Below are 58,028 nucleotides of genomic sequence, written 5' to 3' on the forward strand. Positions count from 1 at the left end.
CTTTTCAGAGTTTCAAACAAAGAATTCAATAAGGTCACAAGGCGTAGACTTAATAAGCAAAACTCCAATCCAAAGTACTTAATATGAAAATTTTATATACCTGACGATTTGGGGTTGATAAGATAGAGTTGGGTGTGGCTTTGAATTACAAAAAGGACGGTTTCAATCACTCATTTCTTTCTTGTTGATTTTTTTGGTTAATTATTTGCATTAATGTTAAGAGGATCTGATACAAAATTATCATTTTACAAATTCATACAATTAATTTATTAAAGGGAAATATCAATTTAACCAACGAGTTTTGCTCCAACATGATTAGTTTTTGTGTTTTATCAACAAAAGTATTTTATGAAATAAATCAAAAGAGATTTGAACTTGGTTTTGCTTGAATAGTTTTGAGAAGAAAGATTCTATATATATTAAAGATTAAAAGCCAAAATGATTCAAAATATTTCATTAAGTATTAGGCCGAAGACAGTGTGGTAAACTTCCTTCAGTTAAGATAATAGCCGAACGAGCTACTAAATGAGTTCGAGAATTATTTAGGTGTCGTTTGGTAACACTTTTGTTTTTCAATTTTTTAATCACAAAATGAAAGTAAAATTTTGTTTTTAAAAAATTTATTTTTGAAAAACAAAAATGCGTTCTGTAACAACTTTTGTTTTTCAATTTTATAAACAGAAAACAAAAGTGTGTTCTGTGAAATTCATTTTTATTTTTATTTTTTTAATTTTATTTAAGTCGGGTCTAGGTCCGGGGTCGGATTCGGGTTCGCATCAGAAGCCGGGTTCAGCGCTAGGGCCGTGGGGAGGAGATTTGGTCCGGGTCTGGTCGTAATCCAAAAGATTGATTACGAAAAAAAACTATTTAAAAAAATATTGAAAGTGATTTTTTTGTTTTTAAAATTTTGATGTCTAATTATAAAATTGAAAAGTAAAAACAGTTTTATAGAACATGTTTTTGAAAATATTTTCACTTTTCCACTTTTAAAAACAGAAAACTGATTAAAAAAATGTTACCAAACGCCACATTAGTTTATTAGAGTAAAAAAATAGAAACATAAGAGAAATTTATTTCATAGTACAACAATGTCATTAAGAACTATGACAAATTCTATTCAAAAGGGAAAAAAAAAAGAACTATGCCAAATTCAATTTGAAACTTAGAACTATGTCATTTATTTATTTATTTTTATTTTTACTATAATCACTAGAGAATAAGGGTTCATTCGGTACGCGTATAAATGTTGTATTGTATTAAATAATAAATAATAGGGTAAATACCATTTTGGACCCTCTGTTTTACAAAAGTTACCAATTGGACCCTGTGTTTTGTTAAATGACAAAATTGACCCTGTATTTTCTAAAATAGTACAAATAGGACCCTGAATTGATTTTTTTTTGTCAAAATAAAGTTTAATTATAATCCGATCTAAAAGTGCTATGACAAAACTGTTTACATTTTTTGTATCTGTTCGTATTAAGCATTGTCTTCAAGTTGGTTGTATTAAAAAATAGTTGTCAAAAATTAAGCTCAGGGTCCTATTTTTACTATTTTAGAAAATACAGGGTCCATTTTGTCATTTAACAAAACACAGGGTCCAATCTGTAACTTTTGCAAAACACAGGGTCCAAAATGGTATTTACCCTAAATAATACTATGTTTGGATTAAGCAATGTATTGTATTAATTATTACGACTAATTTTTTTAATACAATGTATGTTGTATTATTTAATACATAATAATTGGTCCGTATTAGCTTGTATTATAATATTTACAAAGAATTTGGGATTAACACCAATCTCCGACCCAGACCCGGACCCCGGACCCCGACCTGAACCCCGACCCCGGACCCGGACATAGACCCATACCCTGACCCGGATCCGGACCCAGATCCCGAACCTCGGAAACAAACTCCGACCCAGATCCAAACTCGTAGTTGGTGTTGGGATCGAGTGTATTAAAAATATATTATAACTTTACACAATTAATTAATACAAGTCAATACCAAACATTGTATTGTATTAAATAATACTAATACAATACAATACAATCTAACACAATACAATACAATACAATACGGCGTACCAAATGAGTCCTGAGAGTATTACTTTATCATGATGCAATATTTGACAAAATGTAACATAATATTTGTCATAAAGCAATACTTCTTATCTTGTGTATGGCTTGTTCAATTTTTTAATACGAATAAAATGCCTTAAGTTTTTTAATTAATAAATTAAATTATACAAAATACAAGGATTACTACTAAACATCAATTTCACAATTTTTACATCATCAATATATATTATATGGGGGTAAGTTGAAAAATACTACTTTTATTAATCAATTAATCAAATTTACCTCTAATTTTATATTTAATTAAAACATACCTCTTTTTATATGTATTGTATCCAAAATACCCTGACATAAGAGAGTCACATAGAGAGTATCTTGAAGTGACAGGGACAAAATTGGTACAATATTTAAAAAAAGAGGTAAAAATAATAGACTTTAAAAAAGATGGTAAAAATAAATAAAAAAGACAATATAAAAAGGGTATAGAGTGTAATTTCCTCTATTTTATTTGGACCTTATAAAAGAATTGAGCTTTTTACATCACATACTGAAATTTTTAATTTTTTTATTTTTTTGTGGGGTGGAATTTTTTTTCAAAAATAACGTATAAGTTTTCATTGAAATGATTACTTGAGTTAGAATCATTTAAATAAAAGGACTAAACTATTTGTAAATTAAGCCTATATTCTATAGGACATTTCTTCAATCTCTCCCAAAATTTTTACTTTTAGTCACAACAAAATTTGTGACTAAAAATAAAAAGTTGTGACTAATTATAAATTGTTATTTTTTTATTGTGATTAAAAGGTCTGTAGCTAAAAGTATTAGTCACAATTATTACAATTTGTTGTGATTAAATATACTATTAGTCACAATACTTGTTGTGATTAAATGTACTATTAGTCACAATACTTGTTGTGACTAAAATTAAATTAGTGACAACTTGTATCCATATTTTTAGTCACAAAATTTTTGTTGTGACTAAAAGTTACATTTAGCCACAAAATATATATATCTTGGGACTAAAGTTATTTTTAAAAATAGCTTTTTTTTTGTTATGTATGCCTATTAAGAGAATCATATTAAGAAAAGATACAAACATTGAATTATCTTTTTCTTACAAAAAAAAAAAAAAATAATATTAATGTATTGAGTTTTCTCTACATAGTTATTTCACGTTCAATTTGATGGCGATATTTATTTATTTGAAAAATTAAAAGGTCTTATTATTATTATTATTAGTACAAATTAAATTTAGATAATAAATTAGTAGAAAAAATAAACATTTCAAGATTTTTTTTTTTTGCTAAATTACCATTTCAATATTTGATTATAGTATATAACATTGGTTTTTTCTTTTCTTATATCTTCATCTAGTCGGATCGGATGAAAATTCTTATCCCCGTCTGTACATAATAAATATTTTATTTACTTATTTATTTATTTTTTTCTTTTCCAGTCTTGCTTTGGGTGCAATCAATATTTCGTTATATATATTTTCTTTTCTTTTTTTCAAATTTATATAAATGATTAAACGACAACGATTATTATTATTATTATTATTATTATTATTATTATTATTATTTTGTCATGGTGAGGAGATAGATATATCTTAGGAGGATCAATATGCATGTGGGTCTTTCAATTAAAAGGTGTCACTCTAGAGTCTAATACTACCCTTAAATTAAACATGAGATTTGGTTTTCAACAATAATATCTTTTTTTTTTATTCAGAAAAGATTTTCAACAATATAATATCACATTCACATCAAATAAAACGTGTTCTTTTATAACATGATATATACAATAATTGCTAAACTAGCTAACTCAGCTAATCATGCATAATATTAACCATATGTGTTGTTGGAGCAAGTAATTATTTTATTTGTGTGATACATAAAATAATAAAAAGATACTAGCTTGTGCTAAAATAATTTTCTAATCATTTTATATTGTTACAACTTATACTTATGACATTAATAAAAAAAATGACTTATTTCACAAGTCTTTTTTACTGATAAATGCCAGTTAGGTTCGTTAAGAAAATGGTTAATTAAAAAATAAAATAAATATAAAAAACAATAATAAAAAAAATTAAATAAAATCTAAAACGTAATTGAAAACTTGACTGGAAAATCAAATCATACTACCAAATCAAATGCTTTTTAAGTTCATCAATCTTCAACCTGATTCAAACCAATTAATCCACAATTAAATTAATTTAGTAGAATCAACATTACTAATAAAAAAAGAAAAAAAACAATCAACGTTAAAGCTTATCGTGTTCTCAACATGATAGATCTCAATACACACTCTCGTCCTTAATAGAAAATATAAGTGATCGCATTATAATATATAATAAAGGAACTTTAAATAATATTTAGAATTGAAATAATATACATACAAAGTTATAAAATTTTCTATCAGTACTTTTAGTTTAATTTTTGTTAATTTTTTCTTTAGTATATCAGATATGAAGTCAGTTTTTAGTACAAACATATGCAAAGAAAAAAAAAATAATCAACATGTATTAACACTTCTAAATTAAGTTATTATTATATTATATTTTTTAATGAAAATTGAGCTCCAAATATTATTTTGTACAATTTTAAAAATATAAAATTTAAATTAATTGTAAATTACTAAAACAGTTAATAAATTTTGTAAAACACCAACTTCAAAATATAATACATATTTATCGTTATATATTAGGCAATTATGTTGTGAAAATGAAATAAACGTTAGTAAAACAAATAATATAAAATACTTTCAATGTTATAAAGAATATAATGTATAAACATTTATAACATTCAGAGACTAAAATTAATGAACATCATTAATTAGTATTATATTCTTCATATGCTAAATTGCTAATGAGGTAGTTGATGGGGTTTTAATTAAATAATTGTAATTTGATATTATTAATGTGGTAGTTGATCAATTTTTTAATTTTATTTCTAAGTAGTGTGGTTGATATTTTTTTCATCCACACATAATATATATGTCTATGCTAATAAACACATATAATTATTTTTTTTTTAATGAATCAAGTATGTTTCATAATAAACATAACTTGCAGTTCATTCTAATTGCTTAATTAAATATATTTATATATAAAGTGTAAACATTTGCATAATTGTATTAATTACCATTTTTTAACATAATATTAATTAATCTTTTAAGGTTATAAAATGTGGAGATGCATGTTTAAGATTAGGGTTGGGTATCCGATCCAATTCAATATTTTTCTACTCATTCGATTCAAACCAATTAGTAATTAGATTTGGAAAATCATCATTCTCAAAATCTAATATAATCCAATCTAATTATTAATTGTATCTAATTTTTTAGAGTGATCTGGATCACACTATGAGAACTTTCAGCTAAAAAGCTAATTGTATAGCCAAGGATATACAAAGTCAAAATACGAGTCACTATACAAATAAAGTGACTTTTATAAGACCGTCTTCCAAGGTAGAAATATGCAAATATTAACTTAAAAATATGTAATTGCACACTTAATTTTTAATATTAACCTAAAAATATGAAGAAAAATACGTAAAAATTAAATATTACTCTTTATTTATATTTAATACTCCATAAAATATTATTGTTACAAGTATAATTCAATTAAAATTTTGAGATTAGTAAAACAACAACATTACCAAATAATAAAATAAAACAAAATATTATGATAATAAATATAAAACAACCAAATGTTACAAATTCAACAATAATAATAGAAAAAATACTAAAAATATAATTTAAATATATAATTTTTTTATTATACATAGATAAATGTAAATAATTATTTTTAATATATAAATGTAATTAGGTTGGATTAGTCTTTAATTAGATTTTGAGAATGATATCTAATAACCGATTCAATCCAATCCAATCTAATTAAAATTAAATATTTAATTTTTTATAATTAGATTAGATAAATTGCTTTGATTGAATTGAATTATCCACCCCTATTTAAGATTATATAATTAGGTAATATATATTATGATTATAGTGACTAACGCTTTTAATTTTAATATATTAATATACGTAAGCTCATTTTACTTCTGTTAAAAAAATCATTTTATTAATAATAAAATTATAAAAGTGCATAATTATTATGAATTATAAATAATATATAGTCTATATTTATATGTATATATGCAGAAACTTGTTTAATTCAAGTTTGACTTTTCAACAAGCTGAGAATGGTAAACGTGTTTTATAAGTTATTATATGATACGGATGAAAAATGTGACTTTAATTAATTGTGTTGCAAAATATATTTTAAAATTTGCCGCATAATAAACTTTGTCTTTCTTTTTCTGTCAATAATTAATAATTTGTATTAATATAATTTTATAATATTTTGTTAAATGAATAATTTATAACATAAATATTTAAATTTAACTCTGAATTGTAAATAAATATTTAAGTTTAATTTTTAGTAGTAATAATATTTAAGTTATAATTTTAGAACTTCTGTAAATAATAGCTATTAAGAAGTGTTAAGTAAATTTTCACGTGATAATTTCTGATTGGTATAAGTCATTAATTTTTTTTTTTTTTTAAAATAAATTAGTTTAATTATACCAATATAAGAAAATGATATGTGGATAATGACTTAACACTTAACGTTCAGGTACGTACAGAGTTTTAGAAATATAACTAAGTATTATTACCGCTAAAAATTAAACTTAATTATTTATTTACAACTAAAAATTAAACTTAAGTATTTATGCCGTAAATTTCTCTTTAAAATATTGATTTATTTTTTGTGTTAAATTTAAACAGAATTTTGAGTACCTTTTATTAGTAATTTATTTATAATTATTATATATATTGAGATATGATTTTGTCCCGTTATTGTACTTTCACGGATTGTAATCTGTGATGTACGTCAGCCGTCAGATGAGGGTGTTATTTGATCTGACGACTGAGATTGATCTAGGGATAATTAGGGTTAAAAAATAGAAACGTACCCTGACACTCATTTAATGTACCCTGAGACCCATCTAATGTACCGCGGAATACATTCCGTAAAAGTACATCACGGAAAAAAATGGTATCCCTACATATATTATGTAATCATTAGTGCACATTTTTAATATATATGGGAAATTAGTTATCTCCTAAACGCTAGGTTGATTTATTATAATATATATATTTTTGATAGAGCAGGTTTTATAATACTTGATTTGTTTTTTAATTTTTTTTTTACATGTATATATAAAAGAGATGGAGTACTATATATATAATAATATTATCCTCTTGAGCATCGATCTTTGATCGAGTCCCACCAATGGACAAATCATTTAATGTTACACCAATAAGAAAAATTAAACATGCACTTATTAATCTCCATCAATATTCCAGTTGTCTTTATTTAATTATTAAACACAATGTACTATTTTAATTAATTATAAATATTATTTTATAAAACTTTTCCATGTGCTTAGACCATCTCGAATGAAAATTTTAAAATTTGTGCTAAATTTGACACAAAAAATAAGTTTGCGCTATATATAATCTACTAACAATTGTGCTAGCTCCAATGCACAAAATGTAAAATAAAGAATAAATAATTAATTATATTTATAGTCATTTCATATTTTATTGAGAATATATATATAAAATTTATTATTTTTATTCTTTTATTATTAAATAATGATAATATGGTAAATAAAGTATAGTAAAAGTCATGAATCACAATAATTAGTGACATTACAGTAAATAAAAAAATTATATTTATTGTGGACTAATTTTGGCACAATACTATATCTTGTGCCAAATTTAGTACAATATTTAGCATGTATCAAATTTAATACACTTTTTAAAACATTATTGAAGTATAATTTTTTTTAAGTGTACTAAAATATAGCAATACACCACCTTTTTGATACTCCATATTGGAGATGCTCTTAGAGAGTAATTAACATGAGTTCTCTTATCATACTTTATTTTTTAAAAATTTTATTTACATTTAATTTTTTTTTTGAAAATGCATTTTAAATTTTTTTCTTCCAATTTATATTTATAAAAAAATATACCTATTAAATAAAAATAAATTATATTTTACATATTATGATAAAAAAATTATATAAAATTTTCTTTAAAAAAAATATACACGATTCAAAAAAAAAAAAAAAAAAAAATCAAATAAGTATTGAAATTAACACAAAATAATGTGAGAAATTTTTTTTAAAAAAATATTAAAAGTAATTTTTAAAAATTATTTACTTTTTTTTAACAATAGAATGTATATTTACCATTTGATAGGGTACAAATAAAATTCTTTTTTTTATTCGTTAACTATATGCTAATACTCAATATTACCTATAATGCACGATAGGATAATTATTCACAAATCACAATATATATGTATACAGGTTCTGTCCAAGCAGTTTGTATGGGGACCTTGGCTGAAATTTAAAATTTGACTTTTTATTGAAAGAAAATTATTAATCACTACTTTGTAAATTCAGTTTTTATTTTATTTATTTATTTATTTTTTTTAAAAAAAACTTCATAAACAAAATTCTGTATTGAAACTATAAGTTTTTATCAATTTTTTAAGTACATGTTTACTGTTACTATTAATTTTTTAATACTTTACAAAAATTTTACATCTATATATATTTTTCTATTTTAAATAAATATTATGTTTTTAATTAAATTTTGATAGAGCACATGCACTTAGAATTAGATATATGTTTGAAATTATTTATTTATTCATTAAAAATAAAAAATATATATTTATAGTGTATTGATGAAGAAGTTATTATATATAGTCAATAAGAGACTATACAAAACCCTACCAAACTCAACTCAACCCAACCTACCACTATCCTAAAACTTTACAATATATATAAAAAGAGATCCTATATAAACATACACACATATATATATATATATATATGCTTTTTCTACAAACCTACACGTGAAATATTGATCACTTACACTTCTCTTTTAAAAATATATCATTTACGTATATATTATATTACTTTTACATGTACTTTTTTTTTTTTGCTTGAAATTAAAAAAATTATACATACGTACAAGTTTACATAAAAGAAAATTATACAAATATAGGATATATATATTTAGGTTTTTTATTTTTTTTTTTATTTTTACATAATTCTAAATAGAAATTACTATTGTAACTAACAGAACAATTTAAATCGCAACTAAAAATTATATTTCAACTCACATAGAAACTATCGATGAAACCACTTTAGAAACTCAAATTGTAAAATTTAAAAAATATTAAAATAGTAGTATAAATAATATTTCCCATATATATTTATAGGAAGGAGATAGGAGATGGGCATGTTCAAATAATGTTCATTAAAAAGCCAATAAAAATTAAATGGTTTTTATTTTTAATACATTGATATAATATAGATAGAGCACGTGTTTAATGATTATCATCCTAAATTGACTCATTTTTTTAGGTTGGTGGCCCGGCCTCTCACTTTCTCTTTAATTCTTTTAAAATAATAACAGTATTAATTATTATTATTATTATTATTAATAATATTAAATGGCCTTCGTCGTGTCTTCCTAGTTGTATCCAAGTTATAAGAAATAACTAAACAGAACAGATAAATATAATTATTACTCCTTCTTTATTTTCTAACTTAATTAAGTGTCAATTAAATAATTATTTGGTCAAGAATATCGACTAACATAGCTAAATTTTATAAATAATTATATTTATCCTTTTCCACTGAGTTATAAGAGTTTTGTTTGAGTTTGGCCAGTCTTATTAGCTCACTACTACTAATTAATTAATTAATTAAATTAATCAAGTTATATTCTTATCAATCATTATTATGTTTTATAATTGCTACCAAATGTCAGCATAAGACGTAACAAAGCAAGACTTATTCTATACTTGTAATTTTTTAATTTTAAAAAATAATTATTTTATAATTAATTAAATAATAAAAGCTACCAAATTTCATCAAAATATATATGATTTTTTTCCCTTTTAAATTAAGTATAGTTGATGCCTTTGTTAATATATATGTGATATAGTATAGCCTATAAATTAGATGGGTTAGGTTATAGTAGAATTTTAATATATGGATAATATATTCAAATTCAAAATTTAGCTCTATGGGATTTATTTGGAGGAATAAAAATTATACCGTAGACTAACTAAAAAAATAATAATGCTTGACAAAAAATAAAAAATCTATACAAATTATTATAGCTTACGTACCTTCAAACAAAAATTTTAATAACATTTAATAAATTTATTTAATTTTGTTGGACTTAATTATTGTTATTTAAATATATTTGTAAGGAACTTTTCTATGATTTTCTTGTACAATGAATTTATCATATATTTTGAGTGAAGAAAAGGTCCCTCTTAGTCTTTTACTGAAAATATAATTTTTAAACTCATACTTGTGTACGTGTGATATTATTAGCCTTTTATTTTAGAAAAATAATTATTTAAACCTCATATATTTTGCATATAGTTAAAAATTTCAGTTTTGCCCCCAAATAATTAAAATGATTTCAAATAATATATGTATATATAAAAGCTGGCAATTTTATATTTGGACGCCATTAAATTTGGCTAAAAGAGAATATATATTTGTATATATATTTTATGAACTAAAAAAACGAAAAAACTTAATTATATAGTAACTAAAGTTGTTAACTACTCTTTAATCAGAAAAAAAAAAGTTGTTAACTACTCATAATTTTGGTGATATTTTTTCTTTGCAAAAAAAATATAATTTTTGTGATTGAACTTATATATATGATTATGATAGCTAAATTATTTTGCTACTACAATTTTATAAAAAATATATAATTAATTACTATAAATTATATTTATTAGCTAAAAATTATTCTTAACATTAATTCCAACAAAGATTAAAGTAATTTCTTTCTTTTAAGTAGAAAAGTAATAAAAACATAGAAATATTTACAGTTTTTTTTTCTCCCATTTCCTAAGAACTTATGTATATATAAATTAATTAACTTGTGTTTAATTATGCAATGCGTGCAAGGTAAATTAATATTTTTAGTCGTAAGTAGTGATTAATGTAGAAATTTTTGTGAAAGAGGTTATTAATTAGTTCAGTTGACCTTCTTTAACTTATGATTAATATAATTATAATTGGTCTTAGGTTCTACTTTTCTTTTGTAGTCCTCATTTTTATTTGCACGTAAAGTAATTTATAATTAATTGAATACTTCTTTCCAAATTGATGATAATATATTCATAATCAACTGGCAAGCTTGCTTTGTCCATTTTAGCATACTTATATATATAGATTTCAGAATATATCTGATATTTTAATAAAAAAAAAGAAAATAATAATAATACAGTAGTAATAATTAGAATAATAATAAAAGAGCACGCATTTCAAAAAAATAAAATAATAAAAGAGGTTATCTTGTATTTTTTTTTATCTCGGTATCATTATTAATTATAAATAGTGAAACATAAAACAAAACAAATTACATAACATGCTGTAGCAAAAAAAACATTACGAGAACAATTAAATGTTGTACAAAAACAAATTGATCAGTACGAATTATTGCGTATTAATTAACTCAGCTACCAAGAATCAAGAAAGAAAATTACAATTTTTCTAAAAATAAATAAATAAGTAAATATTACTATTACACTGTCGAAGACCAATTATACCAATTTATTTTAATAAATAATTTTAACTTCTCAGAAAATCGAAAACAAACTACTCCATTATCATGGAAAGCATATCTAAGCTAGAAATTATAAGGTCAAATGGTATAAATGAATATCGTTGCTTGCTACTTTTTTTTTTTTGTCAAATGGTATAAATTATATACTACCATAAATATGGTAACATCTGTAAATCTTAATTTTCAGTATGAATGAACCTAATTATTTTTTGTAGTTCGTAAAAAGTCTACAACTACAACAGTTTGACTTCTGTTTGTACTTGTTTTAATTTCAAAGAACAAACTTTACACCTACCACGCACCATAGTCTTATTAGTCAATAAGATTAACCCTTTTGAGACTTATGAGGGTTTAGTAATTAGTATAATTGAAGTATTATCACTATAATTAAATATGAAAAATTACTAATTATCAAAGAAAATTATCAATGTCAAATACAAATGCCTATCATAGCTAAATAGTATTGAGTTATACATATTGAAATTTAATATAATCGTTTTTTTTAAATGGAACTTTAATATAATTGTTTTAGATGTAATTATTTTTTTTAATTTTTTTTTTGTATTGTTATAAAATTTTACACAAAAATTCTTATAGTAATTAACGGAGCAACCTAAATCGCAATTAAAATATGTATAGCAACCCACGTAGAAACCATTAGAGAAATTAATACTGGAGCAACTCAAACCGTAAATTAAAAAGTAAAATATGGGTTAATTTTTTAGGAAATTTACATGGTATACTAATTTTTGCTCTTTCTTTACAAAAATACTGTCAAGCGGAATTTTTTACTTTCTTACTGTATTTTTTTATAAGTTTCATACTGTAGTATACTGTTTAAAGTTTCACTAGTATTCTACTGGTGTTTTTTAGTTATTTTACTGTTGTTTTGAGTTGTTCTGCTTTGTGTTTTACTGGTGTTTTATAAAAACACAGTATTTTTGAAAAAAAATCCGTGTGACAGTATTTTTATAAAAATTCACTTAAATTACAGTATTTTTGTAAATTTCTCTAATTTTTTTTAGAAAGAAAGTAATTAAGCTTAATTAAGCCCAAACACAAAATTGTTGAAAAATGAAACACTTTTAGCACGTACGTGGAAACTACGTGACACGTGTAGCCCCACTACGCAGCCATATAGTATAGAGAATTGGTGAGCCGTCACATCTTTTTTTGTTTAATTTTATTAATAAAACATCAACTCACTCTTTTCATCTTTCCCTCCTATATAAATACACCTCTCTCATTCTCCATTTTCCGAATCACCTCAATCTAAAATCTCTCTCTTCTCTCTTTTCTCTAACTATAATAATATCAACAACAAATCTATACATTTCAAAACGACAAACAAATCCTAAAAACGACAATGATTTCCTTAAGCTCAACCGCCATCCAAACCAAGTCTCCTCTTACAAATCTCCACTCTTTTTCCAAAACGACACCGTTTCTTCCTCCTCTGATCAAAACCCACAAACCCAAGACCCCTAACTCCACCACCACCACCACCACCACCACTCTCCGAGCTCAGGCCATGGAGTCTTCTCAGCCATACGAGCCATCCACCCAAACCAACCAACCCTTTTTCAATCACAACCCAACTTCCCTCAAAATCGCCGTAATTGGGTTCGGAAACTTCGGTCAGTTTCTAGCTAAAGCTTTCGTCAGACAAGGCCACACCGTCTTAGCTCATTCTCGCTCCGATTACTCAGCCACCGCTCAAAAGCTCGGAGTCTCCTTCTTCAGTGACCCAGATGATCTCTGCGAACAACACCCTGAAGTAGTCGTACTCTGTACTTCGATTTTATCAACTGAAAAAGTAATCAAAACGATACCGTTTCAGAGGCTCCGCCGCAACACACTCGTCGTCGATGTTCTCTCCGTTAAGGAATTCCCAAGAGATCTTCTCCTCAGTTACTTACCACCCGAATTCGATATCCTCTGTACTCACCCAATGTTCGGACCCCAAAGCGGTAAATTCTCCTGGGTCGGGTTACCCTTTGTCTTCGATCGGGTTCGAATCGGGTCGGGTGACTACCGTACCGATCGGTGCGATGAATTTTTGGGGATTTTCGCCAGAGAAGGGTGTCGTATGGTGGAGATGTCTTGCGCCGAACACGATAAATTCGCTGCCGGATCTCAATTCGTAACCCACACCATGGGTCGGGTTCTGGAACGGTTCAGATTGGAATCTTCGCCGATTAACACCAAGGGTTACGAGACTCTGTTGAATCTTGTTCATAACACGGCTGGTGATAGCTTTGATTTGTACTATGGTTTGTTTATGTATAACAAGAACGCTATGGAGCAATTAGAGAGGTTGGATATGGCGTTCGAGGGTTTGAAGAAGGAGCTATTTGGGAATCTTCATGAAGTTTGTAGAAAACAATTGTTTGGTCATACAGAGGGTATAACTGAAAGTATCACCCAATCAGAGAATAAGATTCCCAAGTTTCTTCCTCCGAGTCCTAGTAAGAGCAATAACAGCATTGATCAATTGAGTCAAGTGAGTAAGGTGAGTAAAGTCCATAGCAATGGAGTTTCAAATAGCTCTGCTAAAAATGGGTCTCTGAAACTTTCTACTGAGACTATCAGATGAAGAAGACGAAGAAGAAAATATTATTTTTTTATTTTTTTTATTTCTCTTTTTTGTCCCTTGCTTTAATTTAGAGGGTCTTTATTATAAAAATAATAAAATAGAGGGACTCTTCTGAAAATAGTATAAATATGGTTTTGGACAGGTAGTGGGACACAATTAGGGAAAGAGATATTTGGGATTTACATGTTAATGTGTTATGGAATGTAAAGAAAATATTATTAATAAAAGACCACATAATATAATGTGGAGTTGTGGACATTTCTAATTAATAATATTTTACTAATGATGATTTTTTTTTTACTAATTAATTTCATAGTGATACTTATTCAGTATTAGTTGGAATTTTGTACAAACTTGACCAAATTCAAAAAGCTTAAATACATGAATTTGTTGAATTTGAAAGAAGGACCACCTTTCACCTAACCATTAGTTTTGGAAAATTTCAAACATCTCAAAAGTCTTCCAAAGTCTTTGTTATTTGAACAAATAAAGCCTTCCTTTTCTTCTAACTCTTTCTTCTTTTTTATTTTATTTTCATAAATGTAAAAGTTTCAAGCATATTTTTATAGTGTCCACTCTCCCAAATTGTGCTTAAAATATTTGGCATTAGAATATAATGAAGCTTTTTTTTAATAAATGTATCATGTGCTTTGTCCTATTATTTTTGTTGTGGGGATTCTATTGGGATTTCATAGAGCATATAAGGGGCACCCAATGGTATATTCTACATCTCTGTTGTAAAATATAATAATATGTAATTTGGCTAATAATTGAAAGAAAATAATTAGATTTTTTTTTTAATGAATATAAAAGGTAGTCATTTTTGTTTTGGGTCATATTTGACTGATGGGTTAATTGACAAAAATGGTTCTTGGAGTATCCAAGTTTGTTATGATTTGGTTCCTAAAGGCAGTAAAGGAACTTATTATATACAAGCATTGTGATTTTGGTATAGAAGAAGAAATTTGGTCTAAGAATTATGCTGGCCTGAATTGATGAAAATATATGCATAAATGTGAGATTTTACATAGGCATATTTTTACAACACGTGCACATCACAGTAAATAAAATAATGGGAAGAAGTATCAACCAAGAACCAAATTCCTTAAGTGTTAAAAAATCCATATATTTGTGAAAAAGTAAAATTTATAATATATGTGGGAAAAAAAAAGTTCATTTTAAAAGTAAACTAAATATCCAATTTAACAATGTAACGCTTCAAGAATAAAAAATTAAGAATAATTAACATTTTTGTGCATGAATTTTTTACACTAGTAAATTATATACGTATATGATTTGTTAATAATATTTCTCGAAATGTAAATTTTACTATAATGTAATCTTTCCATTATATTCTATTTAGTTTTATTGTAAAATAAATAACGCGGTGGATAATAGTTGATAAATAGATGTAAATTGAATATTTTTTTTTTACTTTAAACATTAAAAAATTAAAAATAAAAATAAAATTTATTATAAAAATAGTCGTTTATTCTATTATTTATTAATGTAAATAGGGTGAAGAATATTTAAATTTGTATTCATTTATCAAATATTATCTACCACTTTATTAAGTTAAATTAAATGTGATAGAGGGACTATGTTACTGTAAAAATTATATTTTGAGAGATATTATTAACAAGTCATATACTATGTAAGTACAGCTTGATAGTATATACTATAGTATACTCCATCTAAAAGGTAGTTTTGATTGTTCCAAAAAAAAAAAAAAAAGTTTCGGTACACCCCTATCTATTTTGACATTCGGAATATTTAATCTTTTTTTTTTTTTTATGATCGTATATGTTGTTGTTTTTTAAGATCACCTATAAACTTTTAAAAAATTTCGAATAATTTACTGATCGAGAATTTCAGCAACTACTTATGAACTATAGAATAATGTTTAAACTTTAAAGAGATATTTTAACGTAGTTGGGGTACTAACGAATTTTAATCTACGAGTCACTTGTATTGATAATTGTAATCAAGTTCTTACAAAGAGTTTCTTAAAGCTTCATTTTTCTCTTTTCTGTTTTTTTTTTCATTCCCTTTTTAAGTGGTTTTACCTTTTATTTATATTCCGATGGGAAAATACAATGGCGTCCCAATACATTTTCCCCTCTAATTGTAGCCTATAAAGATATTCTTCTAAACTAAAAAAAACGGTTTAAAAAAATATTGAAAGTGATTTTATTTTTGTTTTTAAAAGTTTGATTCTTAATTAAAAGATTAAAAAGTGAAAATAATTTTATAGAACATGATTTTGAAAAATATTTTTACTTTTTTAATTTTAAAAATAAAAAACTGATTAAAAAAATGTTACTAAATGCCAACTTAGAGTATTAAAAATTAAAATTCAAATAGTTGTTTATCAAATGGAAAAAAAAAATAATTATGCACATAAAATATTTAAACTTTATTTTAAATGATTAAATTATTTAAAATTTTTAGAAAATTTGGAGGTAGTGCTTTTATTTTATTTTATTTTTGAGGTAGTTCTAATTTACATTGTATCCAATAATAAACAAATTTAGATAAAAAAAATTCTAAATGCGGAAATAAGTAAGAATATATACCGAAATGGCTATACATTTTTCCAATAATAAACTTTTAGGCAATACTTTTTTAATTTTCAAGAGCTTATGTAGTTGTAATTAAAAAAATAAAATTAAAATAAATTAAAGGGAAAACGACACCGTATTGTTGATTGGAATTGAACAAAACCCCAGTAAACCCCAAAGAGAAGTTGAAGAAGATGGCGATGGCGATGGCGATGGCGATGGCGTGGAGGCAAATACTGTTCATCAACAAAAATACAATCTCTACACCTTACTCCACCCCTCCTTTCGCTAGATTTTTCTCCAAGTCGATTCCTTATGAGGGTAACTCTCACATTTTTGATATATTTATTGTAACGAGAAATTTACCAAGCTTAGGTTATGGATTTTTTATTTTATTTTTTTTAATTGAAAGGCAATGCTATATAATTGGGTTTGTCCATTTCATGAGAAAATTGGTTATAATGAAGAAGAAAATATTGATGTAGTAGTAGTTGTTTGATTGCAGTGAAAGTTGGAATACCAGAATTTTTGAATGGAATAGGCAAAGGAGTTGAAACCCATGTGGCCAAGCTTGAATCTGAGATTGGTGACTTCCATAAACTCCTTGTTACTCGCACTCTTAAGCTCAAGAAGCTTGGAGTCCCTTGCAAACACGTAATGTTACCTCCATTGCTCTCTTCACTTAATTAACATGCATTATTCTTAAGTAAAGTGTTATTCAAACAAGGTTTACTATGAATCTAGAAATGTATACTACGAACTAGAAACCAGTTATGTGTGGGTGTTGTAATGTAAAGAACTTGTCAAACAACTAAATTTTGTTTCATTCATGCAGAGCTATAATATTCTTATCTAGAGGCCTGTTCTTAGTGACTTAATTTTCCTTAATCAAAGTGCTTTTTTGTCGGATCGTATTAATAAATTCAGTCAAAAAGCCTTATACTGTATGGATTAGGGGTTTTCCTCAGTCAAAAAGCCTTAACTTGTTAACCCTTTTTCTATTATGAAGTTGTGTAGGCTAGTCTTACATTTGCTGACCCTTTAAGCTTGCCAATAGACTCTGCTAGTTGTTGTATGTTTCTGGTTGTAGGGTTATGCTTAATTACATGATTGATTGTGTTTGCATTGTTTGTTTCTAATTTAGAAACATGTCTGAATTATTGTGTTCCAGAGGAAGCTGATACTGAAATATACTCACAAGTATCAACTGGGACTATGGAGGCCTCGAGCACAGCCTGTGAAGCCATAAATTGGTTTGTATTAACTTGTCCATACTCTTAATGATGTAGAAACTGTAGATGATGAATCCCAGTTTAGCAATTTCATGTGGAAGTATTTTAGTCCAGAGTCTTAGCTGTTGAACATTCTTAAATTTTTCCCATTATTATACTTTAGTCTTTAGATTTTACGAGGTTTTGTAGTTAATCTATACTTAAAACCTTGCCTTAAAGGCGATGAAGATAATTTGCATGTGAAATCTGAAAATTGCTTCAGGCATTTAAGTGAAAGGAGTATAGAACAGTAACTCGTGATTTAGGTCCAACTTGATTACTCTCCAAAACCAAATTCGACCCTTTTATATAACTTTTTTTATTATTATTATTTATAGTAGCAGAGGCATCTCTTTCTAGACTTGAATCCAAAGAATAACAACACTACCATCCATGATAAGTATATTTTATTCTTAATAATTCATATGTGCTTTGTTTTCAACTAAGATGATACCCTTTATTTTTAAATGAAAAAATATATAGTTTGTTTTCAAAGAAATTCTTCAGTGCTTATATAGCTTTTATCTAAGCCAACAGTTGTTGTTACTGTACTTTATTAGAATTGTTGTTTGTGTGTTGTTGGGGTAATTTCTATGAAAATGTAATATTTTAGGAGTTGATTTATACAAGTGAATGCCTTTTTATTTGTATACTAAGCTTATTTTGTATTTCTAAGAGATTCTAAGAATAACTATCTATTTTACAACCATTAACACTCTTCTAATATAACTATTTATATCATCACAGGAATGAAATTAATCTGAAGTCTCGATGTAAAACAGTAATGGAGTCTGAGTTTTGGCCTGAAACAGCCTTTATTTTTGTTACATGTACAGATGTGGAGGGTTCTTTCACCATTGACGACCATTTCTTGGACAGCCATACCTGGCCGGGGGATAGGGAAACATTAGACATTTATATCCAAGTTCAAGTTATTAACTTTTGGTTGAAAATTCTTTATGGAGTTTGACTTTATTAATGCAAATCTTCTCTATTGAAAGTATCTCTTGTTTTAGAAAGATATTTTGCTGCAGTAAAGTACACATTGATTTGAAATTTGACAAAATACAGAAATTATACACCAACACCATTATTTTCTTTCAAAGGGAGAAAAAGACAATTTTTCTTGATTACTTAACTTAAAGTAAACTAGTTTATATATTTATATATTTTGTGAGTTTAAAGTAATTCTAAATCTTAATCCTTGGACACATCATTTTGCTTTAGGATATATCATAAGCTTTACATATTTCTTTTGGCTGATAGTCATTCTTATTGTGCAAATTTAACTTTTCTAATCAATTTAATGGATTAATAGCGTGATGAAAGAGAACAATACTCATTGACAAGAATCCCTTAAACTTATATACAAAGCTGTATGCTTGCATCTTGATTTACTATTAATATTCTAAATGATGAAACCAACTGATCAGTTTTCACTACAGATTTCCAGCTTGAATTGTTGTGAATTACCTCAACTTGAACTTAATCAATGGGCACTTCAACCTCCATTTTTAGGCCAGTACTGCCAAGAACCTGCATCAGGAATTAGAGTGAGATAATTTTGAGACTTGAAAATAGTAAAAAGAACAAGCTGCTTCCAAGAGCTATAATAGTCGATTGAAAACTATGTCATCTTTTGCTTGATGTTAGAATAAGATTATACAAAAGTACCTTAATAAAATCATCCAACATCAGATAAGATTCCCTGGTGTAACCACACTCTTGCAAAACTTGGGTCAACACTCTCTGCAAGTTTGAACAAACATAATTTAATAAGTGAACCAAACATTGTCCTCATATGTTTCCTAGCATTATATATATCTATATATACCTCTCTTTGCTCATCTGACATGAAAGAACCAGACAGATCTTTTAATACTTCTAAGATGTCATTGAAAGAGACTTTTCCATTTCCATCAGAATCATATACCTTGAAAATAACTAACAGAGAAATTGTGTAGGAAAATTAGTACACCACTAAATATCAGAAGAAGAGGAAAGACATCATTATATTATGTTAAGTTAAGCTACACTTACTTTCAGCTTTCTGATGAAAACTAGCTTTAGTACTGAATGCAGATAAGAAAGCCACAAAATCTTTGAAGTTTAATCCATCCACCATTTTTAGAAGTCTCTGAACAAACCCAAAAGGTCATATGAAATTCATGAAATTTTATGTTTGGAAATTTCAACCAAAAGTATGATTTCATACCTGAGAAAGTGGATTCATTGCAAACTCAGGAACTGATAAAAACTCATCAGCAGAAATGAAACCTTTGGAATTTCGATCGAGTTGACAAAATCTTTGGTATAAGGACACTATTTCTTGCTGAGAAACTAAAGGGAGAAGAAAAATCAGTATAATTATAATTAAACAAACTCAAAGAGAAAATCATCAAAGAGAGAAAATATCAAAACCCCACATAGATAATCGCAGTGTTCTTGAACTTCTTCAATGTCATATTGAGTTAGCATAGATGATGAATTCCCCATTGATTTTCACTGTGAAACTACAAAAAAAAAAAAGAAAACCCCAAATCCCAAATAATCATTTACCGAAGCAATTAAAAAAAAAAAAACCCATAACTGAAAAATCCAAAAAAAGGAAAAGAAAAATAGAAACTTTACTGCAAATATCCACACCTTGCAAGTTTGAATTCTCTGGTTTGCTACTTTCTGCTTTTTCTCGGATACCAAACAAGAAAGTGGAACAAAGAAAAAAGGGAAAGTCTTGAAGCGCAGATACGATGTGTATGGTCAGTTGGAGGGAACATAAAGATATGGTTTTGGCTTAGTCATAATCGAACCAGTAGAAGATTTGGACTTATTCTTATTATAGAAGACAAAATATAGCAAAAAGAAAAAGTACTGTGATTCTCGTTCGAGACAACGTTTTTCATCGTATGCCTCGTCAGCAGGACCTTGAACTATTCAGTGCAATTATTGTTATTTATTATTATTATTATATCGAAGGTTGTGTGGTTGGTTACGACATTTGTGCCAACTCAACTCAACAGAATGCAAACACTGTTCATCTTGTTTATGAATGTAATGAAATTTGCTTTCTTTTATTGATTTTTTGCTATATTAAAATTTCAATCATGAATCTGGAAAAGGAAATCGTTCTCAGCAATGGGAAATAGTTTATAAAGACTTTATGTAGCGATCTTACAAGATGACCATGAAAACATTCTTTATGTGGAGGTCTCACCAATATGGTATCAATATAAAGTTCATAGCTTGATTCAAAAATGGAATTGTGTGGCATATCCGACCACCAGAAACCATACAGGGGTTATCGAAATACAAAACAATTGCTGATCAGCAGAGAAAATTTAACAATACTGACGGACAACAGAAAGAAAGCCTGAAAATGTCCCAAGCTTTATGTTTATTGATGACACCATGTGCTATAAATTTAACAGGCATCGAGGTCTCGGCATGGAGGAGGTTTGGGCTCACTTAACAAAGTTGTGTTTCCTCCTTCTGGTCCACATTTAGTTCGTCCTGGATTTTGAGTGCCATGCTGAAAGATCGAGTATTTCGATTTGGAAAAAGAACAAAAAGGTTAAGTCTTTGGCATTGAGAAGTCCCAGCTAAATGGCGTAAAGGAAAATGAAATAAAAGACTACACCCTGAGCCAATTTTCTTACCGGTGGCTTCTCGCCCTTTCTCAACTTTTCAACTATCTCTACAACTTTCTTTGGAGTAACATCTTCCTGAAATTGCGAAAAAAGACTAACATAAGTTCCGAAAGCTTCTAGTATGAACAAAACACAAAGATCATGCTGGTTTAGTAAATATCAAGGACCCACAAAATAGTTATAAGTATATCCTTCAGATCCATTGGAGTAGTCTGCCACAGTGATCATGGGAGCATTTACACAGCAACCCTGCATAAAGACAAGAGGTAACTTGAATTAAGCACCTATCATTAAAAATCACTGCAAATATACTTTAAAAGTGGGAATTGTTTTCTCAGAAAGGACCCCAGTTCTTCAATCAACACCACAGGTAGCAACAGGTAATGCAAAAATCGATAAAAATGTGATGTGTGAAAAAATATGGAAATCTACAATTGAACTGGCATTTTTTGCTATGAACTTAGAAACAGGACCGAAGGTTTAAATGATCATAGTTAATCTAGAATATCCTCTAATGACTTTAGTGTCATGATGGAGTGGAACTCCTTTTCAGGTCATATTCCTCAATTTTTTTATTCCAACATAAATCATAATATAGACTTAAGTGAGAAAGGTAGAGCATGAAGATATTCACCATGCATTCCATTTCTCCAACAGAAAATAATCCATCCTTAGTTACTTCTGCAGATGAAAAGCCAGGATCATTGTTAGCATGCTAACTTGATTTTTTATTTTTGTAAATTTCAAAGAAAAAAACTCCTAACAACTGGCTAGCAATACACACACCATTCCGCTTCACTCCTAAATGCTTCAGTAAGGCATCTTCAATATCTCGTGAACCACGGATCATGCATGGTGTTGTGCCACAGACCAAAAGATGGTACTTACCCACCTGAAAAACATAGAAATTGTGTTCATGTAATTAACTCTAGTAGAATAGCATCTTCCTGAAAGTGTAATGCACAAATATGAAAATACAAAAAATACATTCCCACCTTTGCACGATTAAACATAGAATAAAATGTAGCAACTTCATATACACGGATAGGAGCAACTTCTATAACCTTAGCTACCTAAATTATCCACAAAATAAATTGTCAATAAAGTTCTTTTCGTACCACATTTCTTAAGGAAAAGAACATACTCAATAGTAGACAATAAAACACATCAGAGGAAAAGTTCTTTAAACTTTAAAGAGTCAATATAAACATACTGCATCCATTGCTGAAACGGGTAACCATCCTCCATGCTGTTGCTGTGCAAGATCTAGCAAGGGAATAACAGCGGATTGCTTGTAGTTGGACGGATAGTGTGAGATTATCTCCTTAGCCTAAGCATAGATAGGATAACATTGTGAAAACCAAATTTTTCCAAATCATAAACCCACAAGTATGCATATACACTCGTTACAGCAACATATGGGTATGCACATAAAATATGTTTGTGGACAAATATAGATACAAACACCTACCTAAAAACTGTATTTCTCAGGAAAACAGACCAAAAGTTAAATTCCCAGCATTGAAATCGTCAACTTAAGATGGTGGTGATAAAGATTTCCCACATTTCCCTTTTCCCATCAAATGTATTGATTCTAACAATTGTATTAATTCTTAAAAATTGTTACAATCGAGTTTTTGATAACAGATTACAGAGACAGACAGCCTTAAACACGAACAGTAAATGTACCCCAAAATAAAAGGTTCTAGTGTTGAACAATTCGAATATTATGCAACAATGAAATGGAAATTTTCAATCTTTGGGCATTTAACTGAGCCCGCACACTCACATATTACAACTTCAATAAGAAAATGAAAGAAATTAGCTTTAAACATTTTCACTCACCTTCTCTTTGTTTGCAGCACTGAACTCCCATGGTAGGTCAGGTTTGTTGTCTGGGGAGTCAATATGCTGTTCAATTCCCAAAAATCATGAATTAGTCATCAATACAAACATATATAAATATACAAATATGAACATGTACAAAAAAGATCAGGAATTGACCGGGAATGAAAAATGGTACTCACATAATTTAGGGCAGTAGAGAAGGATCGCGATGGCTGCCCAAACAAACAAACAAACAAAAGATTAGAAAGTGATTGGGAAATGGAAAAGTGGAAGAAAGCGAGGAGAATAAACAAAAACCTGACGGAAAATCTGACGGATCTCATGGAGGCGATTGGCAGCGAGCCGAGCCAGCATTTTGACGGAGCAAACCAGACAAGACCCGACCCAGTTGAGAAGAAGATGAAAAGAGAAAGAGAGAGAGGACTCAAGAGAGGGGGTGGGGGATTCGGGGCTTATTGTGTTGAGACTAGGCTATGGCGGAGATCTAGAACACGTGGATGATTTAAGACCGTTGGATCTACCCTGTTCTGATCGACTGATCTTCTGCTTCGCATTTATATTGGGGTTTATGGTCCTGCATTGATTAACATTCCAAATTCACATTCTCATCCTTATTTATTTATTACATTTATATATTTTTTTAAAAAATTTACAGTTTGTCTTGCTTTAATGATTGTATGTGAATTATTATGTGAATTTTGATTACCATTTAAATTATTTACTTGTAAATTTTTCGTAAAATGTAAAAAAAGAAAAAAATTAATGCCTGAAACGCACGCCTAACTCGTCTACCTTCAAGGCCGACCCTGATGGGTATAGTATGGCTTCAAGCTTAGGGGATACACAATACATGGTACAAAGTACATACCACTTAACCACAAACTTTTTCTTTCTTGGTATATATGTTTTGACATACCAAATGTACATTTTTGTTGGAGAAAGAGGAGGGAGAAGAATGGAGATTATTGGTCATAACTCATAAGATGATCCAACATGTACCTAGGAACTAGTATGAATTAATCCTCAAAACCTATGCAACCATTGCTTTCCCTCTTCTAAAAACCTTATAAGGGTTTCTATTGTATATCAAAATCTTCAATTTCATAAAAACCTTTTGATCACCACAAAAACATCTTAGTAACCACACAATTAAGGTTATGTTTGGTAGAGAAGAAGTTCCAATATTAAAATTTATTTTCTCTCAAATAGAATCAACTTGGTGCTTTTGTCTTTTTCCTTATACCAAATATAGCCTAAAAGAGAACACACAACCGCCTTGAGTAACTAATGGAGCCAAAAATTGCCTACCAATGAGCCAAGTTTCAAGCTGACAGAATAGATTTAGCTAAATTGTTCTATCAAAACAAACATTTGTAAGTTAATTTTTTAGTAAAAAGACAATTATTAGAGCAAATACTCCGTAGTTTCCTCTTATGTCTCTTTGTCTCTGCCTTGTGAGTAAAGGTAACTCACTACTAATCTCTACTCTTTAATATAGCTCACAACACATTCCTCACTACTTTCTTTTTCTCTTGCAAAAAAAGCAAACTTGGATAATATGATCTCTGAAAAGAAAAACGCTTTTACTTTCATTATTTTGAACTCTGCAAAAGGTAAGAAGCAACCAACCAAAACCATCATTTCATTGCCTTACCTTCCTATCTTTATCTTTGTTTTTACACATATTAAAGCCATTAATACAAACATGTCATAAGTAAAAATATAATCTTTAGGGAAGTTTCCCATCTAATCTTTCTTTTTACACATATAAGTAAAAATATAATCTTTAGGAAAGTTTCCCATCCCATGAACTTCCCCATTTTTATGTTTTCACTCTCTTATTGATTTTTTTTTTCTTTCACTATATTGAAAGTTGTGAAGTGATTGAAGGAAAAGAATGGAGTTTAGGATAGAACTTTCTTCAACAAAAGACTGTTTTTTTTCTAGACTCAAGGGATTTTACAATGAGTACCATCAATACAAGAATGAGAAAGGTAAAAAACCATCACCAAATTCAGATTCCGAAAACTCGAAAAAAGGCGATAGCAAGGCTTGTGGAGAATCATCATCATCATCATCATCCAAAGGGAACAAGGCTGTTTTGTGGGGAAGTGAAGTTGATGAGCTTAAGGAGAGACTTAAAATTCTTGAAGAGGAAACTGAGATAATTAAAGGTGCTTTCTTTTGGAGTTTGAAAGAAAGAAAACATATGATGAAAGAGATATATCAGCAGTTTCAGCTATTACATCATCTCCTTCAAACTCAAAATTTAGTGCTGGAAGAAAATTCTGGTGTCAACCCTTTTGAGGTAATGATGTTTTTCTTTTTATGCAAACTTGAAAATTTCAATTCCATTTTGAGTACTAATAACTATTTGATGATGGCTTAAACAGAATGTGGAATTCAGAAAGAGTTTGCTAGAAATTTTAAGCCCACATCCAAATCCATCTCTTCTTACCAGAGAGCTTAAAGCTGAAGTTTTGGCACTTCAAGAACCTGCTGTTAAAGTAAAGTAATATTCTTTTGAGTCTGATATATATATCTACATATACATTGATTATTGTGGTTTGTATATATTTTCTTCTACCAGAACAGAGGCCACACCAAGTTTCACCATGACTGATTCAATTCTCAATATGTGTAAGGAGTGAAGTTCACCATTGAAAGAGAGCTTCTTGGAAGAATGAAGTTGAATGATGTTTTAATTACCTTTTATGTCAAAAACTGTGTTTTCTACTACTTTTTTACTATGCAGGAAAAGAAAAAAAAAACAGCTTTGTTATAAGAATATATACAGAGAGACAATACAATAGAACAGATACAATTTTAGTCATCTTTTAATTTTTTCTTTTCCTTATTTTAACCAGCCTACTTAATAATTTATCATAATAGATAATAAGAAAATGTATTTTGCAAATCAATGGTTTCCAATCTTTGTTGAAGATAAATGTAGCATAATAGTTTTTTTACTGTCAAAAAAAGTTTCAGTTTGGCTATTTTTTCTATTACAGCACACTAAAACACACACAACTCACTAGCTTAAGCAACAACAAAGGAAAAATCATACAAAGAGACATGTTCAATGTTACTTAAAGGATAACTATAAATTTTGAATTTTGAGAATCTGGGCAGTTTAATAATTTCCATTCTATTCGACCTCAGAAGTTGGTTCTGGTGTTTTGAATTAAATTTCATTGCGGGATGCCTCACATGTGGACTTTTGTTTACGTACTATAAACTTTGTTTGTTTGATATACTTAAATTCTATGAATCCAGACAAATCATACACAAACAAACAGAACAAAATCTACTGAGATAATAATTATTTTATGTATAAAAGAGTTTGAGAGAAATGGAAGGGAACCCCAAAAACAAAATGAGGAAAAGAAAGAAAGGCCAATGAATTACTCTGTAATAATTGGTCCAAAAAGGTTTTACAATTGGGAAGGGATTCAATACAAAATTTTGAATCAATACCTAACTGTGATAATAATTATTTATGTAATGTAATCACTCTGAATCAAATGTTGTATTGTAATTTATATAAAATGAAAATGAAATTTTGTTTAAGTAGTAGGAGGATTTTGGCTCAAATTTCTTCTTCTAATGACTTGTGGTTGATTTGAATCGTCTTCTTCTTCATCACTACTCTCATCATCACTGCTTTCATCGTTACTGTCATCATCATCATCATCATCACTGCTTCCATCTTCATCATCATTATCATCATCTTCACTTTCATCTTCTTCATCACTATCATCAGAATCATCTGAGTTAGGTTCTTCATCAGAATCAACCTCATTGTCTTCATCTTCTTCACTATCATCATCATCCTCATCGCTAGAGTAATAATCATTTTCAATAGCATCCTTGTTTTCAGGAACAATAACTTGTTTCTCCTTACTAACTTCAGCCATTGGAGACCTGCAAACTTACTCAATTAGTTCATATACATTAATTTCTTAATCATCAATAAAGAAAAATTATTTCTTTTCTTTATTATATGATCACTTGGAAGTGACCCACTATACCCAAAAACAATTAGTCAAAACAAATTAAGAGAAAATTAAATCATGAAACCATAAAAGCCATGGTTAAATAAGAAGGAAAAACCCTAAACCAGATAAAAATCTAGGGCATTTTCAAAAATTTAAAACAAATACAAAACACTACTTGTATAATTCCAAATGCCATAATTACGAAATCCCAGATGGATGATCCCTCAACTGGGAAGAACAAGTATAATTTTAAAAAATAAATTGAAAGCAGTAATAGAAACCCAAATACATCAATCAATTTAAACCTAAAACAAAAGGATAGAAGAGATTTCTGATGAAATGTACCTTCAAAGATTTGATTTTTTTTTTCTTTCTTTTTGCTGTGAATTGAATTGAGAAAGAAAGTGAATGATGGAGTAGGGTTGAGGAGTTAGGCTCAGAGAATGTTTGACTTTTTCTATGGTTTTGATTCTGTATAGGTATCTCTCGGTGGGTGGGTCAGTATGTGGGCCGGGCGCCCGATGACGTTTCTGAAAGTTCGTGGCCCATCCAAAATAAAGATGGGCTGAGACGAATTGGGCCGCGACCCATCTTAATTTTTTTTTAAAAAAATGTTACCACATTCATAAATGTGTAATTACTAATTATTAGGGTAATAATTATATAGTCTAGTAATTACATTATAGTGTGTTTTGATATTAGATGGTAATTATACATGAATTTCTAATATTTTATTTGGCAAAAAAATTAGTAATTTTATAAGAAAATAATATATTTTTTTTAGTTAATATTTAAAACGGAAAGTTCATAGTAATTACACTTAATTCTCACGGGATCATGAGAATTAGAGAGTGTAATTAGAACTCCTTAATTATCTCTAATATATCAAATCGTGTAATTACTTCTAAACACACACAAATTACAGAGTGACTTTTCAAATGCTCTTTAAATAAAACAAAAAGTTGAAAACCCTAAACAAGTGTAATAAAATAAAATTTGCCTGTATGACTTCCTATATTGAAGTCTATACATGATCATACTATTTTTTTTTAAATAAGTGTATTCCATAATCAACTTTTGTACATCAATTATTATGTCAAATAGCTCTTGTTTGCCAATCTTACAACAATTTCAAAATGATTGGTAAAGCCAGTGTCTATCTTTCTCTCCTATTTTCTTTATCTTTAAAGAGTAAATTTGAGTACTTACAACTTGTTTAACAAAACTATCAAAACTATTTATAGTTAGAACCTCATGATCCCATAAAGCCTTTTTTCGAGCTCTCTAAGCTCTCCAAATCATATACACACAAGCAAGAATAAGAATGTAAATGTTTTTCCTCAGTTTACTTTGTTTGCATTTTCTAATCCACTTTACAAATCTTTCAAAACGATGTTGATTAGAATCGATTCCTACCCAATTCAGCAGCTGATTAAAACATTGTTAGCTAAATGTACATTAAAAAAATAAATACTCATGTGTTTCTTGTTCACATCCGCAGAAGAAGCATAAGATTGGCTCTTGGACCTATTGTTTACAACCAACCAACCAAGCCCGCAATTCAATGTTTAAGGATACTCCCCAAAACATAGTTTGCGAACCATACTTGTCCATTTACCTTTATGTTAAAATATAGGGTAAATAGCGGCATAAGTACCCAAAGTTTTAAGTTTGTAAGCGGCATAAACCCAATGTTTATTTTTAGCGGCATAAGTACCCAATGTTTGTAAAACTGTAATTTTTCTTCAATTTTCTCAATACAGACTCCGTTTTAAATTTATTAAAGGAACATTTGGAAGTAACGGATACTACACGTTTCTGTCTAGACCCAATGATCAAGAATCTAGACCTTATATGTGGCCTGTTTAAGAAAATAACAGGGTTTGTACGGACAAAATTAGAGAAAATTTACAGTTTTACAAACATTGGGTACTTATGCCACTAAAAATAAACATTGGGATTATGCCACTGACAAACTTAAAACTTTGGGTACTTATGCCGCTATTTACCCTAAAATATACTATAATTCTATCAAATTATTAAATTATATATTCACATTTTTATAATTCATTTTATATTGAAATAAGTTTTTTTTTTGAAGGTGAATAAAATTTTTATTCATAGGTAAATCGAATATAGTCTATTACATGCAGACATCGCTAATATGCTAACCAAAGCGTTTACAATAATTAGGAAAATAACCCTAATTTCGTCTTGAAATAAACCACCATGACTCATAAATTACTAGTTGTAAAGCATAAAGAAGATGAAGAATACTGAATTTTCACAAGTGAACATATGTGACAAATCACACTTATTAGGTGTGTTTGAAAATAATTGTGTAATTATTAGATAGGGTAATTATTAAGTTGGTAATTACACAGTTTAGTAATTATATTATATTTTAAAATACAAGGTGTGTTTGGATATGAGGTGGTAATTATATATGAATTCTTAATATATTGTTTGACAAAATAGTTAATAATTAGTAATTATATGGGAAAATAATATTTTTTAGTAGCTAATGTTTAATATGGAAAGTTTTTAGTAATTACACAGTATAATTACATTCAATTCTCATGAGAGGCATGAGAATTGGAGAGTGTAATTGGAACCCTCAATTACTTCTAATTACATAGTCAAACAAATATGCTAAATTGTGTAATTACTTACAATTACACACAAATCCAATTATATTGTTTTATTCCAAACACACCCTTAATGTTAATAAACCTAAAGTTAGATTGAATTGTTTTAAAATTTTTAATCTAACTTTTTCAATATTTTAATTGTAGTTAATATTCTTTACCAAACAAAATAATTTATTTTATTATGTATTCTTGCCATATTTAATTATACTTATTTTTTTGGTTGGTTAATGCATGAATATATTAATTAAAGAAGGTAAAATTATCATCCATCCTTAAGAATATTAATTTTTTAAAAAAATAGAGAAAAGATTTTGGTTTGCGTGTGCACTGAGAGTAATAAACAATAAAGAAGTCATAAAAAATCCAAAGAGTGAGTGGGACCCACTTTGGCAATGGATAAAGCTTCAACTGATGGGACCCACCCTCCTCTACTCCTAAAGTCTTATCTCCTCCGCTCCGACCCACCAAACTCCGAACCTAACTCATACGTGTCCATCATCGATTGGCTTGGACTCTGGCTCGGTCATTACAAACACACACACTAATAATACTAATAAGACTATCTTCCTTCTTCATCAAAATTCATAGCTTTTTTCTCTGTACAATTCAATTCATCATTACCATGTTTGGTAGCCAAAGGCAAAGGTAGAACTCCATCCAAAGATTCTCTCATTTCTTTTATTGTTATTTTCTTCTAGATAGTAATAGAAATTTTCTCAATGATTTTTTTAATTTTTTCATATATTTCTTGTTAAATTTTAATGCATAGTTTGACTGAGCTTCTAATTCCAATTCCCAGATGAGAACAGTACATATAGTTTCCATTGTAATTGATAAAGTTTGTTTTTTTATTAGTGGGGTTGGAAATTTTCTTAGTTTAATTAGCTTTATCGGTGTAAAAGACTGAAACTACTGTTTTAGTGGTGATCGGATCAATGGGGTTTCCTAAAAAAGTAATCTTGTTTGCTTCTTGAACTCCCCCAATAGTAAGATTGATGATGATATGATTCCTTGTGTTTTTTTTTTCTTACTTTCCCTTTTCTGGGTGGTGATTAATTGGTTGCAGCACTCTTCTGGTGCAGTTTTTCTGACAAATATTGATTGCAAGAATTTCATCAATGGGGGGAGCTTGTTCTAGGAAGAGAGACCAAAGAGAAGAAGAAGATAACATAGGTGGTGGGATTTACAGAAGATATGGGAAAAGTGGGAGTTCAAAGTGGTTGGCAACTTCATTCAGTAGACAGTCTAGTGACATTCAAATGGGAAATGGAAAGTGCTTATCCCTTATGGACTTATGCATAAAGAAAATACGTGAGGTACTAAGTTTTTAGAAAGATTTTGATTGTTTCAGGCTCTTTTTTATATCTGGGATTTGGCCAATTGGTCCTTATGTTTCTTCTTCTGTTGCAGGACATTGATAAATATACTACTTTCTCAATGCTCCCAAGGGACATAAGTCAGCAGATTTTCAATGATTTGGTGTTTTCAAGATTGCTAACTGAGGCTTCTCTTAATGCTTTTCGGGATTGTGCACTGCAGGTAGCTTTAATATAATTCATCAAACTGAAAATTGTGTGTGTTTGTTGATCATTGTTTGTGTCTAACCAAAAAGCTTTGTGTAATGTGTTTGGTAGGATCTTTACTTGGGAGAATATCCTGGGGTAAATAACAGTTGGATGGATATGGTGGCATCACAGGGTTCTTCTTTGCTTTCTGTGGATCTTTCTGCATCTGATGTTTCTGATGATGGGTTAATTCACCTTAAAGATTGCATAAATCTCCAAACAATAAACTTTAATTATTGTGACCAAATTTCAGATCGTGGGCTGGAATGCATCAGTGGTAGGCTTGCTTATCAACAATAATTTTCTTACCATTTATATGTCAATGCCATGCCCTTTTTCTCTGTCCCATGTCCCAACCCTTTTAAATTCCTTAATTTGAGAAAATAGTGGTGTGACATAATGGGAATTTACTTTCTGGAGCAAATATTTTTGTAGGAAACTTATATGACCGTAAATGAACCTTTCAGGTCTCTCAAACTTGACAAGTTTAAGCTTTAGAAGAAACAATGCAATCACTGCTAAAGGAATGAGTGCCTTTGCTGGATTAGTGAACATGGTTCAGTTGGATTTGGAAAGATGTCCTGAGATTCATGGTGGACTTGTTCATCTTAAAGGTGGCTTCATGTCTAATTTAGTAATGTTTTATGCTATACATTTTTTTATTCTTCTACTCGTTTTTCCTTAAAAAGAATAGAAAATGGAAGGCACTCAGCTAATCCATGTTTATAATGTGCAGACTTTGCATGAAGCTAATCCAGCTTACTGTCAATAGCTGAATGTGTCATCATAATGATCAAACTTATAGATATTGTTCTTTTCATTATACAGGTTTAACAAAGTTGGAATCTTTGAATTTGAATTGGTGTAACTGCATAACAGATGCTGATATGAAGTCTATATCAGGTTAGTACAGTGTCTAATGTCTTTCTTTCTCTTTTGAAGCAACTTAATTCACATGTGCATTTACATGTTGAATCTGCTGGAATTAAAATATAGTGTAGTTTAACTATCCATTTGCATATGATGTTTCAGAAACTCCTTCTATCTCCATCTCAACTCTCTCTCCCTCCCTAAATAACAATCACGCACATTCATAAATCGTTTGGAAATTCAGTCTGTTTTCTATTATATTTGCTAATAGACTTTATTCAATTATATTTTCAGGGCTTACAAACTTAAAAGGATTACAACTTTCCAGCAGTAAAGTTACAGATGCTGGAATTTCTCACTTGAAAGGTATCTGGTGAAATTTCCTATCAAGTATATCAGTATAAGAAAACCTTATAGTTTTCTAAGAAGAGGACAAGTGTTAAAACATGATAAAATAAATAAATATTCTACATCAGTTCCTCTGATCTATCTTATATTTATTTATTCATTTAATGCTTCACAGGTCTTCACAATCTCTCTTTGTTGAACTTGGAGGGATGCCTAGTTACTGCTTCATGCTTGGATTCTCTTTCAGGTTGAAATTTCTTCATATGTTTGGCCATTTGTGAAACCTTGAAATGTTTAGATTTTGTTATAGTTTATCATGTTTGTTCCGCTATCTGTTTCTTAGCATAATCTTGTAAACACATCTGTTTGTTCCGCTATCTAATTTTTGTTTCTTTTTGTGTTGGTTATTAGCTCTTGCTGCTCTTCTCTATCTGAATCTTAGCAGATGTCGTCTTACTGACGATGGATGTGAATTTTTTTCCGGTAAGTAACTTTATGATTTGTTTTATTTTTCTCGATATGTAATCATAAGAGTTAAAAATGATTTCACCCCTTGATGCTATTTGGTTTATAATATTTCCTGGGAAACTTGGCAATAACTAGCTGTGTAATTTCTTCTGCAGGACTTGGAAAGAAACTAAAAGTGTTGAATTTGGCTTTCAATGAAATTTCTGATACTTGTTTGGCACACTTAAAAGGTAGTTAAACTTCAACCCTTTATTTATATTGGTTTGGCACACTTGAAAGCTAGTCCACACACGCACAAGGTTGGTTTTCGGTCCATATGAGTCGTGTATCTGATATTGCTGTAAGCAGGTTTTACAAATTTGGAGAGCTTGAACTTGGATTCTTGTAGGATCACTGGTGACGGACTGGCAAATTTGACAGGTCAGTGGCTGGAAAATGCACAAGAATTTATGTTTCTAATGTTTTCGTAGCTGATGAGAGTCCGTTACATGTTCAAAATAATTATGTATTCCTTTAATCCTGCATGATTACCTACCTAACTGCCATGGAAACATACAAATTTGTCTTTTGGATTACTTTGATGGAGTAATTGTACTGATCGTTTGACAAAACCCCCCGCGACTCTAATATCTTTTTTGTTTGTGAATGATTTACTCGTAGATCTTCGTCGTCTGAAATGTTTGGAGTTGTCTGATACTGAAGTCGCAAGCAATGGGCTACGCCATTTATCTGGTAAAACATTTTGTTTTATCTTTCTCTTGTATAAGAATTTGCATGCCATTCCATTTTGTTCTTACCAAGTTACTCTGGACAGGTTTGGTTAATCTGGAGAGTATAAATTTATCATTCACTGCAATTACCGACACTAGTTTAAGAAAATTGTCGGGACTCACATCTCTAAAATCTCTAAATTTGGATGTTCGCCAAATTTCAGATACCGGACTAGCAGCTCTAACAAGTAAGGATGCTTCTACTTCACCAGCTCTAAACTCCTATGCATAATACTTGTGTGCTTATCTCCTGATTAATTTTCTTTTCTTTAACCTGTAAATTAAGACTTGAAATTAAACATCATTAGTCAATCTATCTCGTGCATGATTGCATGCTTTCATTTGGAAGTCATTAAGTATCTCGATCGAAAGGCAAATCAATACTTTTTCTTATATATGTTTCAGGTTTGACTGGATTAACGCATCTGGATCTTTTCGGAGCTCGCATCACAGACTCTGGAACAAGCTACTTGCGATGTAAATTACATAATAATACAAGTTTATTAGCTATATGCATGTTGAATAATATATCAGTACAATCAATCAAAAACATTCTGAAACTCAAATGATAGTCTTAAAAATACACTGTCAATCTTGGTAGTGGCAAAGCCATTGGGATTAGTGAGCATTACACCAAATGTCCAGGTAAAATTATGAATAATTTTCAAGCTGTAAGGTCTGCCCTGTCGAAAATTTGAAATTCTTTGTGGACTAATATAAATATAGGTAGCACACAGTGTGTTATGCAAAATTTAGTTGAGGAATAAAGGAGTGTTCATGTTGAACTTTTCAGCATATATGATATGTTTGATCTTGATTTATTTCAGACTTCAAAAATCTGAGGTCCCTTGAAATTTGCGGAGGAGGATTGACCGACTCCGGTGTAAAGAACATAAAAGACCTGTCATCATTGACACTATTGAATCTATCACAAAACTGCAACTTGACAGACAGAACCTTGGAGATGATTTCAGGTAATCCACTCGATTCAACCTATAACAAAATATTCGGAAGAAGAAACAAATAATTCACTTTTGATCCTTCCATGACAATGCAGGTTTGACAGGATTGGTATCTTTAAATGTGTCGAATTCTCGTATCACCAGCTCGGGACTTAGACATTTGAGAACACTCAAGAATTTGAAGTCATTGACATTGGAATCGTGCAAGGTGTCAGCAAACGATATCAAGAGTCTTCAGGAGAATCACCTCCCTAATCTGGTGAGCTTCCGACCCGAGTAGTGGTTGTGTTGATGGTACTTTCAGCATGAAGAGACACCATAATCACTTGTATTATTTGTATATATAAGAAAAAGAGGGAAGCAAATAAGACTTTCAAAGTGGTAATTGTAGTTGTCTAATGTCTATGCCTTATGTGAAGGTTTCTTCTAAATCATTTCTTGGTTTGAGAAGAAAATGTGTATATAAAGCTTCCTAAGCATGGTTTCTTTTGTCAAGCAAAACTTTGGTGATATTGGTGTGTCAAAACATTGGTTCAAAATGATTACATGCAAAATGCAATTATGATTTATGAATGAACATATATGTATATATGAATATTGATGTATCTATTCCTTGAAAAGTTAAAATTCATTGCTTTTGTTTTTTTTATTTATAAAGGGTGTTTTTTTTTTTCTTTTTATTATTATTAATAATTTCATTCTCAACAGATTCATTGAACACATGATTTACAGTAGAAAATTCAACACATTTATTACTATTTATTTCGGTGGAAAGTTTGCGTGTCAAATGAAAAAGGTTTGGTGAATAATAATAGTTATATATAAAGTAATCCATACGTGTTTGTTTGTATTTGTGTATGTAATAAAGCCAAAGAAAGACCATTTACACTTTCTATGTGTGTGGGAAGACCAACTCTACAATATCAACAATAATTGAAGACTTGCCTTTATTATTCTCTCAGAACACTGTTTCATGTTGTGCCTCTTCTTCAATAATTTATTATTTAGGTTCAAAATGGAGACCCCACGTGCAAAATCTTTTATTTATTACATACTGCACTCAATTTACTTTTGGCACAACAATTTAGGTCTTAACCTAAGAGCACTCAGAGTCAGTGACTTGAAATAGTTTAAAGAGTGATCTTAGACCATCTCTAGTATAATACTAAAATGGTGATTATATTTTAGTACATTTGGAAAATTAGTTATTTAATGGTATAATGTGCTACGTAGTACAACAACAATTCTAATCTTTTTATTTATATCAATTTATTTGGTTGTCTCTCTTAACTTAAATCAATCAAGCATATGGTATTTCATAAAGTGGCTCTTGTCTTATTACTCCCAATTTCATCAAGGCAGAGCAGAATGGGTGGTCAAAACAATGAATAAAAAGCTTTGTATGTATGAAATGAAAGAATTGCAGAACATAAGATGATTAAAAATCAATGAAACATAACAAACAACTTTTGAGACCACAAGTCAGTAGTAGTATATTTACAAGGGAGACTGTATCAGAGTATTTTTTGAACTATAGCCCCCAGTGAAGAAGAAGAAGAAGAAGAAAGAAGAGAAATCCCAGCTACCAAGAGAAATTTCAACATCTTTATCTTCCCTCCACAATATGACTCAAAAGTCAAAGATGAGAAATTTCTAACAAAGTAATCTGAAATATAAAAACAACATTGATATTCAACAGAGTTACAAGGAAAGAAAAAAGCATTAAAGAAAATCGTTAAAACTCCCTACTAATGTTGTTTTTTTTCTTCTTTCTTTTACCTTACAAGAATTTCTACCCAAAACGTTTAATCTAAGATCTTTGCACATTGTTCCTTGAGTAAATTACATATCATCATTTTTCAGCAAAAAAATTACATATCATCAGCCACCAACTGCAACAAACATTTACAAGAATAGACAAAGTTAAGAGCAAAAAAAACAGAAGGGCAGCAAAATATATAAACAAAGAGTTGAAGGAAATGCATACCTAAATTATAAGAGAATGGGCCAGCAAGTCAAGCATGTAAAAGAGCTTGTATTAGTCTGGCAGCCGTTTGATCATCTTTGAGCTTGATCTGAAGCTGCACCTCCAACTGGAGTTGCCGAAGCATTGCTCGCTGACCCATTCTCAACGGGCGGAGGCACACCCCATTTACCTTCAGATTCAAGAGGTTCAAAGACATGAACCCCACCATCTGATAGTCCTAAAGCAAACTGGTTTGCTTCTTGAGGGTGGGCCGCAATCACTAGTGGCTGTACATTAGAGCTACAACAGTGCAGAGGAAACAAGGGAAAGTCAAAACAGTTGAACTTGCAAAAATCTCAAATAAACAGTTGGAATGATTCTTTTTTTTCCTTTTTTGTCCTTTAACCACTGAGCAAGGAAATACCTGATATTGGCAGGAAGATATGCAGAAGGGTTGATACGACATCGTAGTCTGAGATTGGCAGCACTGAACACACAGACTGTAGCATCTAAAAAGCTGGCGTATACTAGCTGGCTGTCGCAGGAGAATGTTGCATGAGAAATTGATGCAGAAGATTCACGTGGGATCCACTGGGAAAAAAGGGAAAAAATATAGTGATTTATAGCAAAAATAGATAAATGTTCTATACGGACATAAATGGACTGCAGCTCCAGTGGAGTAACAATATTGTTAGGGAAGAGGTTTGACAAGATTCAAACATAATGCCCTTTTCTAGAAGCGAAAAAAGAGATCAGTTCCGTGGAAAAAGATACCTGTTTTACACATTCTAACTTTGTTGTTTCGAATATGGCAAGTTGAGTCTCATGCACAACTAGGAAATGCATCTGGTCTTGATGAAACTGTACGCGGGTATCTGATTGAGATGATGGAGTCCTCCCAGACGGAATCTGCAAAAATCTGTTTCTTTGTTTTTCCCATCCATCTGAGTTCCACACACAAATCTGGTAAAGATGGAAGAATTGCTTCAGAGTTGGAACTTTGTTTAGATTTACAAAAACAATTTTACTAGTAAGGAATTATAACCTGAGCATCTGCTCCAGATGAAACTAGCACATTCAGAACGTGAGAAAAGGCTAAGCCAGTAATCCTTTTAGAATGGCCTTTCAGCTTGCTCTTTACCTGTGTCATGAGATGATTAAGTAACAAGCTCGAAAATGAGCAGTGCAGATAATCACAAACATACTGATGCTGTTATATGACATACCTCATCCACTCGCACATTGTAGATCTGAATTGTGGAATCATCCATTCCAATAGCAATAATATTGTTGTCTTGAGGATGGAAAGCAAGAAATGTTGCAGCAGGGGGTGGAGGCATGAAAGTTGTCATTGTCTGTACTTACCAACAAGAAGTTAATATTCGTCGGAGCGAATCAAGATAAACACTGAGCAATATTGGGGTCAAACTTTACCTTAAACGTCATCATATTGAAAAGGGATATCTTCCCACCAGATGCTGACATTACATAAGAATCATTCTTGGACAAAGCAAAGCAAGGAACAGCCTCTTCAGGATTAGTGTCAGCGACATCATTGGTCATTAAAATACCACTTGTTGGTTGCCACAGTTGAGGTGATACATTGGCTGTCGCCTGAAATAATAAAAGAAAATAAAAACAAAAACAGTAAGGTAACTATGGAATTCTTCAAAATGCCAAATCTATGTTTAAATCTAAGGAGCCCTGCATCTACTTACTCTGCCACTAGTATTACGGTCACTTCGCTGCCATTTCCATAGTAAATGAATAGCATTTGATCCCAACGCTAAAACAGCATTACCAGAATTTGTATAAATCAACCTTGATATCTGTGACAACAAGGAACATAATCAGAAACAGATGGCAGGACAAAGGTGAAAGTGGATGTCAAGATTCGCGAGTGTATTTGACAGTATCATATCAGCACAGATTTTAAATACTAAAATATACCTTGGTTACCCTCATGTTTTCTTGGAGCCTTAAAGACCGACACTGAGATGGTTCAGTGATTTCAGTGAGCTTCCAAATCTTTGATTTGTCATTTTCTTCAGTTATTCTAGGTTTCACATCTCCCATGCTCCGGGAATCCCCATTCTGGCATATATATAATACTTAACGATTAAATATGTAACTAGAAAAATTCTACTTTTTCATGAGAAACAAAATGCAAAACAGGTTTATACATAGATTAGAAGTGAAAATTTGATATCTAAAGACACACCATTCCTGCAATGTTAACTACAGAGGTTGTTCTTTCTGAAAGTCCAGCACTAGTAGCAGCAGCGGCGGCGGCGGCAGCTGAAATTGGGCTAACTGTAGGCTGGAGAAGATTTATAGCATGCATGTAACATGTTAGGCAATTTACTAACAATACATAAGATATCAGTATCATAAAATAATTAAAATCTGACAAAGCTACCTTTGCCACAGCCTCAGATGCCCTAGATGCATCATAAGAAAGATTTTCAAAAGTGCGCAGCAACCTTATTCCGTCTGTATTTGCCAAAATTTTAATGCCATTCTCATTGGCAGAAACAGCCAACAGACTTCCATCCTTGTTAAAGCGGAGACGGGGGCTTGCCTAGGAGTCAAGAAAGAAGGAATTAGCATTCATTATTTTAAATGGCAATGTACTAGTTTAATCTAAAGATAAATTAACTTACTGGCAGTCCTCCATCAGCCTCAACAGTAGTCAAAAGTTGAATATTGTCCATATCCCAGAATTTAATAGAGAAATCATCTCCAGCTGCTAAAAACCGATTTTTAGTGGTATCAAATTGCACAACACCCAGAGAACGCTTGCGGAATCCTTGATAGGTCCTCTTTACAGCCCCTTCACTTTCATTCCATTCAACAATAAATGACTCCCCATCTTTACTTGTCCCACATGAAAAGAGCCTACATGACACAAGGAAATGAGATGGAGAATGAATCATATTGGTCAAACCAACGGTCAACCAAGGTGCAAAGTCAAAGACAGCAAGACATTTCATGAGACTACTAACCTTGTACCATCCGCACTATATGCCATGGTCGTGCACCAACGGCCAGGAGCGTCATAGTCAACTCGAGATCCAAGATTGTCATACAACCATGCTTTTATCTTTCCGTCCAGGGCTGTTGAAAAGATAAACTGCAGTATACAGCACAAAAAGAGCATAAGATCGAGGAAAAACTAGGATATGATCATAACTAACAAAAAAAGTAAATGAAATAATAAGCAAACGAAACAAATAGCATGCAAATAACACCTGAATATTTTCCTTATAATGGGGGCACACAGAATAAACAGGTGCCTCGTGACCTTCAAAAGTGTATTGTTTTGCACCAGTAGCAGCATCCCACACCTGAAATTCAAAAAGACAATCAGGAGAGAAGAAAATGCATTCCACATAGATGATTAACACAATTAATATGAGTAGCAAACCTTGATCGTCTTGTCGTCACCACAGGTGATAACACAGAGTTGCTTATTGGGGTGCGAGAAAGCAAGATCATTTACTCCTCCAACATGAGCATCAATCTAAATTTTAGGCATTCAATCATGTCAATATGGATACTCACCAATAATATAACAGCAATATTTGAAAACTTAAAGCTAGTAGGTACTAAGTAATGTTTACCTCCAGGTGTTGACGAACATCATCACCTCCTTGATAAGAATATAATTGAATAATGTGCCTTGAATATGCAACCCCTGAAATTGAAAGATCAGGAACAGCGTTTAGAATAAAGATTCATTTCACCACTAGAAATAATTAACTACATTACATTGACAATTACAGTAAGCTTACCAAATAAAGCACCATCAGGGCTCCATATAACCCGATTCACTGAAACACCAGGATCCTTCACTAAGGCAGCCTGAATTTCCAAATGGACAGAGTTATGCACCAAGAGGAATATGATAAAGAAAAAAGAGAAAACATGAAAATAAAACGGCACACACCTGCAGAGGCACTGAACATGCACCGAGATCCCAAACTTTGAAGTTTCTCAAAACCAATCGTTCCCTTGAACCAACTTCCCACAACCCTATGTCACCCACATTGGTGCCAACTGAAGCATGAAAGTGAAAGTAGAATATGAAGAATCAATCAAATGGTGCAGACTGAAAAAGACCAACGATCATGTAAAAATTATTAAGTAATATGAAATGGAGGGTTAAGTGCTAAATTGAAAGACCAACCAAGAAGTAGAGTCTGCTGAACAGGGTGAAAGTCCATGCTCATAGGAGATGAACCCTGATTTAAAGTCCTTGTAACAGTTTTGGGCAAGTCATCAGGAGCATTAAAAGCCTGACTATGACCATGTCCCGGAAATGTTGTCAGCACATTAACAGGTAGATTCACCTGCATAAATTATACAAGAGTTAGGAAAAGTATAGCCAATACTACTCTTTGTTTTGAAAGTTCACAGCTTCGACTACAGTTGCATCACCTCATCAGAAATTCCCATTGGCCTAGTTCTTTTTGAGACATGATCAGAATCCCCAGATGGATAGTCGACAGAAGGATTAGTTGGAGGAGTCCTTGGATGCTTCAATGCAGCTATGAAGCAATAAAACCACACTCATATAAGAACCACGATCTAAATGTCCCATCAGATTCACAAATGCCAAACTCAGGAAGCATAGCAAAACAAAATGAGGTTTACCTGGAATTGATGGAGCACCAAGATTAATAGCTCCCCCAGAAACAGCAGGATGAGTTACAGTAGGATTGGACATCCAACCTGCTAGAGGTGTTGGAACTGCAGCTGGTGCTGGTTGAAATGGCTGAAGAAATGAAGCTCATTAAGGAAAATTTTCTAACAACAAAATAGATAAATTTCACCAGTTGAGCTAAATAACTCACCCCATGTGCACCTAGAGGTGGAAAGCCTCCAGCTTTGGGCAATGATCCAAGAAGAGGATTATTTGCAGGTGATGGAGCCCGCGCACCGTTTGGTTGTCCACATGAGTGATCCACAAAAAGAGTTTTTATATCTGGATTTGGTCTAGGGTTTTTACAAAGTTGGTGCTGCCAATTTAAGCTGTAACATAGTTTCCATAAGGTAAATGTCAAGTACACTTACATTTTGTTGATAAAAAGTACTCACATTTTAATTCACTTATCATGAATATCAATGTACAAGGTACAGAGCTATATGTTAAGCATTTAAAAAATAATGAGCATATAAAAATTGAGAAAAACTTACCTTTGATTAATGAGGGTCCTCAACCTAGAATTTTTAAGCTGTGGGAACTGCAATTTGTCACGAAACAAAGGATTTGCTTCTATCAACTTCTTGAGCTCAACCAACATGATTGCCCTGGCTGACTTTGTATCACCATACTTTGACAGTTGTTCATTCTCTCTTCACGTGAGATTTTTTACAATAAGTTAGCTACAATTCTCTCATACAAAAAATATAACCGTAAGTAGCGAACATTATTTTCTTACCTAAAATTCTCTAGTGTCAAAAGCTGAGTGATTTCCTTGAATAGTTCTTCATTAAATGTAGCAAAGACCTTCAAATCCTTCACTAATATATCCACGGCCTTAGACCGATCATGCCTATAAAAGGAATTCAAAAGTTGTAATCATAAATGAAATCAAACCATCTGCGTTTTTCTCCTTTCAACATTAAATTTCATAACATTGTCTCTACAATTAGGAAAATGAACTTGAACACGAAAGATTAGGAGCTTACTTATCCAAGGCTTCAAGGTACTTCTGCTTTCTTATCTCAAAAAATATTTTCATGGAATACCGATTATCATCTACTTTTGTGAACCCAGATAAGTACTTTTCAACCTCATCCCAATTGCCACTGTGAACCTCATCCTCAAAATACTTCATATTAAAGAAAAACCCAGATTCCTGTTCTAGCCTATTTATGAAAATATAAATAATAAACAAAAAAAAAAAAACAATTAATGAGGCATAAAGTACATAAGAAGCAAAAACAGAGAAGAAAATACCACTAACAAATTTTCTATTAAAGGGAACTAAAAATTAAATAAATAATTAGCAGTAGATTTACTTGTGAACAGTCTCTTTGAACTTTTCTTCGTCGAGAAACTGTAAGATCAGGAACACAAGTTCCCTACTAAGCGACGACATCTTGACCGCCCCGTCTTCGATTAAACACCCAAAATATTACCAAAAATATTACTAGATCTGCAAACGAAAAACAATAAACTCAAAAAGGGGAAAAAGCTAAGACCAAAATTTTAAAAAAGGGTCTTCCAAAAATAGCTCAAAAATTCAAAAACTCATACATCCAGAAACTAGATCAATTAAACTAAATCTCCATTTTTCATGATAGTGATCGCAAACCGACATGTGAACAAGTAATTCACCCTAAATAATTATTTTTTCCCCCTTTACTTTCTCTCCAAAAATAAATAATAATTTTTAAAAAATAATAGTAATAAAAGACCATAAAATAAAGCAACTTTAGACCCCATAAGAAATCGAAGATGCAAAAAAAAAAAAATACAGAAAAAATAAAACCCAGAGAAAAAGAAAGTCTCTTACCTTGAAAACTAAATCAGATGAAGCAAGCAAAAATACAGAGACGAAGGGCACAAAGGGGGGAAAGAAAGGGAAAGAGATAGAGAGAGAGAGCTAAAGACGAGCTTCCTTTCTCTCTCTAGAAACTTAGTAAACCCTCCTCTCTCTTTCTCTCTCTTCAAATTAGTCTCTAATTTACAGATTTATTATATGTATATTTATATATATGAGAGAAGGGGACATCAAAGACTTGCAGAAATGGTGATTTTTATAGGAAGAGGCGACAGATAAAAGGAAGAGTGATAAGTTGTTCAGAATATCATGATACGTTGTAGTGATAATTACGTGTGCTTATCACATAAGTGCAGAATAGCCGGCTATCTTTTGGACCAATCAACCTTTACCCTTAGATTTCGCCAAATATTACCGTTTTGCCATAAAGCCACTTTCCTCCTTAACTTTTTTTTTTTATAAATTATATTGGGTGATTCTACAATGCACCCCCTTAAAAGAGATGTACTAGTGCACCCTTAACTTGTTTCGACATCCAGAAAAAATTTTTAGTCTAATTTTTTTCATATTCATGTACGTTATAACTATTTAAGATGTCCTACAAAATTTTAAAAAATTCGGAATAATTTACAATATAGAAAACAATGTTCAAACAGTCTATTTTACACGCGTATAAAATAAAATAGTCACGCGTACAACACACTATTTGAACATAATTTTCGGCATGTTAAACTTTTTCAAATTTCTTAAAATTTTGCAGGATGTCTTAAATAACTATAATGTACATGACCATGAGAAAAAATTTGACTAAAAAATTATTTCGGATGCTAAAACAGATAAGGGTGTATCAATATATCCATTTTAAGGGTGTGCATTGTAGAATTTTCCAATTATATTTTTCTTTTTTTCAAAAAAAAAAAAAGAGTTATTTTAGATTGTGGAAAAATGGCTAATAAGCCAGTCTAGTTTTTCTGTCTGAATAGAGAGAACTTATTATTATTATATATCACGTGATATAGTGGTACAGCTCATGATTACGATATATATGGTAGAGGAGATATCGCAACGTGGAAAACATTTTATCGCGAGAAATTGAATATGTTTGAAATAATAATTAAAAAAAAGGTAATAATTTAATTGATTGAAGGTTGAGGTTGAGGTTGGGGTTATCATAAATGAATATGGAGGAAGCTATTATTATTAATTTAATATAATATAATTAATATAAAAAATAATAATAATAATAATTGTGGGGTTTTCTTCTTTTATTTTATAGTCAGAGAAGTATCTATAGTACGTAATACGGCGACATTATTCTGTAATCAGGAAAATTCCCAATAATATTAATCTTATAAAAACTTTATCAATATATTTTTTTAAATTTTTATAGTACTAGTCCCTCTAAAGTATGGTTCGGATAGATTTTTTATTTATTTATGCATTAAAAAAATTATTTAATTTTCTTTTTATAAGCATCACTTTGTAAGTTTTAAAAAAAGATCAAATAATTTGCCAAAAAATCAAATTTGAACGATTTATTATTATGTATATAAAAAAATAATTATGCGTGTAATAATATATGTAAATCTTATTTTCGGTATTCTAAATTATTCAAAAAAAATTAAAAATTTACAAATGGTCCTAAGAACACTCACAATAGCTTCTCTAAAATAGAAAAATTTTAAAAATATTAAACAACCACTTACAGTAGACGCTCTAATAAAATAGAGTTTTTGTAATGTATTTTAAAGAAATTGATATATAGTGTAATATAAAAATATGTTAGAAAATAAAGGAATTCCGATTTTTATGGTGTATTTTAAAAAATATAATAGAAAAATTGTTGAAAAGGGTCTAAATAACTAATAATGTAAATAATCAATAAAAAAGAACTAAAAAAGTATTTTGTAACTTAATTTACATTTTTCTATATATATACTTTTAGCAATATAAACTATTGCATATATAATATTAATTTTAAACCAGTAAAAGATTCAAACTCCTAACTATTTACTAATATTCTATCATGGTAGACAAAATACATACATAATAAATATTCTATTTTTCTATAAATTTCAATCACAGACATAATATTTATAATAATTAAACTTTAGTATAGGGTTACCTTTTCGTTTGGTATGAAAGATGAAATAGATTAGGGATGAATTGTATATAAGATGTGAAAATATGAGAGGAGGTGATAAATTGAGTACTTTTCTTTATTATTTAAAAAAATAAAAATGTTAATTATTTAAAAAATGAATTGATAATATTTTGTAGTCAATCCATATCCACCTATATATATAGAGGGATTATTTTTTTGTAGGCCCAAAAAATTAGAAATTCATAGCCATTTTCTTCCTTCTTTTATACCACAAATAATATTAAGAACATTTTTAATAAGCCGCCAAAAAGTTGATATATTTTTATATTTTAGCGCACTCCAATAATGTTTTTAAAAATTTATTAAATTTGGTATATGTTAAAAATTTGACAAATTTGGCACAAGACAAAGTATTGTGTTAAATTTAGTTCACAATAAATGTTACATTTTTATTTACTACAATATCAATAATTATTATGATTTATTGATTTTTACTAAAATTTACATTCTTTATTTACCATATTACCATTATGTAAAATACTAAAATAATAAAAAATAATAGTTTTTGAATTTTTTCAATAAAATACTAAATGATCATCAATATTATTAATATTTATTTCCTTGTTTTACATCATGTGCATACATTAGGGTATAATTGTAAATAGTGGGCCAAATATATTAGAAATTCATAGCCATTTTCTTCCTTCTTTTACACTACAAATAATATTAAGAGCATTTTTAATAAGCCGCCAAAAAGTTGATATATTTTTATATTTTAGCGCACTAATAATGTTTTTAAAAATTTATTAAATTTGATATATGTTAAAAATTTGTCAAATTTGGCACAAGACAAAGTATTGTGCTAAATTTAGCTCACAATAAATGTTACATTTTTATTTACTACAATATCAATAATTATTATGATTTATTGATTTTTACTAAAATTTACATTCTTTATTTACCATATTACCATTATTTAAATAATAAAAGAATAAAAAAATAATAATTTTTGAATTTTTTTTAATAAAATATTAAATGACCATCAATATTATTAATATTTTTTTCTTATTTTACATCATGTACATACATTATAGTATAATTGTAAATAGTGGGCCAAATATAGCACAAATTTATTTTTTATGTTAAATTTGACACAAATTTTAGATCTTCTATTAGAGATAGTGTAGATTGATTACCCAAATTTACAAACCCCTAATTCATCTCTCCTTCAATCTACCTTACCAAATAAAGCATTAAGGTTTGAATTAATAATGATTTATACTCAAACAATGTAGCATACTAGGATAGTGTTATTAGGTTTGAGGAATGAAAACATACGAATAGGAATAGAATTAAGAATAAAATGAAATAAAATTTAAAATGCATAAAAATTGATAAATTCTGTATTCGAATAGTCTTTTTTTTTATTTAAAAATGGAAGTCATTCCATTAAAATAATAGAAAGGTCATTCTATTATAATAATATTCTAATATTTTAACATGTAACTAAACAAAGAAATAGAATGAAGATTGTTTCATTTTTATTTTATTTAATTTTATTACCTCCAACTAAATTTTACCTATAAATAAAATAGTGTGACATATTAGCCTAAATTTATCACCACAAAATGAATATTTTTTATAATGATATAAAAGTAGTATTTACTATTTATGTTGATATTATTTATTGTAATTTTTATATGGTTGGAAAGCAATAGTGACAATTTTATATGATTATTAACAACAAATAGAAATGAATTAAAGAGATATTTGTATATATAAATTAAAGGAGTACCAATTATTTTTCTATGAATGAGAAAGAGAGAGAGAGAGATCAAATAAAAATGAAAATGGAATTGGTATAGTTGTGTAATATAGTGTGTCTTTAGACTATGGATATCTTTTGTCGGTTGGCACCCATGAAAAAGTAGATAGTACTTATCATATTCATACAAATGATTTTCACAATTGACAACCAAAATTATGTGGTAATGCTTATATATAATAAATATTTATTTATTTTTGTATTATTATTATCTTTGTCCAACTTTTTTTTCACATAATTAATTTGTATGATGAACCTCTACATGTAATGTAAGTAAGTTATTATACTAAATTAATTCAAATGCATTAGACCATCTCTAATAAATGTGGTATATTTTAAGTTAAATTTAATCTAAAATATATCATAAAATTATATTTAACCCAATTTTTATATTTATACTTCAATACATCTAAAATACAAATTAATTATAAAAGTTAATACTAATATTAATGTTCATTTAACTTGGGCTAAATTTAACACACATTTTACATCACTATTAAACTTAAAGTTTAGCAAAATAAATAGCAGCACACACAAAATCTCACTACATTGACTCAATTTATCTAATATAATTAAAAGTTACTATAAATAGGTACATATATCTTCAAATATAATATTTTATACAAATTGACGTAAGTATCTCCAAATAACTATAACTATAAAGAAAAGTAATTTCATACTTATGGGTAGGTGTGTTTATCCAATTTAAACTGTATTATTTTATTCGTAGTGCATTTAATCTACAGTAAGTATAAATTTTATATTTTAGATCCAATTCAATCTATATAATAACTTAAATTCAATCTGACCCAATTTGCAAAAATACGGATTGGATGAATTACTTTTTAATATTATATTATTTAATATTTATTAGAAAAATATATTTTTTTCACATAACCAGTAACAAACTAAAATAAATTAGTGTTATTTTATTAAAATAAAAAAAATAAAATAAATAAAACAAAAAATAACAAAATTCAAAGGAAAAAAATGTATGTTGAAAAAAATATTTAAGTTTGTTTTAGATTATATTTTCTTATATATATATAAGAATGGAATATAGATTTGATTCATCAAATTTTGAAATATGTTTGTATCATGTCTATTAGATTTTTAAATTATTATTTTCTACATTAAAATATATATAAATATGTGTGGGTTGGATTTGATTAATTACTTTTATATGTCATCAACATTCGATCTGCGCAAGTGCGAATTTTAGATTTTTTAATCCAAAATTAGATTGGATTGTGCGTATTGAATTAGGTTGAGTATTTTATGAACATCTCTACTTATGGGTGAATTTAAATTAATTAAAATTTAGAAAAAGTGTGACACAATAATTAGTAAACTAAAATATATAAAATTTGATACTTAATTATATTAAGGGATATTTGCGCCAAAACCTCATTAACATTTGTAATTATTACACATATAACCCTAATAAAAAACGTGATAGTAAAAGTACATTTATCTTATGATTTTGTTGCAATCGTACAATTTTAGATGCTACATGTCAACTAAGTCTGTTAGTGTCAACTAAAAAATATGTGGTGACATATTATTGAATTACGTATTTCTGAGTTGGCCCTTAACTTTTAAAAGAGTATGATTGCAACAAAATTGTAAGATATTAATGTATTTTGCTACTATTTTTTTAATAGGGTCATATGTATAATAATTATAAATATTAAGGAAGTTTTACTGCAAATATATCTTATATTAATAGCACTAGGAAACACGATATTTTAGTTTTTTAAAGAAAAAAAGATATCTTATTATTTATATTAAAATTTATTTTCATGATCATGTACATGATAGTATTTCAGATTACTCAAAATTTTCATAAAACTTTAAATAGTTTATAGTGCTAAAAAAAATATTTAAACATTTTATTGTACGTGTGATTATTTTTTCTTATACATATAGTAAATAATTATTTGAACTTATTTATAGTACTATAAATTATTTAAATAAAATAAAATTTTAAAAATAACTATAATATGTACACACTATAACAAATAAAAAAAAAAACTCATATAAATAACGAGAAAGATATAAGAAAACACCCTTTTTAAAAAGTGTACTATGAATTGAGAAATATTTAAAGGCACCAATAATAGTTAGAATTTATCGGCCTGGGCGTGGATGTTCTTATTTGGACATCTTGTTTGGGCTACTGATTTATGTTCTTAATCTCTCGGCGAGAATATTGGCGAAAACGTTAATGTGAACTTGCTTGATCTGTTCAATTGTGACCTTATAATGCAATCGCATTCTCCAGTCTAATTGTTGTTTTTGTTTCTGTATTCCTAATTTATCTGCTAGGTCAGTTTGGTTGGTTCTTTGCGCCTAGTTTTAGTGTAGCAGGTATATTTTGATTCATCCTCTTTTTCGAAGGGTTTCATAATTGGATATTGAACCCATTTCATATGATGAGAGTTGCAAGGGTCTTGGGCGCTGCTTTGCTATGTGCTATTCATGGTGCTATCGTTGAAAACACTTTTATTTGAAGATGGTGATGATGCAAATATATTCTGTGCTTTTAACCCAACTCAAGGTGAAGAAACTTACTCATCCGTTTAATTCAATATCTACATAATAGAACAAATTTATCAATAATTTTTTTCTATTTCAATTTAATAATTATTATAAAATATTAGTAATTAATCACAAAGAGTCATATTTAAATAATATCTTACCTTTTTTTTTTATTAAAACATTTGTATGTTACATTAATGCATAATTTAAGATTCAAACTCAAGACCTCTAATAAACAACGAAATCTCTTATAACCACTTGAAATAACTTCGAGGGGTTGATCTTACCTATTTTTGTTAGTCGTTGAAAATGGTAGTTGACAAAGGATATGAAATAAGAATGTAAATTTGTAAGTAGTGCATGGGGCAATAATTTTGAGGATTTTAAGTATTCATAGAAAAATGCAAAAGGAGCAAAAAGTGAAAAAGATGGTCGTTGTGGTTCCAAAGAAGCAATAAATAAAGACCTAAATGAGGTAGAAATGCGTGACGCGCGGCGAGTGGTTGAAGAAGTGGACGCGCCAGAGTGGATGGAAGAAGAACAAAGTTATGTAATGTAAGTTTGTGACATGTGTCAGAATGGGACCCACAAGGCATATTGTTTGTGTGGTATTGGTGTTTCAACGTGGGTCCCACTCAAATACAATAGAATAGACCTCTTTTTCCTTTTCCTTTTCCTCTTTCTATTTCTATTTCTAAAAGTAATACTCAATACAATACTCATGCTTTTTTCCCAATAATATTTATAGGTATGGTGGACCCACTTATAGTAATTCTAACCTAGCATTTCTTTTTCTTTTGTTATTGTTATTAGGTTATCTCAAATGTTAATAGTATTAAATTAAAAAGTGAATTCAAGGTACCTAAATCACTGGAGGCTAGCTCAAGTGGCTATAGGGGTACATGTGTGTTAGAGGTCATAGGTTCGAGTCTCAAATTATGTATGATGTAATATATAAGCGTTTAAATCAAAAAAGAATTCAAGGTACCTAAATGATAAAATGTTCATTTTTATAAATAATTATATTAATTTATAAAAATATAATAAAAAATAAAAAATATTTACAACAAATCATTTTAACATTTATAATCATTATACATATGATTTCAATAAAAAAATAACAGTAAAAATATTTTATTTTACGATTTTGTTGTAGTGTGCCATTTTTTGATTGTTAAGTGTTAATTAAATTTGTTAAGTGACAGCTTATAAACACGTAAAGATATATTACTTTAATTTATTTAATACATAGTCTCATAATATGTCGACACATATTTATGAGTTGACATTTAATGACCAAAAAAAGAGTATGACTGCAACAAAATCATAAGATCTGGCCAAGTCGAGGTGAGAAAGAGAAACTTCAAAGAATGGTTAGGTCTCGAGGCTTAGAGGGAGGCTAAAGGGTTGGATTTGTAAGATCAGAAAGTTAGTTTTTTTGGTTCGTTTGGGTTGAAGGTGGCTATAGGTGACTTTCTGAAGCTGTTAGAGAAGGAGAACGGAAGAGAAAGGGAGTGTGGGTGGAAATTAATTAGGGTTACAAGAAGAAAAATGTAAAAGAAAGAGAAGAAGAAGAAAAAAAGAAAAAAAAAATATTTTTATAATTTTTAAATTATATTTTAAAATATTTAATCAATTAAAATTATATAGATCACTAAAATTTATCACGTGTACACTTGTGCATACTGTGGCATATCTACCATGGCACTTAGCAGAGTCTTTTGAATAAAATGGGTAAGTAGCTAACAGAAATGAGATTTGGAGGGTTTTACCACTAAAAAATCAGTTTAAGTGGTTAAGTGTCACTAATAATAGAATTATGATAGTTTGACTGCTAATATCTCCCACTAAAAATTAACCACGTGTACAATGTGGTATGTAACGTCCCCGCTTCAAATGAATGGCTCTTATACACGAGTACGTCACTCTGGCTGCTTCATGGACTGACGACTGACCCTACAGACCAACACGAGTGTTTCCAGCGTGCTTTGTCCTCACTCACACGCTTCCTGGGAAGACTTCCCAGGAGGTCACCCATCCTTGAAATTGCTCCCAAGCCAAGCACGCTTAACTGTGGAGTTCTTTCATAATGGGCTACCGAAAAACAAGATGCACCTTGTTGACATAGGTAGTACCAATCAATCCATTTAAGCTCTCTTCAACTGTGTAGTCCCATACCTACACAGTCTCAGAATCATCCCACTTGACCTTCCCCAGGCGGTGTGGGATTGCACAGCTTACCCGGTATTTCCCCTTACGGATCACGGGACTACTGACTGTCACAATCACCCCCCCTTACGGGGTCCGACGTCTCGTCGACCACACTTCCGCCTGGGTCGAGGCTCGATACCATTTGTAACGTCCCGCTTCAAGCCTCCATTGGGCCCTTACACCCACAGAATGAATGGGCTCGCTTATACACGAGTACGTCACTCTGGCTGCTTCATGGACTGACGACTGACCCTACAGACCAACACGAGTGTTTCCAGCGTGCTTTGTCCTCACTCACACGCTTCCTGGGAAGACTTCCCAGGAGGTCACCCATCCTTGAAATTGCTCCCAAGCCAAGCACGCTTAACTGTGGAGTTCTTTCGTCATGGGCTACCGAAAAACAAGATGCACCTTGTTGACATAGGTAGTACCAATCAATCCATTTAAGCTCTCTTCAACTGTGTAGTCCCATACCTACACAGTCTCAGAATCATCCCACTTGACCTTCCCCAGGCGGTGTGGGATTGCACAGCTTACCCGGTATTTCCCCTTACGGATCACGGGACTACTGATTGTCACAATCACCCCCTTACGGGGTTCGACTTTCTCGTCGACCACACTTCCGGCTGGGTCAAGGCTCTGATACCATTTGTAACGTCCCCGCTTCAAGCCTCCATTGGGCCCTTACACCCACGGAATGAATGGCTCTTATACACGAGTACGTCACTCTGGCTGCTTCATGGACTGACGACTGACCCTACAGACCAACACGAGTGTTTCCAGCGTGCTTTGTCCTCACTCACACGCTTCCTGGGAAGACTTCCCAGGAGGTCACCCATCCTTGAAATTGCTCCAGGCCAAGCACGCTTAACTGTGGAGTTCTTTCGTCATGGGCTAGAAAAACAAGATGCACCTTGTTGACATAGGTAGTACCAATCAATCCATTTATGCTCTCTTCAACTGTGTAGTCCCATACCTACACATTCTCAGAATCATCCCACGACCTTCCCCAGGCGGTGTGGGATTGCACGAGCTTACCGGTATTTCCCCTTACGGATCACGGGACTACCGATTGTCACGATCACCCCCACGGGGTCCGACGTCTCGTCGACCACACTTCCGGTGGGTCGAGGCTCGATACCATTTGTAACGTCCCCGCTTCGAGCCTCCATCGGGCCCTTACACCCACGGAATGAATGGCTGCTTATACACGAGTACGTCAACTCAGGCTGCTTCATGGGTGACGGCCGACCTACGGACCAACACGAGTGTTTCCGGCGTGCTTTGTCCTCACTCACACGCTTCCTGGGAAGACTTCCCAGGAGGTCACCCATCCTTGAAATTGCTCCCGAAGCCAAGCACGGCTTAGCGTGGAGTTCTTTCGTCATGGGCTACCGAAAAACAAGATGCACCTTGTTGACATAGGTAGTACCAATCAATCCATTTAAGCTCTCTTCAACTGTGTAGTCCCATACCTACACAGTCTCAGAATCATCCCACTTGACCTTCCCCAGGCGGTGTGGGATTGCACAGCTTACCCGGTATTTCCCCTTACGGATCACGGGACTACTGACTGTCACAATCACCCCCCCCTTACGGGGTCCGACGTCCTCGTCGACCACCTTCCGGCCGGGTCGAGGCTCGATACCATTTGTAACGTCCCTGCTTCAAGCCTCCATTGGGCCCTTACACTCACGGAATGAATGGCTCTTATACACGAGTACGTCCCAGCTGCACAGGCTGGCTTCATGGAGTGACGGCCCGACCTACGGACGACACGAGTGTTTCCAGCGTGCTTTGTCCTCACTCACACGCTTCCTGGGAAGACTTCCCAGGAGGTCACCCATCCTTGAAATTGCTCCCAAGCCAAGCACGCTTAACTGTGGAGTTCTTTCGTCATGGGCTACCGAAAAACAAGATGCACCTTGTTGACATAGGTAGTACCAATCAATCCATTTAAGCTCTCTTCAACTGTGTAGTCCCATACCTACACAGTCTCAGAATCATCCCACTTGACCTTCCCCAGGCGGTGTGGGATTGCACAGCTTACCCGGTATTTCCCCTTACGGATCACGGGACTACTGACTGTCACATGGTATGTCCACCATAGCACTTAATTAATAAAGTCTTTTGAACAGAAGTGATAAATAACTAATAGAAGTGAGGTTTGGAGGCGAATTTATCATTAAAAATTAGTTTATGTGATTAAGTGCCACTAATCATAGAGTTTAGTTAATTTTACCACTAATATCTATTATTTAAAATATATCACCAAAACGATATTTTCTTTATTTTACCTTAAATTTTTATATTACCCTATATCAATTTATTTATATTATTTTTTTCTTCATTTAATATTATATTTTAACATACTTTATTATTAAATAGTAAAACACTAAAAAAAACACTCAATTGGATTTGGAGAGATTAAAAAAATAATAATATAAAAATAATTTAAAGTAGCTCTTAACCTTCACTTACATGTAGAGAAGGAATAGATCTCACTATAGTAAGCATTTGTGGGAGTAGAATTTTGGGACCAATTCTTCATAATTTTTTTTTTTTATTATTTTAAAACAACAGTTGTCACTGCTCTAAAAGCTAAAAGGTATGTACCAATAATATCCAAAAATAACCAAATTAAACATATTATATCCTTATTAATATAATTTTAGAAAATTCTATAATCACCTCTTAAAATGAATACATCGATACATCTCTATTTATTTTAGTATCCAAAATAATTTTTTAGTCAAACTTTTTCTCATGATCATGTAAATTATAGTTATTTAAGTCATCCTGCAAAATTTTAATAAATTTAAAAAAAATTTAACACGCCGAAAATTTCGTTCAAACAGTATGTTGCACTATTTTATTTTATACGCGTATAAAATATACTGTTTGCACATTATTTTTTATATTATAAATTATTCCGAATTTCTCAAAATTTTGTAAGATATCTTAAATAATATAACGTATATGAATATGAAAAAAAATTAGATTAAAAAATTATTCTGGATGCACTACTACAAAAGTCAGAATTCGCGACGGTCCTAAAATATTTTTTTTTTGTACCGTCGCTAAAAAAATTAAGTAACTGTTTAAAACCGTCAGGAAAAATTAGTATTCCTGAAGGTTTATAACTGTAATTACAGGAATAGGTGACGATTTTAATTGGAATTCGTAAATTTATTGGGCCCTTATACCCGACAGTTTAAAACCGTCACCTATATAGGCGACGATTTTAAACCGTCGGGTATAAGAGCCCAATAAAAAATCGTTACTTACTTCTCGCCACATTTCTCACGTGCCCACCTACTTCTTTTCTATTTCCCACATGCCTACCTATTTCTTCTCACCCATTTCTTTTCCATTTCCCACACCCTAAAATGAAAATCTTAACTCTCCAAAATCTCACCCACGCCTCTGCACCATCGCCCTATTCTCTCGATCTCCCTTTCTTCTCATCTCTCTCGTCCATCGATCTCCACCCACCCCTTCTCCCGTCGGTCTCCTTCTCCTCTATGTCGCATACGTCGGACCACCACCACCACCTCCCGTCGGTGTCCCTCTCTTCTCCGTCTCGTACGTCGGACCACCACCACCTCCCGTTCGTCTCCCTCTCTCTCTTTCTCTCTATCCGAGCTCGGTACAAATATATTTATTTATTTATTATATATATTAATATTGTTATTGTATAAATTTAATGTGTTTTAAAGTTAGTTGTTATTTTAATTAAATTAATTAGTTATTTTATTTTAATTTAGGTAAAATTATAAAACTAATAAAGGAAAAAATAGGAAAAAATACAGATTTTTCTGAATCTGTATTTAATTTTTTCTCTCTTTTGTTTTATATTCCCGACAGGTTAAAACCATCGGGAAGTTAAACCGTCGCGAAGTCCACATTAGCAACAATTTTTAACCATCGCCTATTTTACCCGTTTGGCGACGGTCGTATATGCGACGGTTATAAGAACCGACGAAAATATTTTAAACGACTATTTAAATACGTCAGGAAAAACTATTTTTGTAGTAGTGATGTCGAAACAATTCAGTGCATCAGTACATTTTTTTTTAAAGGAGTGTATTGTAGAATCACCTTATAATTTAATATTAAATTTTACATATTTGTATATAATAAATACTACTAAAAAATTATTAATAACTTATAAAATTATAAATAATAATATAAGCTTCTAGCAGGCCCGGCCCTGGGCATAGGCGGGCTAGGCCTGTGCCTAGGGCCCACCCAGCCCAGGGGCCCAAATTTTTTTTTTTCCTCTTTTAAAATTATATATTTTTTTTACCGATTTTAAAAAATACCACATTTTTTCTAACATAAGGACCCAAAATTTTTTTTTCTCCTTATGGCCCACTTTGTTTGAGGGCCGGCCCTGGCTTGTGGCCTTCTACCCCACATAAATAATAATAATAATAATAATAATAATAATAATAATAATAATAATATAGAGTACGTGCAAGGTAAGATTAAGAACAAAGTTCTATTACAGCAAGTACACACTTGACTTTTACCTCCACGAAATTTTCCATGATCAAAATGATTTATAAATTAATAATTATATAACTAGGTGATTGTTACGTGTCAAGCCACGTAGTGTTAGTTTTATTTAATATTTTAGTTTTTTATTTGAATTAATAATTAAAATAGTATAATTATTTGAACGATTTGTTTTATAAAAATAAAATATGTGTCAGTATATTTAGTAAGTAAAATATAGTTGTGTTATAATAATGTATGTTATTAATAGTAAAATGTACATTAATCTTCTAATTGAAAAAAGTTCTATTATCTCATTTCATATCTAATAATAGCTACACAACTATATATTTATAGACTTTCACATTCTTTGCAAATTACTAATAAGCACCAATAATATTTTCATATTCTAATATTTTTCAACCTTCTCCTCTTGGTGGTAAAATTAAAAATAAAACTAAAAATAAGCACAAACATATAAGGTAAATACTAATTACGTACCCATTTTATCTTTTTTTTTATTATTTTTTTAAGCCCAAGCCCAAAAATCTCTAAGCCAACACAATCAATCTTCTTTTATATTATCTTTTCTAAATATTTTATCTATATTTTTCTTTTTTAAAAAATAAATAAAAAAATTATTAATATTCTCCCAAGATAGGTTTGTTAGAGAGATATGTGGCTAAAATAATTTTTTTAATTTAAAAAGAGATTATTAATATTTAAAAGATTGTTTATTTAAAAGATTGTTTAATTTTTTGGGTTTAATTATTGGGTTTATTTTTTAACGGGAGATCAAACCTAATCGTTAAATTTAACAGAATATTCTTTTATTTTTAAGTATATTCTGTTAAACCAAGAATGTTAAACCAAGAAATGCCGTTAGATAGACACTTTTAATATATAAAGATTTTACAAATATATGTAAAGAACTTTATTTATAAATTCTCATTTAAATAAATATAATAATTATAAAAAACAAAATATAAGTATTTATCAATTAGTGATAACAACCAACGTGTCATGAATATATACGTACATA

General features: G+C 30.2%; 8 protein-coding genes across 16 annotated transcripts; 4 read left to right on the plus strand and 4 right to left on the minus strand.

Moving 5' to 3' along the window:
* The first annotated feature begins 13,016 nt into the window (after window positions 1-13,016).
* Window positions 13,017-14,626, plus strand: LOC115707881 (arogenate dehydrogenase 2, chloroplastic). The gene has a single exon (XM_030635972.2). It carries the CDS (start codon window positions 13,139-13,141, stop codon window positions 14,366-14,368), a length of 1,230 nt encoding a protein of 409 aa, XP_030491832.2. The 5' UTR covers window positions 13,017-13,138; the 3' UTR covers window positions 14,369-14,626.
* A 2,454-nt stretch (window positions 14,627-17,080) lies between these two features.
* On the plus strand, window positions 17,081-19,305 carry LOC115707884 (uncharacterized). Of its 2 annotated transcripts, none has more exons than XM_030635975.2 (4): window positions 17,081-17,250; window positions 17,435-17,583; window positions 18,101-18,182; window positions 18,948-19,305. In XM_030635975.2, exons 1-3 carry the CDS (start codon window positions 17,124-17,126, stop codon window positions 18,176-18,178), a joined length of 354 nt encoding a protein of 117 aa, XP_030491835.2. In that variant the 5' UTR covers window positions 17,081-17,123; the 3' UTR covers window positions 18,179-18,182; window positions 18,948-19,305. The 2 variants fall into 2 exon arrangements, with proteins under 2 accessions (XP_030491835.2, XP_030491836.2); XM_030635976.2 differs by having other exon boundaries at window positions 17,111-17,250; window positions 19,037-19,305.
* LOC115707883 (uncharacterized) lies at window positions 18,821-21,130 on the minus strand. Of its 2 annotated transcripts, XM_030635974.2 has the most exons (8): window positions 20,847-21,130; window positions 20,627-20,713; window positions 20,416-20,540; window positions 20,241-20,337; window positions 20,035-20,144; window positions 19,875-19,949; window positions 19,674-19,736; window positions 18,821-19,085 (listed from the first exon to the last, which is right to left on the minus strand). In XM_030635974.2, exons 2-7 carry the CDS (start codon window positions 20,694-20,696, stop codon window positions 19,686-19,688), a joined length of 528 nt encoding a protein of 175 aa, XP_030491834.1. In that variant the 5' UTR covers window positions 20,697-20,713; window positions 20,847-21,130; the 3' UTR covers window positions 18,821-19,085; window positions 19,674-19,685. The 2 variants fall into 2 exon arrangements, with proteins under 2 accessions (XP_030491834.1, XP_060974190.1); XM_061118207.1 differs by lacking the exon at window positions 18,821-19,085 and having other exon boundaries at window positions 19,491-19,736; window positions 20,832-21,130.
* Window positions 21,131-21,323: 193 nt separating this feature from the next.
* Window positions 21,324-24,297, minus strand: LOC115707882 (NADH dehydrogenase [ubiquinone] flavoprotein 2, mitochondrial). Its single transcript, XM_030635973.2, has 10 exons — window positions 23,993-24,297; window positions 23,875-23,907; window positions 23,693-23,758; window positions 23,061-23,177; window positions 22,843-22,920; window positions 22,634-22,739; window positions 22,482-22,528; window positions 22,019-22,096; window positions 21,857-21,922; window positions 21,324-21,729 (listed from the first exon to the last, which is right to left on the minus strand). The coding sequence occupies exons 1-10, from the start codon at window positions 24,047-24,049 to the stop codon at window positions 21,622-21,624; spliced, it is 756 nt and encodes a 251-aa protein (XP_030491833.1). The 5' UTR covers window positions 24,050-24,297; the 3' UTR covers window positions 21,324-21,621.
* A 771-nt stretch (window positions 24,298-25,068) lies between these two features.
* Window positions 25,069-26,528, plus strand: LOC115706407 (uncharacterized). 5 transcript variants are annotated; one of them, XM_061118199.1, is made up of 4 exons: window positions 25,069-25,159; window positions 25,569-26,003; window positions 26,089-26,207; window positions 26,286-26,528. In XM_061118199.1, the coding sequence occupies exons 2-4, from the start codon at window positions 25,593-25,595 to the stop codon at window positions 26,344-26,346; spliced, it is 591 nt and encodes a 196-aa protein (XP_060974182.1). In that variant the 5' UTR covers window positions 25,069-25,159; window positions 25,569-25,592; the 3' UTR covers window positions 26,347-26,528. The 5 variants fall into 5 exon arrangements, with proteins under 5 accessions (XP_060974182.1, XP_030489909.2, XP_030489911.2 ...); XM_030634049.2 differs by lacking the exon at window positions 25,069-25,159 and adding an exon at window positions 25,166-25,308; XM_030634051.2 differs by lacking the exon at window positions 25,069-25,159 and adding an exon at window positions 25,166-25,308 and having other exon boundaries at window positions 26,291-26,528.
* Window positions 26,529-27,072: 544 nt separating this feature from the next.
* On the minus strand, window positions 27,073-28,196 carry LOC115704854 (phosphopantothenoylcysteine decarboxylase subunit VHS3). The gene is made up of 2 exons (XM_030632065.2): window positions 28,039-28,196; window positions 27,073-27,619 (listed from the first exon to the last, which is right to left on the minus strand). The coding sequence occupies exon 2, from the start codon at window positions 27,610-27,612 to the stop codon at window positions 27,262-27,264; it is 351 nt and encodes a 116-aa protein (XP_030487925.1). The 5' UTR covers window positions 27,613-27,619; window positions 28,039-28,196; the 3' UTR covers window positions 27,073-27,261.
* Window positions 28,197-30,843: 2,647 nt separating this feature from the next.
* Window positions 30,844-35,976, plus strand: LOC115707886 (uncharacterized). 3 transcript variants are annotated; one of them, XM_030635979.2, is made up of 16 exons: window positions 30,844-30,989; window positions 31,427-31,660; window positions 31,755-31,883; window positions 31,979-32,186; window positions 32,377-32,523; window positions 32,738-32,812; window positions 33,074-33,145; window positions 33,303-33,374; window positions 33,539-33,610; window positions 33,751-33,825; window positions 33,944-34,015; window positions 34,256-34,327; window positions 34,410-34,553; window positions 34,771-34,842; window positions 35,193-35,339; window positions 35,423-35,976. In XM_030635979.2, exons 2-16 carry the CDS (start codon window positions 31,463-31,465, stop codon window positions 35,605-35,607), a joined length of 1,740 nt encoding a protein of 579 aa, XP_030491839.2. In that variant the 5' UTR covers window positions 30,844-30,989; window positions 31,427-31,462; the 3' UTR covers window positions 35,608-35,976. The 3 variants fall into 3 exon arrangements, with proteins under 3 accessions (XP_030491839.2, XP_030491838.2, XP_030491840.2); XM_030635978.2 differs by having other exon boundaries at window positions 30,859-30,989; window positions 31,411-31,660; XM_030635980.2 differs by lacking the exon at window positions 30,844-30,989 and adding an exon at window positions 31,081-31,330.
* A 771-nt stretch (window positions 35,977-36,747) lies between these two features.
* Window positions 36,748-44,051, minus strand: LOC115707885 (protein TOPLESS). Its single transcript, XM_030635977.2, has 27 exons — window positions 43,818-44,051; window positions 43,321-43,457; window positions 42,988-43,167; window positions 42,738-42,851; window positions 42,493-42,651; window positions 42,150-42,327; window positions 41,950-42,070; window positions 41,734-41,843; window positions 41,483-41,645; window positions 41,243-41,352; window positions 41,088-41,157; window positions 40,917-40,990; window positions 40,721-40,816; window positions 40,545-40,640; window positions 40,299-40,426; window positions 39,957-40,191; window positions 39,713-39,874; window positions 39,515-39,613; window positions 39,244-39,387; window positions 39,012-39,122; window positions 38,728-38,907; window positions 38,520-38,648; window positions 38,339-38,434; window positions 38,068-38,256; window positions 37,718-37,884; window positions 37,315-37,593; window positions 36,748-37,219 (listed from the first exon to the last, which is right to left on the minus strand). The coding sequence occupies exons 2-26, from the start codon at window positions 43,398-43,400 to the stop codon at window positions 37,386-37,388; spliced, it is 3,399 nt and encodes a 1,132-aa protein (XP_030491837.1). The 5' UTR covers window positions 43,401-43,457; window positions 43,818-44,051; the 3' UTR covers window positions 36,748-37,219; window positions 37,315-37,385.
* Window positions 44,052-58,028: the final 13,977 nt, after the last annotated feature.

The sequence above is a fragment of the Cannabis sativa genome, chromosome 1 (assembly GCF_029168945.1).
Source record: "Cannabis sativa cultivar Pink pepper isolate KNU-18-1 chromosome 1, ASM2916894v1, whole genome shotgun sequence".
In the NCBI taxonomy this organism is placed as follows: Eukaryota; Viridiplantae; Streptophyta; class Magnoliopsida; order Rosales; family Cannabaceae; genus Cannabis; species Cannabis sativa.

What these genes read in the sequence shown, in the direction of transcription:
- LOC115704854 (XM_030632065.2), bottom strand. Translation starts at nt 27,612, where the DNA reads ATGGCTGAAGTTAGTAAGGAGAAACAAGTTATTGTTCCTGAAAACAAG.
- LOC115707884 (XM_030635975.2), top strand. Translation starts at nt 17,124, where the DNA reads ATGGCGATGGCGATGGCGATGGCGATGGCGTGGAGGCAAATACTGTTC. An exon ending in CAAGTCGATTCCTTATGAGG is followed by an intron (nt 17,251 to 17,434) that starts GTAACTCTCACA and finishes GTTTGATTGCAG; the next exon opens with TGAAAGTTGGAATACCAGAA. An exon ending in TTGGAGTCCCTTGCAAACAC is followed by an intron (nt 17,584 to 18,100) that starts GTAATGTTACCT and finishes ATTGTGTTCCAG; the next exon opens with AGGAAGCTGATACTGAAATA.
- LOC115707881 (XM_030635972.2), top strand. Translation starts at nt 13,139, where the DNA reads ATGATTTCCTTAAGCTCAACCGCCATCCAAACCAAGTCTCCTCTTACA.
- LOC115707885 (XM_030635977.2), bottom strand. Translation starts at nt 43,400, where the DNA reads ATGTCGTCGCTTAGTAGGGAACTTGTGTTCCTGATCTTACAGTTTCTC. An exon ending in CATCTGAGGCTGTGGCAAAG is followed by an intron (nt 39,614 to 39,712) that starts GTAGCTTTGTCA and finishes AATCTTCTCCAG; the next exon opens with CCTACAGTTAGCCCAATTTC. An exon ending in ACCGTAATACTAGTGGCAGA is followed by an intron (nt 38,908 to 39,011) that starts GTAAGTAGATGC and finishes TTATTATTTCAG; the next exon opens with GCGACAGCCAATGTATCACC.
- LOC115706407 (XM_061118199.1), top strand. Translation starts at nt 25,593, where the DNA reads ATGGAGTTTAGGATAGAACTTTCTTCAACAAAAGACTGTTTTTTTTCT. An exon ending in CTGGTGTCAACCCTTTTGAG is followed by an intron (nt 26,004 to 26,088) that starts GTAATGATGTTT and finishes TGGCTTAAACAG; the next exon opens with AATGTGGAATTCAGAAAGAG. An exon ending in GAACCTGCTGTTAAAGTAAA is followed by an intron (nt 26,208 to 26,285) that starts GTAATATTCTTT and finishes TTCTTCTACCAG; the next exon opens with AACAGAGGCCACACCAAGTT.
- LOC115707883 (XM_030635974.2), bottom strand. Translation starts at nt 20,696, where the DNA reads ATGGGGAATTCATCATCTATGCTAACTCAATATGACATTGAAGAAGTT. An exon ending in TGTCAGATGAGCAAAGAGAG is followed by an intron (nt 19,950 to 20,034) that starts GTATATATAGAT and finishes TCAAACTTGCAG; the next exon opens with AGAGTGTTGACCCAAGTTTT. An exon ending in TGTTGGATGATTTTATTAAG is followed by an intron (nt 19,737 to 19,874) that starts GTACTTTTGTAT and finishes TTCCTGATGCAG; the next exon opens with GTTCTTGGCAGTACTGGCCT.
- LOC115707882 (XM_030635973.2), bottom strand. Translation starts at nt 24,049, where the DNA reads ATGCTGGCTCGGCTCGCTGCCAATCGCCTCCATGAGATCCGTCAGATT. An exon ending in TTTAGGAGTGAAGCGGAATG is followed by an intron (nt 22,529 to 22,633) that starts GTGTGTGTATTG and finishes TTTCATCTGCAG; the next exon opens with AAGTAACTAAGGATGGATTA. An exon ending in GATATACTTATAACTATTTT is followed by an intron (nt 21,923 to 22,018) that starts GTGGGTCCTTGA and finishes TCGCAATTTCAG; the next exon opens with GAAGATGTTACTCCAAAGAA.
- LOC115707886 (XM_030635979.2), top strand. Translation starts at nt 31,463, where the DNA reads ATGGGGGGAGCTTGTTCTAGGAAGAGAGACCAAAGAGAAGAAGAAGAT. An exon ending in TGGAATTTCTCACTTGAAAG is followed by an intron (nt 33,146 to 33,302) that starts GTATCTGGTGAA and finishes AATGCTTCACAG; the next exon opens with GTCTTCACAATCTCTCTTTG. An exon ending in TGGATGTGAATTTTTTTCCG is followed by an intron (nt 33,611 to 33,750) that starts GTAAGTAACTTT and finishes TTTCTTCTGCAG; the next exon opens with GACTTGGAAAGAAACTAAAA.